The 63,248-nt window shown below is 39.2% G+C and overlaps 2 protein-coding genes across 4 annotated transcripts in view; both read right to left on the minus strand.

The window, feature by feature from the left end:
* LOC133647970 (aldehyde oxidase 1-like) overlaps positions 1 to 12,116 on the minus strand; it is a 45,707-nt gene extending 33,591 nt beyond the window's left edge. The window contains exons 1-3 of the mRNA XM_062043734.1: positions 12,006 to 12,116; positions 5,452 to 5,509; positions 5,230 to 5,326 (exon numbers count right to left, since the gene is read on the minus strand). Of these exons, the coding sequence (XP_061899718.1) occupies positions 5,230 to 5,326; positions 5,452 to 5,509; positions 12,006 to 12,080 (230 nt within the window). The 5' untranslated portion in view covers positions 12,081 to 12,116. The remainder of the gene's footprint in view (positions 1 to 5,229; positions 5,327 to 5,451; positions 5,510 to 12,005) is intronic.
* A 15,925-nt stretch (positions 12,117 to 28,041) lies between these two features.
* On the minus strand, positions 28,042 to 59,291 carry LOC133647951 (aldehyde oxidase 1-like). 3 transcript variants are annotated; one of them, XM_062043713.1, is made up of 35 exons: positions 59,121 to 59,290; positions 57,080 to 57,137; positions 56,865 to 56,961; positions 54,915 to 55,023; positions 51,163 to 51,289; positions 50,982 to 51,043; positions 50,846 to 50,908; positions 47,850 to 47,930; positions 47,608 to 47,752; positions 47,420 to 47,512; positions 47,194 to 47,345; positions 46,810 to 46,903; positions 46,634 to 46,743; positions 46,355 to 46,539; positions 46,029 to 46,191; positions 44,709 to 44,786; positions 44,467 to 44,636; positions 44,262 to 44,388; positions 44,060 to 44,182; positions 43,888 to 43,984; positions 41,117 to 41,241; positions 40,910 to 41,043; positions 40,756 to 40,843; positions 40,605 to 40,691; positions 37,969 to 38,160; positions 37,671 to 37,898; positions 37,511 to 37,606; positions 37,318 to 37,446; positions 37,161 to 37,235; positions 37,034 to 37,086; positions 32,807 to 32,921; positions 32,663 to 32,728; positions 32,379 to 32,567; positions 32,133 to 32,300; positions 28,042 to 31,095 (listed from the first exon to the last, which is right to left on the minus strand). In XM_062043713.1, the coding sequence occupies exons 1-35, from the start codon at positions 59,172 to 59,174 to the stop codon at positions 31,042 to 31,044; spliced, it is 3,987 nt and encodes a 1,328-aa protein (XP_061899697.1). In that variant the 5' UTR covers positions 59,175 to 59,290; the 3' UTR covers positions 28,042 to 31,041. The 3 variants fall into 3 exon arrangements, with proteins under 3 accessions (XP_061899697.1, XP_061899710.1, XP_061899705.1); XM_062043726.1 differs by lacking the exons at positions 28,042 to 31,095; positions 32,133 to 32,300; positions 32,379 to 32,567; positions 32,663 to 32,728; positions 32,807 to 32,921 and adding an exon at positions 35,390 to 35,562 and having other exon boundaries at positions 59,121 to 59,291; XM_062043721.1 differs by lacking the exons at positions 28,042 to 31,095; positions 32,133 to 32,300; positions 32,379 to 32,567; positions 32,663 to 32,728; positions 32,807 to 32,921 and adding an exon at positions 36,077 to 36,162 and having other exon boundaries at positions 59,121 to 59,291.
* Positions 59,292 to 63,248: the final 3,957 nt, after the last annotated feature.

Consider the following 63,248-nt stretch of genomic DNA (forward strand, 5'->3'; position numbering starts at 1 on the left):
CACCACAAATAAAGACTGTTTGCATTCTTCTGTATGCAGCCCTCTTTTTTTTTTGTATTCGTCTTTTTTTTTTTGCCAAACTTGTTTTTCTGGCTGAGCTGCAATGTTATCAATTGCACTTTTCTACAGCAAACGCTTGTAAAACACTTGCTGACAACAGTACTATAGGAGTAGTGAGTTTGGCAAATATTACCTTTGCTCTCTTTTCTAAAGTCTTTATGTATATTTAATTAGAGATGTCCGATAATGGCATTTTGCCGATATCCGATATTCCGATATTGTCCAACTCTTAATTACCGATTCCGATACCAACCGATACCGATATATACAGTCGTGGAATTAACACATTATTATGCCTAATTTTGTTGTGATGCCCCGCTGGATGCATTAAACAATGTAACAAGGTTTTCCAAAATAAATCAACTCAAGTTATGGAAAAAAATGCCTACATGGCACTGCCATATTTATTATTGAAGTCACAAAGTGCTTTTTTTTTTTAACATGCCTCAAAACAGCAGCTTGGAATTTGGGACATGCTCTCCCTGAGAGAGAATGAGGAGGTTGAGGTGGGCGGGATTGGGGGAATTCTTAGGTAGCGGGGGGTGTATATTGTAGCGTCCCGGAAGAGTTAGTGCTGCAAGGGGTTCTGGGTGTTTGTTCTGTTGTGTTTATGTTGTGTTACGGTGCGGATGTTCTCCCGAAATGTGTTTGTCATTCTTGTTTGGTGTGGGTTCACAGTGTGGCGCATATTTGTAACAGTGTTAAAGTTGTTTATACGGCCACCCTCAGTGTGACCTGTATGGCTGTTGACTAAGTATGCCTTGCATTCACTTGTGTGTGTGAAAAGCCGTAGATATTATGTGATTGGGCCGGCACGCAAAGGCAGTGCCTTTAAGGATTATTGGCGCTCTGTACTTCTCCCTACGTCCGTGTACACAGCAGCGTTTTAAAAAGTCATACATTTTACTTTTTGAAACCGATACCAATAATTTTGAAACAGATACCGATAATTTCCGACATTACATTTTAAAGCATTTATCGGCTGATAATATCGGCAGTCCGATATTATCGGGCATCCATATATATTTAATGTACATGTAATTTGGTTAATACTTAAAGGCCTACTGAAACCCACTACTACCGACCACGCAGTCTGATAGTTTATATATCAATGATGAAATCTTAACATTATAACACATGCCAATACGGCCGGGTTAACTTATAAAGTGACATTTTAAATTTGCCGCTAAACTTCCGGTTCGAAACGCCTCTGAGGATGACGTATGCGCGTGACGTAGCCCGACGAACACGGGTATGCCTTCCACATTGAAGCCGGTACGAAAAAGCTCTGTTTTCATTTCATAATTCCACAGTATTCTGGACATCTGTGTTCGTGAATCTGTTTCAATCATGTTCATTGCATTATGGAGAAGGAAGCCAAGCAAGCAAAGAAGAAAGTTGTCGGTGCGAAATGGACGTATTTTTCGAACGTAGTCAGCCACAACAGTACACAGCCGGCGCTTCTTTGTTTACATTCCCGAAAGATGCAGTCAAGATGGAAGAACTCGGATAACAGAGACTCTAACCAGGAGGACTTTTGATTTGGATACACAGACGCCTGTAGAGAACTGGGACAACACAGACTCTTACCAGGATTACTTTGATTTGGATGACAAAGACGCAGACGTGCTACTGTGAGTATGCAGCTTTGGCTTTTTTTTGCGTATGTACGTAACTTTTTTTAAATATATAAGCTTTATGAACCTTGGGTTAGGTGAACGGTCTTTTGGGCTGAGTGATTGTGTGTGTTGATCATGTGTTTGAATTGTATTGGCGTGTTCTATGGAGCTAGGAGCTAGCAGAGGAGCTAGGAGCTAGCATAACACGTACCGTACCGTAAGTGCGCGTCACGTACGTAACTTTTTAAAAATATATAAGCTTTATGAACCTTGGGTTAGGTGAACGGTCTTTTGGGCTGAGTGATTGTGTGTGTTGATCGGGTGTTTGAATTGTATTGGCGTGTTCTATGGAGCTAGGAGCTAGCAGAGGAGCTAGGAGCTAGCATAACAAACACGCAGGTGTTATTATGCAGGATTAATTTGTGGCATATTAAATATAAGCCTGGTTGTGTTGTGGCTAATAGAGTATATATATGTCTTGTGTTTATTTACTGTTGTAGTCATTCCCAGCTGAATATCAGGTACCGTGAGTATGCAGCCTTGGCTGCTAAACATTCGATAACTTGACCGTATGTGCGCGTCACGTACGTAACTTTTTAAAAATATATAAGCTTTATGAACCTTGGGTTAGGTAAACGGTCTTTTGGGCTGAGTGATTGTGTGTGTTGATCAGGTGTTTGAATTGTATTGGCGTGTTCTATGGAGCTAGGAGCTAGCAGAGGAGCTAGGAGCTAGCATAACAAACACGCAGGTGTTTTTATGCAGGATTAATTTGTGGCATATTAAATATAAGCCTGGTTGTGTTGTGGCTAATAGAGTATATATATGTCTTGTGTTTATTTACTGTTGTAGTCATTCCCAGCTGAATATCAGGTCACCCCCGGCTCTCACAGCATCTTCCCTATCTGAATAGCTTCAACTCCCCACTAGTCCTTCACTTGCACTTTACTCATCCACAAATCTTTCATCCTCGCTCAAATTAATGGGGAAATTGTCGCTTTCTCGGTCCGAATCTCTCTCACTTCATGCGGCCATCATTGTAAACAATAGGGAACTTTGCGTATATGTTCAACTGACTACGTCACGCTACTTCCGGTAGGTGCAAGCCTTTTTTTTATCAGATACCAAAAGTTGCAATCTTTATCGTCGTTGTTCTATACTAAATCCTTTCAGCAAAAATATGGCAATATCGCGAAATGATCAAGTATGACACATAGAATAGATCTGCTATCCCCGTTTAAATAAAAAAAATTCATTTCAGTAGGCCTTTAAAGGCCTACTGAAATGAGATTTTCTTATTTAAATGTGGATAGCAGATCCATTCTATGTGTCCTGCTTGATCATTTCGCGATATTGCCATATTTTTGCTGAAAGGATTTAGTAGAGAACATCGACGATAAAGTTCGCAACTTTTGGTCGCTGATAAAAAAAGCCTTGCCTGTACCGGAAGTAGCGTGACGTCACATGTTGTGGAGCTCCTCACATCTGCACATTGTTTACAATCATGGACGCCAGCAGCGTGAGCGATTCGGACCGAGAAAGCGACGATTACCCCATTAATTTGAGCGAGGATGAGAGATTCGTGGATGAGGAAAGTGAGAGTGAAGGATTAGAGGGCAGTGGAAGCGATTCAGATAGGGAAGATGCTGTGAGAGGCGGGTGGGACCTGATATTCAGCTGGGAATGACTAAAACAGTAAATAAACACAAGACATATATATACTCTATTAGCCACAACACAACCAGGCTTATATTTAATATGCCACAAATTAATCCCGCATAACAAACACCTCCCCCCTCCCGTCCATATAACCCGCCAATACAAATCAAACACCCGCACAACACACTCAATCCCACAGCCCAAAGTACCGTTCACTTCCGCAAAGTTCATACAGCACATATATTTCACCAAAGTTACGTACGTGACATGCACATAGCGGCACGCACGTACGGGCAAGCGATCAAATGTTTGGAAGAAAGCTGCGTACTCGCGGTAGCGCGTCTGCTATCCAACTCAAAGTCCTCCTGTTTGTGTTGCTGCAGCCAACCGCTAATACACCGATCCCACCTACAGTTTTCTTCTTTGCAGTCTCCATTGTTCATTAAACAAATTGCAAAAGATTCACCAACGCAGATGTCCAGAATATGGAATTTTGCGATGAAAACAGAGCTGTTTGTATTGGGACACAACGGTGTCCCAATACTTCCGCTCAATCCCTGACGTCACGCGCAAACGTCATCATACCGAGACGTTTTCAGCCGGATATTTCCCGGAAAATTTAAAAATCGCACTTTATAAGTTAACCCGGCCGTATTGGCATGTGTTGCAATTAGGGCTGCAACTAACGATTAATTTGATAATCGATTAATCTGGCGATTATTACTTTGATTAATCGATTAATAATCGGATAAAAGAGACAAACTACATTTCTATCCTATCCAGTATTTTATTGAAAAAAAACAGCATACTGGCACCGTACTTATTTTGATTATTGTTTCACAGCTGTTTGTACATGTTGCAGTTTATAAATAAAGGTTTATTTAAAAAATAATAATAATAATACAATTTTTTAAAAAGAAAACAAAAAAACATCTGCGCATGCGCATAGCATAGATCCAACGAATCGATGACTAAATTAATCGGCAACTATTTTAATAATCGATTTTAATCGATTTAATCGATTAGTTGTTGCAGCCCTAGTTGCAATGTTAAGATTTCATCATTGATATATAAACTATCAGACTGCGTGGTCGCTAGTAGTGGCTTTCAGTAGGCCTTTAACTGAACAACTATTGATGCAGCAAACTAAATATTCCCTGCAAAAGTAAATGAATAGGGATGTCCGATAATGGCTTTTTGCCGATATCTGATATGCCGATATTGTCCAACTCTTTAATTACCGATACCGATATCAACCGATACCGATATCAACCGATATATACAGTCGTGGAATTAACACATTATTATGCCTAATTTGGACAACCAGATATGGTGAAGATAAGGTACTTTAAAAAAAAAAATGAATCAAATAAAATAAGATGAATAAATTAAAAACATTTTCTTGAATAAAAAAGAAAGTAAAACAATATAAAAACAGTTACATAGAAACTAGTAATTAATGACAATTTGTAAAATTAACTGTTAAAGGTTAGTATTATTAGTGGACCAGCAGCACGCACAATCATGTGTGCTTACGGACTGTATCCCTTGCAGACTGTATTGATATATATTGATATATAATGTAGGAACCAGAATATTAATAACAGAAAGAAACAACCCTTTTGTGTGAATGAGTGTAAATGGGGTGGGTTGGTGCACTAATTGTAAGTGTATCTTGTGTTTTTTATGTGGATTAAATTAAAAAAAACAAAAAAAAAACGATACTGACAATAAAAAAACCGATACAGATAATTTCCGATATTACATTTTAACGCATTTATCGGCCGATAATATCGGCAGACCGATATTATCGGACATCTCTATAAATGAATGAATGTCCTTATATTAACTGGAAAGGGGCAAAGACTGCTGTTGTCATCTTGAAGGATACACAATGGTTTTGTTTGAAGTTCGATAGCGTGACACCATCACGGTGCACGCACCGCAGCCTCCTCCTCCGCAGCCATATTTGGTTCCAGTCAACCTCACTGGTGTCACGGTCAGGAGAAAAACATGCATCAAAAAAGTGAGACGCTCATATGACCTTCGATACGACATAGATAAACAATTTGAGCGGGTGATCCTGTTTGCGGCTGTGAAGTGAAAAGGATACGCTTTTGCCTCAGGAAGGACAACAGCGTGGTCTCAGGATCCACGTGCTCTTCAGTCACCTGTTGGTAAAGTAACATTAAGTCCAGCATGCACCGACATCAGCTCAAAACAAAGTTAACCTGAGGTTTTGTGCGCCCTAATTTGGTTTTACGACAACCTTTTTCCCTGGTTTTCATAAACTGTGAGTGTGAATGTCGTCTGTCTATCTGTGTTGGCCCTGCGATGAGGTGGCGACTTGTCCAGCGTGTACCCCGCCTTCCCGCCCGAATGCAGCTGAGATAGGCTCCAGCACCCCCCGCGACCTTGTAAGGGACAAGCGGTAGAAAATGGATGGACGGGATGGATGTCTCCGGCCAAACATCGCGCCTAACAAACTGGTCCGTTTTCCCATGTATCGTTCCACAAAATCAAGTGCTCAAATAAAGAATCCCACGCATTAGTAGGGATGATGTTTGATAAGAAATTATCAAGTTTGAGCCTATTATCGAATCCTCTTATCGAACCGATTCCTTATCGATTCTCTTATCGAGTCCAGATAGGTTGTTTTATATGGAAAAAACCACACAATATTTGGTTTAACAAATCACGTCACATTCTCTACTGCTCGCTACTATAGTATTACCATTAGGGATGATGTTTGATAAGAAATTATCGAGTTCGAGCCTATTATCGAGTCCTCTTATCGAATCGATTCCTTATCGATTCTCTTATCGAGTCCAGATAGGTTGTTTTATATGGAAAAAAACACACAATATTTGGTTTAACAAATCACTTCACATTCTCTACTGCTCGCTATTATAGTATTACCATTAGGGATGATGTTTGATAAGAAATTATCGAGTTCGAGCCTATTATCGAGTCCTCTTATCGAACCGATTCCTTATCGATTCTCTTATCGAGTCCAGATAGGTTGTTTTATATGGAAAAAACCACACAATATTTGGTTTAACAAATCACGTCACATTCTCTACTGCTCGCTACTATAGTATTACCATATCTGAGTTATTGTGCAGAAATGTGGGGAAATAACTACAAATGTGCGCTACATTCGTTAACCGTGTTACAAAAAAAATGAATTAGACTGATACATAATGTTGGATATAGAGAACATACAAATACTTTATTTATTGAGTCAAAAATATTAAAGTTTGAGCCTATTATCGAATCCTCTTATGGAACCGATTCCTTATCGAGTCCAGATAGGTTGTTGTATATGGAAAAAAACCACACAATATTTGGTTTAACAAATCACTTCACATTCTCTACAGTGTTTCCCACACATTCATTTATTTGTGGCGGCCCGCCACGAAAGAATTACGTCCAGCACAAATTTTAAAAAAAATAAAAAATTATTTTTATTTTTTTTATTTTTTGTCCTGTCCAGCTTCTCAGGCAAATCATATAGTTGATGTAGATGCCCATATCGGCTGTTCAGATTTACTTTACAAAAGAGAAGTGTAGGATACTTCTCTTGTTGCCTTATTTGTATTTGACCACTACTGTTTTCTGTTTATTTGTTACTGACTGTGGCAGGACACCTCTGCCTCTGTTTCACTTTATGTTGCTGGTAAATAATATGGTTGTAGTAGTAGGCTAAAGTTAAATGATTTAGTATGCACTAATTAAAGGGGCAGAGCTTTAAGAAACATTTTAGCTTTTATATTTTATAAGATATATTTTTTGTAAGAACCACAATTAATAAATATATTTCAGTGAATAACTTATTGTTCAAATCTGTATATAAATATGTACATAAAGTGTTGTAATTATATTGTAAAATGGATGGATGGATGGACGTTTAAAACAAAACTGTTATTATTAATTAGTAAGTATACATTTTTTTAACCTTTTTAGAGAAAATCATATCATTGTAGTAAATTATGCAAATTACTCGATGATGTCATTGTGACCACGCCCATAGCCACGCCCCCGCCGCCACAGGTATCTTGGCAGTTTATGGGAAACACTGCTCTACTGCTCGCTACTATAGTATTACCATATCTGAGTTATTGTGCAGAAATGTGGGGAAATAACTACAAATGTGCGCTACATTCGTTAACCGTGTTACAAAAAAAATTAATTAGACTGATACATAATGTTGGATATAGAGAACATACAAACACTTTATTTATTGAGTCAAAAATATTGAAGTTCGGGCCTATTATCGAATCCTATTATCGAACCGATTCCTTATCGATTCTCTTATCGAGTCCAGATAGGTTGTTGTATATGGAAAAAAACATTTGGTTTAACAAATCACTTCACATTCTCTACAGTGTTTCCCACACATTCATTTATTTGTGGCGGCCCGCCACGAAAGAATTACGTCCAGCACAAATTTAAAAAAAAAATAATAATTTTTTTTTTTTTTTTAATTTTTTTTTTTGTCCTGTCCAGCTTCTCAGGCAAATCATATAGTTGATGTAGATGCCCATATAGGCTGTTCAGATTTACTTTACAAAAGAGAAGTGTAGGATACTTCTCTTGTTGCCTTATTTGTATTTGACCACTACTGTTTTCTGTTTATTTGTTACTGACTGTGGCAGGACACCTCTGCCTCTGTTTCACTTTATGTTGCTGGTAAATAATATGGTTGTAGTAGTAGGCTACAGTTAAATTATTTAGTATGCACTAATTAAAGGAGCTGAGCTTTAAGAGACATTTTAGCTTTTATATTTTATAAGATATATTTTTTGTAAGAACCACAATTAATAAATATATTTCAGTGAATAACTCATTGTTCAAATCTGTATATAAATATGTACATAAAGTGTTGTAATTATATTGTAAAATGGATGGATGGATGGACCTTTAAAACAAAACTGTTATTATTAATTAGTAAGTATACATTTTTTTTACCTTTTTAGAGAAAATCATATCATTGTAGTAAATTATGCAAATTACTTGATGATGTCATTGTGACCACGCCCATAGCCACGCCCCCACCGCCACAGGTATCTTGGCAGTTTATGGGAAACACTGCTCTACTGCTCGCTACTATAGTATTACCATATCTGAGTTATTGTGCAGAAATGTGGGGAAATAACTACAAATGTGCGCTACATTCGTTAACTGTGTTACAAAAAAAATTAGACTGATACATAATGTTGGATATAGAGAACATACAAACACTTTATTTATTGAGTCAAAAATATTAAAGTTCGAGCCTATTATCGAATCCTATTATCGAACCGATTCCTTATCGATTCTCTTATCGAGTCCAGATAGGTTGTTGTATATGGAAAAAAAACACACAATATTTGGTGTAACAAATCACTTCACATTCTCTACAGTGTTTCCCACACATTCATTTATTTGTGGCGGCCCGCCACGAAAGAATTACGTCCAGCACAAATTTAAAAAAAAAATAATAATAATTTTATTTTTATTTTTTTTATATTTTTTAATTTTTGTCCTGTCCAGCTTCTCAGGCAAATCATATAGTTGATGTAGATGCCCATATCGGCTGTTCAGATTTACTTTACAAAAGAGAAGTGTAGGATACTTCTCTTGTTGCCTTATTTGTATTTGACCACTACTGTTTTCTGTTTATTTGTTACTGACTGTGGCAGGACACCTCTGCCTCTGTTTCACTTTATGTTGCTGGTAAATAATATGGTTGTAGTAGTAGGCTACAGTTAAATTATTTAGTATGCACTAATTAAAGGGGCAGAGCTTTAAGAGACATTTTAGCTTTTATATTTTATAAGATATATTTTTTGTAAGAACCACAATTAATACATATATTTCAGTGAATAACTCATTGTTCAAATCTGTATATAAATATGTACATAAAGTGTTGTAATTATATTGTAAAATGGATGGATGGATGGATGGATGGATGGATGGATGGATGGATGGATGGATGCTTAAAACAAAACTGTTATTATTAATTAGTAAGTATACATTTTTTGAACCTTTTTAGAGAAAATCATATCATTGTAGTAAATTATGCAAATTACTCGATGATGTCATTGTGACCACGCCCATAGCCACGCCCCCACCGCCACAGGTATCTTGGCAGTTTATGGGAAACACTGCTCTACTGCTCGCTACTATAGTATTACCATATCTGAGTTATTGTGCAGAAATGTGGGGAAATAACTACAAATGTGCGCTACATTCGTTAACCGTGTTACAAAAAAAATTAATTAGACTGATACATAATGTTGGATATAGAGAACATACAAACACTTTATTTATTGAGTCAAAAATATTAAAGTTCGAGCCTATTATCGAATCCTCTTATCGAACCGATTCCTTATCGATTCTCTTATCGAGTCCAGATAGGTTGTTGTATATGGAAAAAAACATTTGGTTTAACAAATCACTTCACATTCTCTACAGTGTTTCCCACACATTCATTTATTTGTGGCGGCCCGCCACGAAAGAATTACGTCCAGCACAAATTTTAAAAAAAAAATATATATATATATATTTTTATTTTTTATATTTTTTATTTTTTGTCCTGTCCAGCTTCTCAGGCAAATCATATAGTTGATGTAGATGCCCATATAGGCTGTTCAGATTTACTTTACAAAAGAGAAGTGTAGGATACTTCTCTTGTTGCCTTATTTGTATTTGACCACTACTGTTTTCTGTTTATTTGTTACTGACTGTGGCAGGACACCTCTGCCTCTGTTTCACTTTATGTTGCTGGTAAATAATATAGTTGTAGTAGTAGGCTAAAGTTAAATTATTTAGTATGCACTAATTAAAGGGGCAGAGCTTTAAGAGACATTTTAGCTTTTACTGTATATTTTATAAGATATATTTTTTGTAGCAGCAAAAATAATGGACCGGAAAAAACGCCTCAAGGCATTGCTTCATTTAACAAAAAAATAAGACGAGGAAACGGCAATATGCAATTATTGCCAGGCTTCGCTCTCATGTAAGGGGAGCAGTACAACAAACATGTTCAGGCCGCACATAACCTGAACGTTCCAGAACCGTGTCGTGTCTTCGACACGTGGAGAAGCAGCGACAGAGATGACGAAGCACGCCCCTCTTCCTGTGCTTCAACCTGCAGCCCCAGTTCCAGTGATAGTGCCGGTGAGTAACTAACCTTAACTGTTGCCGGTTAATTTCCATATCGGCTCACTCGTAGCCTTTAGGCTAAAATAAAGTTACCTCTGATGTCAACCAGGACTGCAGAATTGTTGATTGATGACTGTGGCGTTCTTAGTGTCATAGTGTGTGTAGTTAGTATGTTCCAATAGCAGTAGAAGTGCACTTTTTGGAGAGCTGTATTATTTTCAGTTTTTTGCCCAAGGTACTGATTTTATTTAACACTATATTATTATTTACATTATTATATTACAGTGGGACGTCATTCACATTGACGTACCACTGGGGTGAGTTTTCCTTGCCCGTATGTGGGCTCTGTACCGAGGATGTCGTTGTGGCTTGTACAGCCCTTTGAGACACTTGTGATTTAGGGCCATATAAATAAACATTGATTGATTGATTGATTGATTTATACACCTATAGTGATTCACAGAGACAAGTTGTTTTTGTGTTGCTGTATATATTTGTTTTTCAGAAAAATCCCACTTAATATACTTTGGGTAACAACAGTCAATATATATATATATTTTTTATTTTTTTTATTTTTTTTAAAAGGGGGGTAACAACAGTCAATATTTTTTTTTTTTTTTTTTTTTTTTTTTTTTCTTATAAAATAAAAGTGAGCTTTTGTTCAAACAAATATTGTGTGTTTTTTTCCATATACAACAACCTATCTGGATTCGATAAGAGAATCGATAAGGAATCGATAATGGGCTCAAACCCGATAATTTCTTATCAAACATCATCCCTATGATACCAAACCATACCAAAGACTATAAAAATGGGACCCATTACCCCCCTGCTTGGCACTCAGCATCAAGGTTTGGAATTGGGGGTTAAATCACCAAAATGATTCCCGAGCGCGGCCACCGCTGCTGCTCACTGCTCCCCTCACCTCCCCGGGGGTGAAACAAGGGGATGGGTCGAATGCAGAGAGTAATTTCACCACACCTAGTGTGTGTGTGAGACTATCATTGGTAACTTTAACTTATTTGTTGCATTATTAGATATTACAGTTTAATAGATGTACATGTATTTTTTTTCCCCATCAAAATGGAACAAACTAATTCATTTTGTAAGAAAAGATTAAATGCTTTTATACCATTTCAAGGCTTTTGTGGGCCACGTTAAAAGAAGTATGTACCTTCCAGATATCAACCTGTGTATTTATCTTGACTTTTTGTGACTTTTTCTTTGGCGCCTATTCACATGTTAAGTAATTATCGATAAATGGTGGCAACAACTGTGTTACATAACTGTAACAATAATTGACTTGCAAACATCCTGCCTTTACAAATAATAAGATAGTCACCGTTGACGGACAGTCATGAGATATGTAACATAGATGTTGTGTTATTGCACAACTGTACACTACAGCCAAGTGTTTGTAGTGACTTCTGTATCGGCTCTTGCACATCTTAAGACGTGGCAAGTGAACGCTTTTCTTACAAAAGCGGCAACATAAAAACACACATTACACACACTTACCTTTTTCCCGTTGACAAAAAAACATAAAGTGTCTCTTTCTGCGGGTTCGGACATTGTCACGCCAATAGTTTTCATCAGTCCAGCTTCGAAAATGCTCAGCTTCCTGGCGAGGACACTTTCAAAATAAAACAACCGGAAGTGGAGTGCGGGGAGCTTTAAAAGCAGCTGAGCCGTCACACTTTATTTGCCACACTTAAATACTCTGAAATGTTTTAGAAGGTGGCGTGAATAACCAGTTTATGTACAAATATTAGTGGATCAGATCAATTTTCAACGCTCAACTTTAACATTAATAATCACTGTTAAGCATTATGTGTGTGATTTAATTTCATATTTAAGTACAGTTGGTTATCATTTCAAGCACTGTTTGGAAAACTATTCTGCATGCATGCATCAATCCATTTCCTACCGCTTGTCCCCCTATGGGGGGTTGCAAACAAATGCAATTATATTATGAACATTAACAATAGCTTTAATCATCAAAATATGTCTATCACAACACTAAAATAATACCATAGATTGTTTTAAATGTGACATTATTAAGCAGTAAATTCAATAATAAAAATAGTCATTCAAGTTAAAGTACCAATGATTGTCACACACACATTCTCTGCATTTGACCCATGATTACCCCCTGGGAGGTTACATTCTTCCAAAGATACAAAAATGTGTATTGTTTTTGTAGTATGTCTTCTCTTCTATGTATGTATATATTATTTATGTATGATTGCATGTATACAAATTTGCACAATCAATACACAAAATAAATACAGTATAAAAGCGTATGTTTGTGTGTGTGTGTGTGCGTGTATGATGAATACACACACACACACACACACACACACACACACACACACACACACACACACACACACACACATATATATATATATATATATATATATATATATATATATATATATATATATATATATATATATATATATATATATATATATATATATACATATATATATATATGTATATATATATATAAATATATATATACATATGTATATATATACATGTATATATATATATATATATATATATATATATATATATATATATATATATATATATATACATATATATATATATATATATGTATATATATATAAATATATATATACATATGTATATATATACATGTATATATATATATATATATATATACATATATATATATATATATATATATATATATATATATATATATATATGTATATATATATATAAATATATATATACATATGTATATATATACATATATATATATATATATATATATATATATATATATATACTGTATATATACACACACACACACACACACACACACACACACACACACACATATACATATATATATATACATACATATATATATATATATATATATATATATATATATATATATATATATATATATATATATATATATATATATAATGTTTATTAGCAATATTTTTGCTTTATTTTGATTCATACATTTATCGGAAGTTATTTAGTTTGTTTTAATTATCAATAATTTACTTTAATAACCTTATTAAATATTTATTACTTATTTTATGACTTTTGCACGATTGCACCAAGAAAAATTTCTAGTTTGTGAACCCGTTCTCAAACAATGGAAATAAAAACTATTCTGATTCTGATTCTGATAACTTTATTACTTTTAAAAAAAAATCGTCATTTTTCTTAACACTGCACAAATTTAAAACTTGTATTTTCTTATTAGCATTTTTTTATTTGCACATGAAGCAAACAAAATTAAAATGACAAAATGTAAGCAAACAAGATAATGTAAGTGTCAATATCTGTTTCCAAATACACAGGACAAGATGTTAAAATCCAGAGTGCCACCTCTTACCTCCCGTGTTGAAGACTTAAAGACAATGACTTATTATCTATGTTGCTGCTGGCTGGACAGACACATCATTAGGGTTTTCAGTAGTGGACTTGAAGTGGGTGTGGCATGGATGATTGTTTGGCGCCCAATAAAAGACTTGATGGAGGATTCTTCAAAAGCAAGGCTTCAGTCAGCAGAAGCTAAAATGAAGAATTAAATTAAAAAATATATTTATTATTCTTTACAATAAAAAAAATAAAAAATTACTTGAACATTGATTTAAATTGTCAGGAAAGAAGAGGAAAGAATTTAAAAGGTAAAAAGGTATATGTGTTTAAAAATCCTAAAATCATTTTTAAGGTTGTATTTTTTCTCCTAAATTGTCTTTCTGAAAGTTATAAGAAGCAAAGTAAAAGAATTAATGAATTTATTTAAACAAGTGAAGACCAAGTCTTTAAAATATTTTCTTGGATTTTCAAATTCTATTTGAGTTTTGTCTCTCTTAGAATTAAAAATGTCGGGCAAAGCGAGACCAGCTTGCTAGTAAATAAATACAATTTAAAAAATAGAGGCAGCTCACTGGTAAGTGCTGCTATTTGAGCTATTTTTAGAACAGGCCGGCGGGCTACTCATCTGGTCCTTACGGGCTACCTGGTGCCCGCGGGCACCGCGTTGGTGACCCCTGGTTTAGACTTTACCGCTACAGTTAGTAATAGATGGAAAGGGAGCATGACTAAATAACCTGCTTTTTCCTACACATTCCAGACTTGTTGACTTGTGCAGATGTGAGCACATGATGTCCTTTTATGTCACTTATTAAGCATATCTGAAACAAATAAACCATAACCATAACATCCATCCATTTTCTACACCGCGTGTCCTCATTAGGTGTCACGGGTAAGCTAAAGCCTATCCCGGCTGATCTCAGACAAGAGGCGAGGTACCTTGGAATGGTCGCCAGTATGTACGTACGTATATTTCTACATGCATGCCATATAAATAAACAGACAATGTTAGGGAAGTGAAGTGAATTACATTTATATAGCGCTTTTCTCAAGTGACTCAAAGCGCTTTACTTAGTGAAACCCATTATCTAAGTTACATTTAAAGGCCTACTAAAATCCACGACTACGGACCACGCAGTCTGATAGTTTATATATCAATGATGAAATCTTAACATTGCAACACATGCCAATACGGCCGGGTTAACTTATAAAGTGACATTTTAAATTTCCCGCTAAACTTCCGGCTGGAAACGTCTATGTATGATGACGTATGCGCGTGACGTCACGACGGCAACGGAAGTATTCGTACCCAATGTGTCACCATACAAACTGCTCTGTTTTCATTGCAAAATTCCACAGTATTCTGGACATCTGTGTTGGTGAATCTTTTGCAATTTGTTTAATGAACAATGGAGGCTGCAAAGAAGAAAGCTGTAGGTGGGATCGGTGTATTAGTGGCTGGCTGCAGCAACACAACAAAGAGGACTTACTTGGATAGCAGACATCTGTGATCAGGTGAAGTCCTTCGTCGCGCCGTCGATCGCTGGAACGCAGGTGAGCACGGGTGTTGATGAGCAGATGAGGGCTGGCTGGCGTAGGTGGAGCGCTAATGTTTTTATCATAGCTCTGTGAGCTCCGGTTGCTAAGTTAGCTTCAGCGTCGTTAGCAACAGCATTGTTAAGCTTTGCCAGGCTGAGAATTTTTAACCGTGTAGTTACATGTCCATGGTTTAATAGTATTGTTTATCTTCTGTCTATCCTTCCAGTCAGGGATTTCTTTATTTTGTTTCTATCTGCATTTGAGACAGATGCTATCACGTTAGCTCAGTAGCTAAAGAGCTTCGCAGATGTATTGTCGTGGAGATAAAAGTCACTGTGAATGTCCATTTCGCGTTCTCGACTCTCATTTTCAAGAGGATATAGTATCCGAGGTGGTTTAAAATACAAATCCGTGATCCACAATAGAAAAAGGAGAGTGTGTGGAATCAAATGAGACCTTGTACCTACACTACCGTTCAAAAGTTTGGGGTCACCCAAACAATTTTGTGGAATAGCCTTCATTTCTGAGAACAAGAATAGACTGTCGAGTTTCAGATGAAAGTTCTCTTTTTCTGGCCATTTTGAGCGTTTAATTGACCCCACAAATGTGATGCTCCAGAAACTCAATCTGCTCAAAGGAAGGTCAGTTTTGTAGCTTCTGTAACGAGCTCAACTGTTTTCAGATGTGTGAACATGATTGCACAAGGGTTTTCTAATCATCAATTAGCCTTCTGAGCCAATGAGCAAACACATTGTACCATTAGAACACTGGAGTGATAGTCGCTGGAAATGGGCCTCTATACACCTGTGTAGATATTGCACCAAAAACCAGACATTTGCAGCTAGAATAGTCATTTACCACATTAGCAATGTATAGAGTGTATTTCTTTCAAGTTAAGACTAGTTTAAAGTTATCTTCATTGAAAAGTACAGTGCTTTTCCTTCAAAAATAAGGACATTTCAATGTGACCCCAAACTTTTGAACGGTAGTGTAAGTTACGGTCAGAGCGAAAAAAGATACACCCTGCACTGCCTCTCTAGTTCTTCACTCTAACGTTCCTCATCCACGAATCTTTCATCCTCGCTCAAATTAATGGGGTAATCGTCGCGTTCTCGGTCCGAATCGCTCTCCCTCCATTGTAAACAATGGGGAATTGTGAGGAATACTAGCTCTTGTGACGTCACGCTACTTCCGGTACAGGCAAGGCTTTTTTTTTATCAGCGAGCAAAAGTTGCGAACTTTATCGTCGATTTTCTCTACTAAATCCTTTCAGCAAAAATATGGCAATATCGCAAAATGATCAAGTATGACACATAGAATGGATCTGCTATTCCCGTTTGAATAAAAAAAATTCATTTCAGTAGGCCTTTAAAGCAGTGTGGCTGGCACTGGAAAAAAGACCTACGCAGTTAAGAAACGACCAGACACTATTAGCATTAGGTCAACAAATACATTTCATATGCAGAACAATATTTTATTGAAGAATACAATAACGCTATTGTCATCATTACATCTCTTCGGGCAGAGAGCCCGCCCAAGAACATGATCACCACAGCAATGGCAGCATGTGATGCCCGCACTGAGCAAACACAGCTGGCGGTGGTACTGGGGCAACATCTCAAGGTGCAGAGGCTCTCTTTTCTCTTCTTACAGCGCCACAAATACAAATAGAAGACTTTGGGGAATTGATCAGTTAGATGTTTGTTAGAATAATTATGTGTGTATTATCACACTAACTTTATGCTTAAGGGCCAACTGAAAGCCACTACTAGCGACCACGCAGTCTGATAGTTTATATATCAATGATGAAATCTTAACATTGCAACACATGCCAATACGGCCGGGTTAACTTATAAAGTGACATTTTAAAATTCCCGCCACACTTCCGGTTGAAAAACTCCTTTGGATATGATTTATGCGCCTGACGTCACAAAATCCACGGAAGTGGTTGGACCCCATCGAACCCGATACAGAAACCTCTTGTTTTCTTCGACAAAATTCCACAGTATTCTGGACATCTGTGTTGGTGAATCTTTTGCAATTTGTTTAATGAACAATGGAGGCTGCAAAGAAGAACGTTGTAGGTGGGATCGATCGGTGTATTAGCGGCTAAGTACAATACTTACAGCAACACAACAAGGACTACTTACTACGCCTAGCCGATGCTTGCCGCCAAACCCACGGATGAAGTCCTTCGTCGCGCCGTCGATCGCTGGAACGCAGGTGAGCACGGGTGTTGATGGGAAGATGAGGGCTGGCTGGCGTAGGTGGAGCGCTAATGTTTTTATCATAGTTCTGTGAGGTCCGGTTTCCAAGTTGCTAAATTAGCCTTAGCGTCGTTAGCAACAGCATAGTTAAGCCTTACCAGGCTGAGAATTTTTAACCGTGTAGTTACATGTCCATGGTTTAATAGTATTGTTGATCTTCTGTCTATCCTTCCAGTCAGGGGTTTATTTATTTTGTTTCTGTCTGCATTTGAGAACGATGCTATCACGTTAGCTCATTAGCTAAGTGTGTCACCGAAGTATTGTCGTGGAGATAAAAGTCACTTTAAATGTCCATTTCGCGTGCTCGACTCTCATTTTCAAGAGGATATAGTATCCGAGGTGGTTTAAAATACAAATCCGTGATCCACAATAGAAAAAGGAGAGAGTGTGGAATCCAATGAGCCAGCTTGTACCTAAGTTACAGTCAGAGCGAAAAAAGATACGTCCATCACTGCCTCTCTAGTCCTTCACTGTAACGTTCCTCATCTACGAATCTTTCATCCTCGCTCAAATTAATGGGGTAATCGTCGCTTTCTCGGTCCGAATCTCTCTCGCTCCATTGTAAACAAAGGAAAATTGTGAGGAATACTAGCTCTTGTGACGTCACGCTACTTCCGGTACAGGCAAGGCTTTTTTTTTATCAGCGAGCAAAAGTTGCGAACTTTATCGTCGATTTTCTCTACTAAATCCTTTCAGCAAAAATATGGCAATATCGCAAAATGATCAAGTATGACACATAGAATGGATCTGCTATTCCCGTTTAAATAAAAAAAAACAATTTCAGTAGGCCTTTAAGGGCCATTGCTATAAATTATCGTCAATTGTGCTGAAGTGGTATTTTTGTATCTATGCAAAGCTGGCAGTCCAAAAGATTGTCAGCCGACTTTATCAGTGTTGTGTCCAGACTCGGCCTGCCGGCTGCCAAGGCCGAACACCGCCGTGACGCAGACAGAGCAGAGACAAGGCGATATGACCTGCATCAACTAATTCTTATTTATTCTATAATCATATATTGTGTCTAACTGGAGTTGTCGGGCACGCGGGCTTGACTTTTAGAACGTAGTTCGGATCTGTAACTAGAATACAGCCCAAAACACGTGTCTCCTCGAGCTAAATTGAACTCTGTCTCTGCATGATTCCTTGCTTCTTGTCTGATTATTAGATGTCATCAGTGTTTCAACCTGACAATGTTAGATCATATTCATTTTTTAATTAATTAAATGCCCTGTATGATCAGTGCCAGAGTTTGGTCCGCATTGCCGGCAGTAAGTCGGACACGTTTCCAGTGAGGGTTGGACTCCGCCAAGGCTGCCCTTTGTCACCGATTCTGTTCATAACTTTTATGGACAGAATTTCTAGGCGCAGTCAAGGCGTTGAGGGGATCTGGTTTGGTGGCTGCAGGATTAGGTCTCTGCTTTTTGCGGATGATGTGGTCCTGATGGCTTCATCCGGCCAGGATCTTCAGCTCTCGCTGGATCGGTTCGCAGCCGAGTGTGAAGCGACTGGGATGAGAATCAGCACCTCCAAGTCCGAGTCCATGGTTCTCGCCCGGAAAAGGGTGGAGTGCCATCTCCGGGTTGCGGAGGAGACTCTGCCCCAAGTGGAGGAGTTCAAGTACCTAGGAGTCTTGTTCACGACTGAGGGAAGAGTGGATCGTGAGATCGACAGGTGCGGCGTCTTCAGTAATGCAGACGCTGTATCGATCCGTTGTGGTGAAGAAGGAGCTGAGCCGGAAGGCAAAGCTCTCAATTTACCGGTCGATCTACGTTCCCATCCTCACCTATGGTCATGAGCTTTGGGTTATGACCGAAAGGACAAGATCACGGGTACAAGCGGCCGAAATGAGTTTCCTCCGCTGGGTGGCGGGTCTCTCCCTTAGAGATAGGGTGAGAAGCTCTGCCATCCGGGGGGAGCTCAAAGTAAAGCCGCTGCTCCTCCACATCGAGAGGAGCCAGATGAGGTGGTTCGGGCATCTGGTCAGGATGCCACCCGAACGCCTCCCTAGGGAGGTGTTTAGGGCACGTCCAACCGGTAGGAGGCCACGGGGAAGACCCAGGACACGTTGGGAAGACTATGTCTCCTGGCTGGCCTGGGAACGCCTCGGGATCCCCCGGGAGGAGCTGGACGAAGTGGCTGGGGAGAGGAAAGTCTGGGCTTCCCTGCTTAGGCTGCTGCCCCCGCGCCTGACCTCGGATAAGCGGAAGAAGATGGATGGATGGAATTAATTAAATGTTTTTTTTTATTTTTCTTATTCTAAAGTAATACATGGCAATAGGATACAAGACATGCTGAATTTATGAGGGTCAGGCGATTCGTTATGATCCATTAAAGCTGTAAATAACAATATACAAACCATAAACATGAGAATAAATCAGATTTAGCGTTAGCCTGTTAGCTTTAGCATTCAGTTCACTTGGGTTGATGCCAAAAACTACACAAACGGCGTGTCATTGCTGACTACTTTTACAGCATGTAAAAACATTAATAGTCAACATTTGACGTGATGTAACTTCGTTCCACTCGTTTACTGGCTCCTCCGTTTCACAACTATGCTCAAAGCGAAGTTGTGGAGTCCCATTTGCAGTGCAGTGCAGATTGAAAAAGTCCACAAAAATAAGGTGAAAACGAGGGAAACATTAAAGAAAACAAAGGACATAAAAGACATTAAAAGAGGACAGAGTTTATGCAACCAGCTGCCACTTTTACCGCCATCTTTACATACAGCTACAAAAAGTAAAACACAACAGAAAACCAAGAAAATTGTTATTATTACATATAGCGCACATACGATATCACCATACATCAGAGGTGTGGACTCGAGTCACATGACTTGGATTCGAGTCAGACTCGAGTCATGAATTTGATGACTTCGGACTCGACTTGACAAAATGTAAAGAGACTTGCAACTCGACTTAGACTTTAACATCAATGACTTGTGACTTCACTTGGACTTGAGCCTTTTGACTTGACATGACTTGCTACTTTCCCCAAAACCCAAAGATTAAAAAGTTATTTGAGAGCGCTCCGCTCCGTATTTTTCCTTTTCTTCGTCTGTGTCTATCAGCGTGTTGTTCCTGTCAGCTGGTGTGCTCTCAGTACAACAGCCAATCAAATGAGATATACGCTGTTTTCATCACACAGCTCTCATCCAATCAAATTGCAGGACAACCAATGAAGAAGAATTGTCAAACAATGCGGCAGTGAGAAACAATTATGCCAAAGTTAATTTCGCTCGGGTATTAAAACTACAACTCGGTCAACAAAAAACGAATTGCCGTATGCAAATCATGCAGTTCGAATATTACAGACGGAGACGTAACAACTTCCAACTTCGTTCGACATTTGAAGATGCACAAAGGGTAAGTTTTGAATGTAAGCTAACGTTTATTGGCTAAGTAACGTGACTTTTATTTGCTGTGTAGTTAAATCAGTGAGGCTGTAAACTCACTGCTAACGTTATAACCATAGACATCTTATACACTGTAAGGGTACGCAGCATGGAGCGCTACTGCCTACAGGCGCAGACGAGACGCGGGGACGCCATCTTGGAGTGGTGATCCGCTCCACTAGTGCAATTCATTTGGCAGGAGCAATGAACTGTCAGCGCATTTAATTCATCTTACCTCACTGAGTACCACTGATTTTCACGCGCTTTGTTGTCATACGTGTAGCTATGATAAAGGACACATGTTTTGGCGTGTTTTATTATTCATAGTTTGCTTAACAGTAATATAATATTCTTATACGCTATAAGTGACCAGACGTCCGAGATCAAAACTGGGAATATAATCCCAGAGAAAGGGGAAAAAAACGGTCAGCTATTTTTAAATTGAAGAAACAATATGATTAGGTTATATATACATGTGTATATCCTACATAAACAATGTATGAATACATTAGATATCTATATATCTTATAGACTGTATCTCTGTTGCTGCAGCAGCAGAGAGTTTATTCCGTCTTGACACTTTGTATTGATATGTTGTATTACATTCTTCCCTTAAATGATCATGTTTACAGTGATTGGTATGTATGTATTTTTTATGAATGTCGCTTTGGATAAAAGCGTCTGCCAAATACTTAAACATATATAAACACCTGAAAGTCTTTATATCAGCTAAAACCACCAATCTGTTTCACTGGATTCAGAATAAAACCAAATGCTGTCTTACCCAACAATGTTAGTATTTGAATATTGTTACTTGAAGACTTATTCCTGGTTACAATTATACTGTTAAGAAAGTATTGCCTAAAAATGAGAATGCATCATAATCAGTGGCGGCTGGTGAATTTTGTTTTAGGTGGGGCTGAAAGTTTGTAAACCAAACCCCTGTAGGGGCGTCATCCTCCCCCAGAAGATTTCTTTGTGATTTTCACATACAAATATTGAAGATCTTTGCTCCTTCTCAACTCTGTGGAAATGTTATTTTCATAAAATACAACCAATAGTACATTAATGTTAAATCTTACTTGTGAAAAGTAATCCCCCGATTCCTATTTTCAACAGTCCGCTCATTTGAGCAGGAAAACGCTGAACACCAGCCCGGCATCTTTGTTTTCTACCTGTCAACTGTCAGTTTAGGCTACTCGCCGGCTCCTCATCACCACTTCAAGATGCAAATTGCTCGCGTCACAGCAACCAATGCTGCGTCTACTTATAAGATGTCTGTGGTTATAACGTCATTGCAAACACGGCAATCTGTTGCGTCCACTGCAGTTCGCTACCTTATTCATACTTTTTGTCAAGTGATTTTTTTTAAGCAGGGTTGCATGAGGTACCTACACATAACGTTACGTTAGTCAATGTATCACACACAATAACGTAACGTTAGACGGCGGTCAGCAGCACCGCGTATTTTAGCCACCTACAAAAAGACAAACATAGTCAAATAAAGGTCAGTTAAAATGTATACTATATTAAGAATATGTGTACATATTGCATAGGGCCCTGACATCTAAAAAGTACAACTCTGTTCATTGTTATGTTCATGTATTTGTTATGTTTTTCATGTGTACGCACACATCAACACACATACAGTATGAGATGAGATCAATGAGATAAGGTAAGAACAGAATAGAAACTGCTGTGGAACTAGTTACAATGCAATATGCCATGGACATACAATGTTAACACTTTTGTACAAATAAGTACAGTTGCACTTGTTTTTGCAAATGTGTTTATTCTGTAAAGGAATGAGTGAAATGTTTAAATTGGTTTACACTATTAAAATGACTGGTTAATAGTGCTATTATGAATTGCAATGTCAGTACTATTTTTTTTCCTGCTATTTCAAATGCACTTGTTTTAATAAATAAATGCAACGTTTTAAAAGCATACACAATCTGTGGAAAAATATTAGTCTGTGGTTAAAAGGACTTGAAAGGACTCGAAACTGAAAATGCATGACTTGTGACTTGACTTGAGACTTTCCAGTCTTGACTTTGGACTTGACTCGGGACTTGCCTGTCTTGACTCGGGACTTGACTCGAGACTTGAGGGCAAAGACTTGAGACTTACTTGTGACTTGCAAAGCAATGACTTGGTCCCACCTCTGCCATACATAGACAAACAGAAGAAAAAAACACAATTTCAACACCCACATAATGTACATCGGGGGGTCGCCAACCCGTCGATTGCAATTAACCAGTCAATCTTTGGGACCCGGGTCGATTACGAAAAATTAGAAAAAAAATACAATAGAATAGAAAGTACTTTATTGATCCCTGGGGAAAATTCAGCACCACAGTTCGCTCACAATAAACAATAAACACTAAGGTTTTTTATTTTACATGTGAATAATATAAATACAGTCTATTATACAGCATTATTTACATATGAATAATATAAATACAGTCTATTATACAGCATTATTTACATATGAATAATATAAATACAGTCTATTATACAGCATTATTCACATGTGAATAATATAAATACAGTCTATTATACAGCATTATTCACATGTAAATAATATAAATACAGTCTATTATACAGCATTATTCACATGTGAATAATATAAATACAGTCTATTATACAGCATTATTCACATGTGAATAATATAAATACAGTCTATTATACAGCATTATTTACATGTGAATAATGCTGCATAATAGACAGTATTTATATTATTCACATGTGAATAATATAAATACAGTCTAGTATACAGAATTATTCACATGTGAATAATATAAATACTGTCTATTATACAGCATTATTCACATGTGAATAATATAAATACAGTCTATTATACAACATAATTTACATGTGAATAATGCTGTATAATAGACAGTATTTATATTATTCACATGTGAATAATATAAATACAGTCTATTATACAGCATTATTCACATGTGAATAATATAAATACAGTCTATTATACAGCATTATTCACATGTGAATAATATAAATACAGTCTATTATACAGCATTATTCACATGTGAATAATATAAATACAGTCTGTTATACAGCATTATTCACATGTAAATAATAATAATATAGTCTATTATACAGCATTATTCACATGTGAATAATATAAATACAGTCTATTATACATTCAAGTACAGTCAAAAAGGTAAATGGGCTATACTTCTAAAGCGCTTTTCTACCTTCAAGGCACTCAAAGCGAATTGACACTATTTCCACATTCACCCAGTCGTACTGAGCTGCCGTGCAAGGCCCTAACCACGACCCATCAGGAGCAAGGGTGAAGTGTCTTGTATAAAGACAACGGACGTGACAAGGAAGGGGATCGAACCCTCAAGTTGCTGTCACAGCCGCACTACCAGCACATACATACACAAACACATATATATATACACTTATGCATATATACATATATACTGTATATATACACTTATACATATACACACACACACACATATATATATATATATATATATATATATATATATATATATATATATATATATATATATATATATATATATATATATATATATATATATATATATATATATATATATATATATATATATATATATATATAAGGTACATACATACATATATATACATACATACACTACCGTTCAAAAGTTTGGGGTCACATTGAAATGTCCTTATTTTTGAAGGAAAAGCACTGTACTTTTCAATGAAGATAACTTTAAACTAGTCTTAACTTTAAAGAAATACACTCTATACATTGCTAATGTGGTAAATGACTATTCTAGCTGCAAATGTCTGGTTTTTGGTGCAATATCTACATAGGTGTATAGAGGCCCATTTCCAGCAACTATCACTCCAGTGTTCTAATAAATGTGTTTGCTGATTGGCTCAGAAGGCTAATTGATGATTAGAAAACCCTTGTGCAATCATGTTCACACATCTGAAAACAGTTGAGCTCGTTACAGAAGCTACAAAACTGACCTTCCTTTGAGCAGATTGAGTTTCTGGAGCATCACATTTGTGGGGTCAATTAAACGCTCAAAATGGCCAGAAAAAGAGAACTTTCATGTGAAACTTGACACATATATGATGGATATATACACACATATAAACACACACACACACACACACACACATATATATATATATATATATATATATGTATATACATACATACATACATACATACATACATATACATACATACATACATACATATATATATATATATATATATATATATATATATATATATATATATATATATATATATATTTCAACAAAAGACGATGCTATCAATATATATATATATATATTTTCATGACTATGTATATTGTAGATTGCCACTGAAGGCATCAAACTATGAATGAACACATGTGGAGTTATGTACTTAACAAAAAAAAGGTGAAATAATTGAAAACATGTTTTATATTCTAGTTTCTTCAAAATAGTCACCTTTTGCTCTGATTATTGTTTTGTACACTCTTGGCATTCTCTCCATGAGCTTCAAGAGGTAGCCACCTGAAATGGTTTTCACTTCACAGGTGTCATAGTTTTGATGCCTTCGGTGACAATCTACAATATAGTCATGAAATTAAAAGAAAACCCATTGAAACGAGAAGGTGTGTCCAAACTTTTGGAAACACACAATTTAGCCATTGTGGGATAAATAAAGTCTATCCTATCCTGTCCTTTTTTACTCGGGTAGTTTTTGGTGGAAACGCAGGGGGTGTTTAATTTACCAGGGTAAGTGGGAAAGTTCCTGTGGTGGAAAAGGGCTTCTCGACAAACAACCTTTCACACTTGAATCACACCTATGGAGAATTTGCACTCAATTAGCCTAACATGCATATTATGCATGCATAATAAGCAGCTCCACATTTATTTCAGCCACTTTTTGAATGTAGTTCTACTACAGCAGGTTTTATCCTCCAAATGATCCCTCCAGTTATTTACAGAAGCCCCTGCAGAATTTCAGCTCAAGACTCAACCGGTGTTCAAAAAGGAGCACCCATAAAAACTAATATTGTCTGTTGTTAAATAAAGTTGACTTTCTTTCCTAATTAATTTTATCACTTGCTTTTATGTCCTGGGGAACTTTTGCACGCCTTTACCCGAATTGAACCATGAACTCACTCTAGGTTTACCGAGCTTAAAGACAATGGTGTCTTCTTTATTCTGGAGTTTTTGAAGAAGAACGTCATATTTGTTCCTAAAACACATCTAAAACATTGTAGAATGATTAGAGTGTCGAATTACACCCCTTGCATAATCAAATTCCTGTCACATGGGGTGAGGTTTATCCAGGCAGGAACTGGATTATATTCTAAACTTCAAGTTATTGTTCTCGAGAGGGGCTGGACTCTCTCGGCTGGACCCCGACTTAAACAAGTTGAAAAACTTATTCGGGTGTTACCATTTAGTGGTCAATTGTACGGAATATGTACTGTACTGTGCAATCTACTAATACAAGTTTCAATCAATCAATCAAAATAAATCATAGAGCTATACGGCCCCCTTGTGTCTGTGCCGTCTCAACTCCTGTAAAACATAACAAGTACTAGGAAAAATAATCCTGATCCATCCATTCTTAAATTTTATTGAAAATGTAGATAATCTTATTCATTTTATTATGTGAAACACAATTCATTAAATTATGTTTTCAGAATGAGTGTGAATGTGAGTGTGAATGTGGTCCGTCTATCTGTGTTGGCCCTGCGATGAGTCGGCGACTTGTCCAGGGTGTACCCCGCCTTCCGACCGAATGCAGCTGTGATAGGCTCCAGCACCCCGCCGCCACCCCAAAAGGGATAAGTGGTAGAAAATGGATGGGTGGATGGATTACTTACACATACAAAGTCTCCAAGGCAGAAGTGTATTAGAAAGCATTTGCTGACAAAAGTGTCCGCGTCATTCAATTTACTGCGTCATGAGCCTGATTTAACGAATAACTGTGAACACTACGTGTAGCTGTGGTCGAAGGTCCGAATCTTAAACAGCAACAAAAGTGAATTTAGTACAAAAGTGTTATTTACCCATAATCAAATGGTACAAGGTTGGATTGAATTGTCATGCAAACAGACAACGTCCTCCGGAGACGTTGGATGAATCGAGAATCCTGCGAATCATACATAGGCTTGGTCTACTTGGCCATTTATGTGTTTTCCTCATGTCTCAAGGTCCCGTTGTTTTGGACCTGTTTATTCTGCAACCTCCTTGAATCCTTTAGCCCAGGGGTCACCAACCTTTTTGAAACCAAGAGCTACTTCTTGGGTACTGATTAATGCGAAGGGCTACCAGTTTGATACACACTTAAATAAATTGCCAGAAATAGCCAATTTGCTCAATTTACCTTTAACTCTATGTTATTATTAATAATTAATGATATTTACACTTAATTGAACGGTTTAAAAGAGGAGAAAACAAGAAAAAAATGACAATTAAATTTTGAAACATAGTTTATCTTCAATTTCGACTCTTTAAAATTCAAAATTCAACCGAAAAAAAGAAGAGAAAAACTAGCTAATTCGAATCTTTTTGACAGAATTAAAAAAATAATTTATGGAACATCATTAGTAATTTTTCCTGATTAAGATTAATTTTAGAATTTGGATGACATGTTTTAAATAGGTTAAAATCCAATCTGCACTTTGTTAGAATATATAACAAATTGGACCAAGCTATATTTCTAACAAAGACAAATCGTTATTTCTTCTAGATTTTCCAGAACAAAATTTTTAAAAGAAATTCAAAAGACTTTGAAATAAGATTTAAATTTGATTCTACAGATTTTCTAGATTTGCCAGAATAATTTTTTTGCATTTTAATCATGATAAGTTTGAAGAAATATTTCACAAATATTCTTCGTCGAAAAAACAGAAGCTAAAATGAAGAATTAAATTAAAATGTATTTATTATTCTTTACAATAAAAAAAAATAATTTACTTGAACATTGATTTAAATTGTCAGGAAATAAGAGGAAGGAATTTAAAAGGTAAAAAGGTATATGTGTTTAAAAATCCTAAAATCATTTTTAAGGTTGTATTTTTTCTCTAAAATTGTCTTTCTGAAAGTTATAAGAAGCAAAGTAAAAAAAATTATGAATTTATTTAAACAAGTGAAGACCAAGTCTTTAAAATATTTTCTTGGATTTTCAAATTCTATTTGAGTTTTGTCTCTCTTAGAATTAAAAATGTCGAGCACAGCGAGACCAGCTTGCTAGTAAATAAATACAATTTAAAAAATAGAGGCAGCTCACTGGTAAGTGCTGCTATTTGAGCTATTTTTAGAACAGGCCAGCGGGCTACTCATCTGGTCCTTACGGGCTACCTGGTGCCCGCGGGCACCGCGTTGGTGACCCCTGCCATAACAAACAATCAAAACATTTTGTAGAATGGTCAGGCCGACCACTCGTTCAACTATAACCCACATATGCTCCTTCAATGGTTCAGAAGAGAAAAAAAAGAAACTCTTTTCGACCTCGCTCTCTCTCCAGACTCCGACAGACACAAAATATGGTTCACAAGGTCAGAAATGCCACCAGAATGCCAAAAACAAAAGTACCACTCCAATTCAAAGACAGCACAATTCTGTCATGAGGTTAGTGTTGTTCATAGGAATTTCACTTCAACAAGCCTTTTCTAACACAACAGGCGCCCCGAAGCACCCACGGACAATGCCGAGCACCCACGTGGGATTGATGGCAAATTCTTTCTCACCACCAAGCAAAAACCGCGCATGTTTAGAAAAGTAGCGTCAGATTTACCGCCCGTCCGAGCACCCACTGGCAGAAATGTAGATCGGCGCCTATGACTACCCGTATGTATTATGATTCGTGTTGACATTGTATTAGATTAATATCAGTATCGATCTAATACCTAAAGGCCCCAATATCGGTGTGGTATCAGAAATAAAAGAGTTGTATCGGGACACCCCTTAGTGTCATATTAACTTCTAAAGCCTCACTGCTGCTCCCCACATGGAACCGCAACACATGTTTTGTATTTTCTATGAAAAGATGAGCAAAAACGTTAACCCATTCAGTACCGATTCTGTGTTACATATACCTACTCAGTGGCCTAGTGGTTAGAGTGTCCGCCCTGAGATGGGTAGGTTGTGAGTTCAAACCCCGGCCGAGTCATACCAAAGACTATAAAAATGGGAGCCATTACCTCCCTGCTTGGCACTCAGCATCAAGGGTTGGAATTGGGGGTTAAATCACCAAAATTGATTCCCGGGCGCGGCCACCGCTGCCGGTCACTGCTCCCCTCACCTCCCAGGGGGTGATCAAGGGTGATGGGGTCAAATGCAGAGAATAATTTCGCCACACCTAGTGTGTGTGTGACAATCATTGGTACTTTAAAGGCCTACTGAAATGAATTTTTTTTTATTTAAACGGGAATAGCAGATCCATTCTATGTGTCATACTTGATCATTTCGCGATATTGCCATATTTTTGCTGAAAGGATTTAGTAGAGAAAATCGACGATAAAGTTCGCAACTTTTGCTCGCTGATAAAAAAAAGCCTTGCCTGTACCGGAAGTAGCGTGACGTCACAGGAGGTAATATTCCTCACAATTTTCCTTTGTTTACAATTGAGCGAGAGATATTCGGAGCGACAAAGCGACGATTACCCCATTAATTTGAGCGAGGATGAAAGATTCGTAGATGAGGAACGTTAGAGTGAAGGACTAGAGAGGCAGTGATGGACGTATCTTTTTTCGCTCTGACCGTAACTTAGGTACAAGCTGGCTCATTGGATTCCACACTCTCCTTTTTCTATTGTGGATCACGGATTTGTATTTTAAACCACCTTGGATACTATATGCTCTTGAAAATGAGAGTCGAGCACGCGAAATGGACATTTAAAGTGACTTTTATCTCCACGACAATACATCCGTGACACACTTAGCTACTAAGCTAACGTGATAGCATCGTTCTCAAATGAAGATAGAAACAAAAGAAATAAACCCCTGACTGGAAGGATAGACAGAAGATCAACAATACTATTAAACCATGTACATGTAACTACACGGTTACATCAACAGCCGTGCTCACCTGCGTTCCAGCGATCGACGGCGCGACGAAGGACACCCATCATCGACGAACCTCTGTAGCATGAGCTAACGTGATAGCATCTGTCTCAAATGCAGATAGAAACAAAAGAAATAAACCCCTGACTGGAAGGATAGACAGAAGATCAACAATACTATTAAACCATGTACATGTAACTACACGGTTAAAAATTATCAGCCTGGTAAGGCTTAACAATGCTGTTGCTAACGACGCCAAGGCTAATTTAGCAACTTAGCAACCGGACCTCACAGAACTATGATAAAAACATTAGCGCTCCACCTACGCCAGCCAGCCCTCATCTTCCCATCAACAGCCGTGCTCACCTGCGTTCCAGCGATCGACGGCGCGACGAAGGACTTCATCCGTGGGTTTGGCGGCTAGGCGTCTGCTAAGTAAGTAGTCTTTGTTGTGTTGCTGTAAGTATTGTACTTAGCCGCTAATACACCGATCGATCCCACCTACAACGTTCTTCTTTGCAGCCTCCATTGTTCATTAAACAAATTGCAAAAGATTCACCAACACAGATGTCCAGAATACTGTGGAATTTTGTCGAAGAAAACAAGAGGTTTTTGTATCGGGTCCGATGGGGTCCAACCACTTCCGTGGATTTTGTGACGTCACGCGCATAAGTCATATCCAAAGGAGTTTTTCAACCGGAAGTTTAGCGGGAAATTTAAAATGTCACTTTATAAGTTAACCCGGCCGTATTGGCATGTGTTGCAATGTTAAGATTTCATCATTGATATATAAACTATCAGACTGCGTGGTCGCTAGTAGTGGCTTTCAGTAGGCCTTTAACTTTATTAAGAGTACATTAAGAGCAGAATCATTGAGAGAGAGTTAACAATTTGCGCGTAAAATAATGGTCTACAGTCACATCAGGTAGGTGAGGGTTTTAAATGTTTAGGGCCCAAGGTTGATGGACGGATCCTGTTTTGCTCGCTTGAATCTGCAAATCAAACCAAAAAAACAAATTCAATAAGATTTCATTGGAATAACTGTTCAATATTTACTTATTAGTAGAGATGTCCGATAATGGCTTTTTTGCCGATATGCGATATTCCGATATTGTCCAACTCTTAATTACCGATTCCGATATCAACCGATACCGATATATACAGTTGTGGAATTAACACATTATTATGCCTAATTTTGTTGTGATGCCCCGCTGGATGCATTAAACAATGTAACAAGGTTTTTCCAAAAATAAATCAACTCAAGTTATGGAAAAAAATGCCAACATGGCACTGCCATATTTATTATTGAAGTTGCAAAGGGCATTATTTTTTTTAACATGCCTCAAAACAGCAGCTTGGAATTTGGGACATGCTCTCCCTGAGAGAGCATGCGGAGGTTGAGGTGGGCGGGGTTGGGGGGAGGGGGGGAGGGGGTTATGGGTAGGGTGTATATTGTAGCGTCCCGGAAGAGTTAGTGCTGCAAGGGGTTCTGGGTATTTGTTCTGTTGTGTTTATGTTGTGTTACGGTGCGGATGTTCTCCCGAAATGTGTTTGTCATTCTTGTTTGGTGTGGGTTCACAGTGTGGCGCATATTTGTAACAGTGTTAAAGTTGTTTATACGGGCACCCTCAGTGTGACCTGTATGGCTGTTGACCAAGTATGTCTTGCATTCGCTTGTGTGTGTGAAAAGCCGTAGATATTATGTGACTGGGCCGGCACGCAAAGGCTGTGCCTTTAAGGTTTATTGACGCTCTGTACTTCTCCCTACATCCGTGTACACAGAGGCGTTTTAAAAAGTCATACATTTTACTTTTTGAAACCGATACTGATAATTTCCGATATCACATTATAAAGCATTTATCGGCCGATAATATCGGCAGTCCGATATTATCGGACATCTCTACTTATAAATGTTCTTTTTTAATCTTTATTTTGATTCAAAGTACTTCTGATAACATTTTACTGCCTTCATCTGCAGCATTTCAACAAAAGACGGTGCTATCAATAGAGTAAAAAGATGGCTTCACACCTTTTGGGTAAAGGGGGCTGCGCAGGCGAGGCAAATTCTCTCCGCAGTAGCAGGGCTGTTGAGAGAAAAACAGCCCGTTAGGCCGACCTCTTTGCGTGCTGCTGCAATAGCATGTTTGATGGCGAAGAACACTGAGCTGCCCAAGAAGAGGGTGAGTTCCCCGATACCCTAAAGAGAAAACAAAAGAGTAATGACACTGCAGAGTTGACCTAAAAAAACAGTTACTCGCCCACCACGACTTCTGACCTTGGAAGAGTAGACGGCATGGGGATTGTAGGAGTCCGAGAGGAGATAGACATTGAAGCTGAGGGGCATGTCGCAAACAGCGGGTATTTTATACTGTGATGGACCTCGGGTGTACAGAAGCCCAGAAGGAGAAAACTTCAACTCCTCCAGCGTGTACAGACCCAAACCCTGCGTGAAGGCACCTTCAATCTGCTCCAGGCAATTGATGACCAAAAAAAAATATATTATTACTTTTTAATTTCTCTCTGTTGACAATAATTCCTTCAGGTCTCTGTCAGACTCACCTGGCCGACGTCCACTGACGGGTTCAAACTCTGGCCAATGTCCACTACAATGTCTGTCCTCACCGTCTACAAGATCCACAAAGCAACACCTAAAAATGTCTGCCACGCAGCAACTGACTGGAGATGTGCCAAGCTTTAACGTACCATGTAGTCACCGGTGAGGCAGTCTAGCTCCACCTCACTACAGCAGACCCCGAATGTGAAATAAGGGTAGGGGCGGCCCTCCATCTTGTCCCAGTCCATGTGAGAGTCAGCACCCCTAAGGGGAATGCAGCAAGCAGGATGTTCATAAGCACTCTTAGTGTTATCATAATTCTTGTATGAAATGGGAATGTATTTATATCAGAACTGTCAAAAATAACAAGTTAACTCGTGTGATTAATCACCAAAAAATATCGCATTGAGCATTGTTGCGTCGACCAGCTCTTCCTCCCAGGGAATCTAAGTTACCGGTCAATCCCAAGTTCTTTCGATGACATACACTACCGTTCAAAAGTTTGGGGTCACATTGAAATGTCCTTATTTTTGAAGGAAAAGCACTGTACTTTTCAATGAAGATAACTTTAAACTAGTCTTAACTTTAAAGAAATACACTCTATACATTGCTAATGTGGTAAATGACAATTCTAGCTGCAAATGTCTGGTTTTTGGTGCAATATCTACATAGGTGTATAGAGGCCCATTTCCAGCAACTATCACTCCAGTGTTCTAATGGTACAATGTGTTTGCTCATTGGCTCAGAAGGCTAATTGATGATTAGAAAACCCTTGTAAAATCATGTTCACACATCTGAAAACAGTTTAGCTCGTTACAGAAGCTACAAAACTGACCTTCCTTTGAGCAGATTGAGTTTCTGGAGCATCACATTTGTGGGGTCAATTAAACGCTCAAAATGGCCAGAAAAAGAGAACTTTCATCTGAAACTCGACAGTCTATTCTTGTTCTTAGAAATGAAGGCTATTCCACAAAATTGTTTGGGTGACCCCAAACTTTTGAACGGTAGTGTATATGCTGAGTAAGAAGGACCATCAAGACAGAATTGGAATAATTTCAAGTTTTACTAAAGCTTTAGGAGGTCAATTTAACCAATACATTCACACTCTAGTTGATCCGACATTCAAACGGAAAAGCCAACTCCTTTGCACACAAAGAAAACCCCCGTCTCTCCCCCTCGCAACACTGATAAGGAAAAGGTGGGTGTTGTATTTCACATTCCAAGGGTTAAGACACTAAACAGACAATCCGAAGACAAAGAGAGACTGGTAGAATATACAAAGGAAAAGTACTAGCTGATCAAACATGGCTATGAATAGAGAAATAACTCTTGAACATATATGCATCCTCCACAGCATTACACATTCAATGCACAGATTCATCACACAATTTTTTTTTTGATTGTACATGCTCAATTCCACCTGAAAAGGGCCTAATGTCAACTAACTCATTAAGTCCTGGTCTACTGCGCTTATCTAAAAACTGCCCGTCAAAGCAGGCATCGACAAACTAAAAAAATTACAATTTGAGACCCAATTGGGTTATTTCTATGAAAAAAAGAATTCCTTTTATGTCAACCTATGTTGTAGTTGTGTTGACTTCTGTATATCTTGTATGACATTCTGACAATAAAACTGCTAATGTGTCAACATAACTTTTACTTGACTTTTTTAAAGTAAATTTAAAGTATTAAGTAATTTACTGCAATTAATCATGATTAATCAAAATGCAAAAGTGATTACTTTGATTTAAAAAATTAATCCTTTGACAACACCCGCTTATCAATATAGACTAATAAAATGAGCTGGGATAACATTTGAAACTACTTGAAACTATTTTCCAACTATTTCAAAGACTGATCAGTCTGTGTGACTCTCAAAACAGAGGAAAACGTATAAACAATTCACTAGTGTCATTCAAATATTGGACATGTGTTTTAGAATAATTAATAATTAATCTAAATTATCACAAAAACTTGGTATTACATTGTGTTCCTGACAAGAAGACAAAAGGCTGTCTTTTGGAACCTACCAAGAGTAAGGCTCGTAAAACTCCACTGTGTAGGGGGGGAAGCAAGATGGTGTTCCTGTGTTCTCTCATGTATGGTAATCAACAGAAGGATGTTGTCCTTGGTAATCAACAGAAGGATGTTGTCCTGGCCCAAGGACTTCAAAGCGGAGAGAACCAATGATCTGCCCAATTTCCAGACAAACTCTTTTTGAAGTATTTTATGGAACTCTTTTTGAACTATTTTACGACCTATTCTTTTGAACTGTTCGGTAACCAAAGGCAACGCTGTTTACGACCCACTTCCCTTTGGAAGCAGCTGTGGTCAGATGGGGGGAGAAAGTCAAATACAGAAGGAGGAGTGCAATCTTTGGGCAGAGCGTGCTGGAGATTGTCGAAGGATACAATGTCCGGGCGACTCTCCTCAATATATTGAGTCCAAAATGAATTATGTCTCTGTTTGATTCTTTGCCTCTTGTCTTGTTTAATAGATGTCATCAGTGTTTGAACCTGACAATGAGTCATCTTCATTAGCTTATTATTTAAATAAAAAAGGTACAATGTTGACTTATTAACATTTTTTTTTTATAAAAGGTTTTGCACCCTTCAGTGTGTTGGGCAACTTTGAGAGAGGCCTAAACTGCTTTTTGATTTACTGCTGCCTCCCATGCTCACAAAATAATAGGTGTGTTGGCAAAAAAAAATCCAAAGGCTTACTGACATGACTGCAGGGGTATAGGTCTCCAGACACGGTCTTAAAGGGACAGCACTGTCATGGTGCGGTGCGCGTTGCTTCGGCGTGACCCCAAGGATGCAGAGATTGGCAGGTGGAATGCAAGAAATACGCATGAATTCCTCACAAAGTGGTGTGGAACCCAAACAGCATGCAAAGCATTAGTCTGAAAAGGAAGAGCAAGAATGACCCTACACTGAAGGAGGGACCCAGGTGGAACAAAATAGAAGTAATTAAACGAGGAACAGGTGTGCTGACAGGACATGGAACAGAAAGTAAAGGTGCTGCAAAACACAGAGACCAAACAGGAAACACTGACAAAACAAGAGCACCAGGACAGGAAGTGATTCTAAACACAGGAAAACCCAAACATAACTAGAACTGACAAATACCCTTTGGAAAACAATGACATTTTTCAGCCAAGTATCTAAAATAAACAAATCAAATACTAAATAAATGTTACTCGTAATATACGTCTAACATTTCTAATGACAACAGTCTCTGGAAGAGGAAGTGAAGTCTGGAAGCAGCGATATATAGTATAAATATTAACAGTAAATAATAGCGAAATAGCGATGCTTTTGTATTTCTATGTTGCTCATTATTAACCGTATCAGTTTGGTACTAATCATGGATCAGGGTGACAAAAATGCAATTAAATAATCAAATTAATAGTTTTACATGCCTTTATACACACGGTCTATACGAGGAAATGGGCTCCAGTTCTGTGGATGACGTCACACTAAGACTGAGCGGCATACTGAGTCTGGTGATGGAAAGGGGGTGTTTCAAGTACAATTACTTATCTACGGATTCCTCAAAAAAACTATTAATGTTATGGGTAATGACTGCCAGATTCATTTTCAGGAGCAATAAATACAATTGTTTTTTCTTTTCATTCCTAACACAAACTTCTACAGCTCTCTCTGTGCATCCATGTTCCTGTGTGTACTTTTTTACTGGGTTAAGCAGGCAGCCGATTGATTTGGTGGCAAAGCTTCCACCAAGCTGGAAGCTTTTGTTTTTTCTGCAGCATGAATAAAGATGTAGTGAAATGCCTAACCTTCACACCCTCCCTATACCTCACTCAGACCCACTGGGGGGTGTCGCCCTACGTACTTGGGAAGCACTGGTCTAAGGTAGTGTCAGAAAAATTGTATGTAAACTATCAAAACACTTTCCGTTCCCTGAGTTCCCAATGAACAGACAAGAGGCTGTCTTTGTTGCACCAAGCAAAGGCTTGGAAAATTCCACTGTGTACGATGGGAGGAGACGGGAGGGGTTATCTATTGTCATCGAAGACCTGCTCAAGCTGAATTCAGGACCAGCCCAAGCCCGAGGCATCTTTTTCTTTTGTGTTAATGTGACCGAAAACAATGACTGTTTACATACTCCCCATTCCTTTGGAAGCAGATGTTGTGTAAACAGGGAGTGTCCAAATAAAGGAGGAGACGTAAACCTTTTTCGTCAGAGCGTGGGTGACACTGTAAGAGGTTACAGGTTGACACGTTTCTCCTCAATTGAGTCCGAATTTAATTCTGCCTCTGTTTGACTCGTTGCTTCTTGTCTTGTTTAATAGATGTCATCAGTGTTTGAACCTGACAGGTAGGACATCTGACACAATGTTTAAGTCTCACCTGTGGTACCCAGTGGCAGATAAACTGATCTTCTCCATAATGGCTTCAAAGACCTGCAAATAAAGTAATGTACTAAATAACTTTTGTGTGTGACATAGCTGCAATTAAATGTATCATCCCTTCGTACCCAATTCTCCCATGTTCCTTTGGGGTTCTTCAGTCGGACTGGCTCCAGTCGCTGATAGAGAGTCTGGCAAGCATTCTAAAAACATGACAGTAATATTTAGCAGTGTACTTGTACTTTAAATGACAGGGGAACAAATAGCAGGAAAAAGGATGTATACCTTTACGGCAATGCCGTTGGCGTCTGTGCCATAGGAGGCGGCGGAGGGGAAGGTGTTAGGAACAGTGCTGGTGTTGGTTTCACTGATGTAGACCTTTGAGGGGGGGATGTGAAGCTCACGACTGGCCACCTGTCCGCATACAAGATTTTGATGCTCTGAAATATCAGACGGATGTCAGCCATCACATGCGCACCTGTTGCATTTTAGTGTGGACTCCTTGACCCATCTCTGTCCCAGCATGAGTCACCAGAACCGAGCCATCTACATAGATGTTCACCAGAGCGGCGCCCTAGACAAACAAACGTATTTCACCTCATTTTGTAAGCCAGAAAGGAGCTACACAAACAACCTACTTGGTTCATGAAGCCTTCTGCAAAGCCGATGCCATATTTAATCGGGGTAATGGCTATTCCTCTCTTCTTCCAGCGGTTCTGCTGGTTAAACTTGTCTACAGCATCGCAGCGGCCATTATAGTCAGACTTGACTTTACATTTGTCCCAGCAGCGCAGTAAGTTCTCTGGGCTGAACTCCATCTTGTAGTGGGTGAGTGATGGTCCTCTGTACATATTGATCTCTTGAATCTGATCAATCATTCGTTATTCAGACATTTCATATAAAATACAAATAATTGGATTGTGCTTTAGATTTGACCTTATCCACAGGAAACTGTAGCGCCATTCCCACATCATGTATCATGTTCTCCACAATACAAGCACCTTGAGGCACCCCGAAGCCTCTGAAGGCTGTGTTGGAGGGCAGGTTGGTTCTGCAGGCGGCAGCTCGGCCACGCAAATTGGGAATGTTGTAGGCGTTGTCCAGTTCAAGCAGTATCTTCTCTACTACCTGTAAGATCAATATCATTTGGGTCTTGGGTATTTGAAGAAGAAGCAGTCATATGGTCAACTAAAACATGTTTCCACCAAGTTCAGTTTAGGTCACCACTTGATGTGCATATCAGGGTTGCCTGCCAAATCAAACCCGAGAGGTGAGGGATAACAAAAAGCCGCAGCTTGCAGCTCAAAGTGGATCTCGCACTGGGTGAGGAACTGCTGGACGTCAGAGGTATCCCCCGAGAATCTCTCCAGTTGGGATAGCTGGGAGTAGCTGACCGGCGCTGCTGAAGCCTGGACGGAACTGGCGACAGAATCAGCCCCAGGTTTGGTCTGGGTGCGAGCAAGCCCCTTTAATAGATTACTCTTTCATACACTGTAGGATTAACTAGCAAGCACGTTGTAACGGTAGTTGCCATAATTGTTTACAGACTATCAATTCTTTTTGTGCAGAATATATGCAGTGAAACATTGCAATGTATGCTCTTAAGATGCTTTAAAATCAAGTTTTAATGTAAAATATTTTTTGCACTTCCCCGTGTTCTGTATTACTGTTTTTTTCTGTGATACCTATAAGAAATAATTAAAACAATTATTTTATATTGATTAGTTCAGTTCAGTTCAGTTTATTTATTTATATAGCACATTTAAGAACAACCCCAGTCGGCCAAAGTGCTGTCGAGACATAAAAAAGTGTCACATAGTGTCACATTTACATCGTAAAACGGGAGGATGAATAAAATACAGTAGTAAAATATACCTTTAAAAAGTGCAGAATATATCACCTAAAATACTAACATACTAAAATGTAATAAATAAATAAAAACTGGATTTGAATGCCAGGGAGTAAAAATATGTTTTAGTCTAGATTTAAATTGGCTCAGGGACTGGGAGGACCTAATTTAAAGGTTGTTCCATAGTCTGGGCCCTTCCACTGAGAAGGCTCTATATCCTCTAATTTTTAGCCTAGTTTTTGGGAGAGCTAGGAGGAGTTGGTCTGAAGGCCTCCGAGTCCTGCTGGGACAATAAGGCTGCAGCATCTCAATAAGATACAGCGGGGATTCTTGGTGTAAGCATTTAAAAACAATAAGCAACATTTGAAAATGAACTCTATAAGTAACTGGGAGCCAATGAAGGGAAGCCACTGCATGGGTAATGTGGTCACGTTGTTTGGTTTTAGTTAACAGACGAGCAGCAGAGTTCTGCAAGCGCTTCAGCAGCTGGAGAGAGCCCTGATCCAGGCCTACGCACAACGAATTACAGTAATCCAGGAGTGACGTCACAAATGCATAGACAGCTCTTTCAAAGTCAGCCTGTGGAAGATACTGTTTTATTTTTGCCAGGAGTCTTAGCTGAAAGAAGCTAGATTTAATGACAGAGCTAATTAGTTTGTCCAGCTTAAGCAAGCTGTCAAAAGTGACTCCAAGGCTCCTTGCTGATTCGTGGCAATATGAGGACAGAGGACCAATAGCAGCGGGTTTGTTTGACCAAATACAAGGATTTAAAGTTAAAGTACCACTGATAGTCACACACACTGAAATTACCCTCTGTATTTGACCCATCCCCTTGAGGTGAGGAGAGCTCGGGAATCATTTTGGTGATTTAAACCCCAATTCCAACCCTTGATGCTGAATGCCAAGCAGGGAGGTAATTTCTTTATAAGTCTTTGGTATGACTCAGCCGGGGTTTGAACTCACGACTTACCGACCTCAGGGCGGACACTCTAACCACAAGGCCACTGAGCCAAATTAGCCCCCAACCATTCATGCACATCATGCAAACAGTTCTGCAGTGTAGTCATCGCAATCTGAGTATTGCTCACTGTTACAAGCAGTGAAAAGAGACATTGTACTTTTTTAAAACAGCACCCAGGGGAAGCATATATAAAGAAAAGAGGACTGGTACTAAAATTGAACCTTGAGGTACAACATACTTAAGGGCAGACTCAGAGGAGTATTGGCCTAGGTTTACAGAAAAACTCCTGCTGGTCAAAAATGACTGGGACCATTTTAAAGCTGTTCCTCTAATACCCACACAAGACTCAAGGTGAGTTAAAAGAATGCTGTGGTCCACCTTATCAGAAGCAGCAGTCAAATCTAAAAGCACAAGAACGCCAGATTGACCTTAGTCCACAGCTAAAAACCGATCATTAAAAACTCTTAAAAGGGCAGTTTCTGTGCTATATTGTGATTTAAAACCAGACTGGAATTTCCCCCCAATATCATTTGAGTTAAGATAAGGAAGAAGTTGATCATAAACAACCTTCTCTTAGACCTTGGATAGCGATCTAGCATTCAGTAGGCCGAAACGGAGCGTCAGATCCTCGTCATCCTGCGCCAAAACTCTAGACTAAAACAACTAGAGCCTGACAATCTGTTGCGATCAATTGATTGCTCTGAGAACTGGACTGCTTGGTGGAAAAATAAGACTAAGAAAGAGTGAACCTATGTCACGCACAAAGACTGATTCATCGACTGCATTGCCAGCATTGGTGTAGATCTGGATATCTGCCGCCAGGATCTTTCCATCTTTCTGGAAGCCAACCTAAAAACAAACACAGTTTTTGTTAACTGAAGAGTCTGCTGATTTGTACAAATGTGTCCAATACCTTGTATTTGCCCAGCACAGGATGACGTCCGCCAGTGATCAGCATGTCCTCACCTCGTTCCAGAACACAGCGGACCGGACAGTTGTGCCTGAAACAAAGTAACACAAATTTTGAAGTGATGAAGAACATCAGTTAGGTTTTTGGGAACACTTACTTCCACGCAGCCACAGACGTGATACAAGCAAGTATGTTGGTTTTTACAACTTTCCCTCCAAATGCCCCGCCCAATCTTTTGACGTGACAGATCACTCGGTTACACGGGATGGCCAACGTTTCAGCAACGGCCATCTAGAGGCGGAACATATGGCAGCACACCTGATGTCACAAGGGAGGAAACACATAACGGATGGTCTTGAAGTACCTGAAGTGCTGTTGGCCACTGAGAAGACGCATAAACGTTCAACTCCCTTTCCTCTCCCACTGGTACGACCAACATGCTCTGAGTCTCCATGTAGAAATGTTCCTGGCCGCCTATACGAATCTCTCCTGAAGAAAATATCCAAAGGTTTTCAAAGAGAATAGAGCACGTGGTCCTCAGTCCAAAATTCTTGTTTTTGTTAAATATTTTTGTAAATAACTACATTATATGAAACATAATATACAATGGCCTTTAATTTTACTCTGACATCACAAAATTGGGTGCCTGCGATCATTCCAGGCAGCTGCGGAAATGAAAGAACAAACTTCACTCCTAGGATTTCTCAGTGAGGCTATGAAAAGACTTCGCACACCAATGAGGAGGATAAAGCGAATATCAACCCAAATTAAGGGTGTGATGGATAATAAAGTTTGGGGAAAACACGAAAAGTATGGGAACATTTCAACATGTCAAACCAGACCTTGCTTTTAATAGCAGTACTTCTGTGATTCGGGAGCATTTAAAGCGGAGGCATGTCTAACATCTGGAGGATGTGGTCTCCAACACTTCTCTGTAAGATAGCTAGCTTGTTAGCTGGCTAGCTAACAACAGAGAGATGGAGTTATCTCAGGGCGTTCAATCGTTCGCAACTGGACTGCTTGGTTTGTCTTGGAAGACATTTCGCCGCTCATCCGAGTAGGCTTCATCAGTCCGTGCTCATAGACTCAGATTGGTCAGATCTAGTACAAACGGTTGGTGCCAAAACAGTCTGGTCACGGAAGGTGACCAGAATGCAAGTTGTGCCATTTGTTTACAACTGAATGTAATGCGTACGCGGGGGGATTCCGACTATTTTGGACTGGTAGTAGTCGATCTACAGCAAATGTTCTGCCACACAATACCTCAACGCTAACAAGGGGAATGTTCACTTAAACGACTGTCGTTGGATTTGACAGTTAGGATTACACATTTACATTAAACAGTTGTTTTTCTCACCACGATAGGGTGAAACCATCCTTGCCCAGGCACACCATCCTGGTTTTTGGAGTATAAATACACTATATGGGGTTTTGGCATCAACCGTTTGGACTAGATCTGACCAATCTAAGTCTATGACCACGAACTGATGAAGCCTACTCGGATGAGCGGCGAAACGTCTTCACAGACAAACCAAGCAGTCCAGTTGCGAACGATTGAACGCCAAACGATGACCTGGATGAATGAGAACCTTCATAGGTAAGAGATGGAGTTTTGTAGAAAAATTATTTTAACTATCTTTTTAGCCAGAGTCCGCTAAATTTAGTCTATATTCCTGTGTGCAGCTTTCTTAACACATCATCATCAAAAAATTACTTTCTGCTTGACAGTTTTGGTGTTGTTTTTTTGTTTTTTGCTATTTTATTTACTGACAAAATAATCATTTGTTTATATTAGCACTTTACCTGTCCTTGTTTAAAAAAAGACATACATTTACTAGAGTTATTATAATTTTTGTAACAGCCTAATAAGCAGCACAGTTACAGTATGAATACACATTTCTGGATGAATTAGTCATTTTTATTGTAAGTTAGCACACGCCTAAAAATATTTCAAGCGGAATTAAAAAAATAGCTAAAATACAGCCAACGAATAGGTATATTTTTCATAATCTGATTAGTCAACTAATTGTTAAGATAGTCGATAATTATTTGATCATAAAAATAGTTGTTAGTTGCAGCCCTAACCCAAATGTACCATGCTAATGCGTCAAAGCAATTGTCTGTTTGTTGCTTTTTGTTTAGTCATTTCGAAATGTTAAAAGGAACTCTCCAGAACTTTCCAAAATGGCATGGAAGGCCTCGTTTCTATTTCCATCCAAGACCAAATTGAACACACGTTTAAGCTACCATCTTAACTCCAGGTCTTAACTCATTCTCTTCCTATGCCACACCAATGTGGAATGCGCTCCCAACAGGTATAAAAGAAAGGGCATCTCTATCCTCCTTCAAAACCGCAATAAAAGTTCACCTCCAGGCAGCTACAACCCTAAACTAACACCCTACCCGGATTGCTAACAATCAAATGTAAACAATCAAATGCAGATACTTTTTCTTATGCCTTCTGATCTCTCTCTCTCTCTCTGTCCACTACTTGATGTCCATATCCTAACCCCCCCCACACCCCTGATTGTAAATAATTCATTTTGATTATCTTGTGTGATGACTGTACTATGATGATAGTATATATGATAGTATATATCTGTATCATGAATCAATTTAAGTGGACCCCGACTTAAACAAGTTGAAAAACTTATTCCGGTGTTACCATTTAGTAGTCAATTGTACGGAATATGTACTTCACTGTGCAACCTACTAATAAAAGTCTCAATCAATCAATCAATCTTTATCCTTGATGATAATCGTGGTGGTTAAGTGTCTTGGACTTGAATTGATCAGCATTTCGCCAATTTCTGAACATTTTTGCAATGTCTGGTTTCCCTTGCATGGGGGTGGCCTTCCTTTTTCTTTGGCACTTAATCTTAAAAGGGAGTCTCCCTTGCATTTGGGAGTTGTGACAAAGCGCAGGAGGTTGGTGACCTTCCCGAGTGTATCTGTACAGAACTAGAGCGAGAGTTTAATGAACGAAACCACTTAGAGTAGGTTGAAACCATTTTTTAAAGTAATTTATGGGAGTACTTCATAATCATGAAGTGTTATAACACAACAAACAGCTTTATATTACTGTAAGGGCTGGAATAGAGCCGTTTAACTCCACAGAGTCGAAAGGGTATTCACCTTCGTGAACCAGATCGACACCCTTGAAGGCCTCTGTCACATTTCCTCTCTCAATCTTCCTCTGTGGCTCATAGAAGGATGACTGCTTAATGGCGTCCTGTTACAGTGAGAGTAAGACCACTTATCACGAACCCGACAACGATGTACAACCCAATAGGTGTATTTTCTTCACCTCGATAGTAAAAATGGGGTCTGGCAAGTCTTCATAGCTGATAGTCACTGCTGACGCACCTCTTTTGGCATGAACTCTGGAGTCCGCCAAGACAGCACACACTATGTGACCGATGCATGACACCTGGACACACGGAACTAGCACATGCACATCTTCCGCTGCGTCTGCTGACAGTTACATCCAAGATGAACAAATGACTGACCTGTGTCCCAGCAAGCATGTCTTCATCATAACCACAAATGATGCGGGTTTTCTTCCCAGGAATATCTTTGGCCGTGATGACGTCAATGACACCGGGAAGTAGTAGGGCATTGCTCACATCCACGCTTCTGTTAAAAAAATAAATACAAATATGAGTCATGCAGAGCATGTTGAATGTGTTAATGTCCACAATCATTTTTCCTCACATGATCTTGGCATGTGCTTTTGAGCTGGTGACCAGAGCCAGGAAATGTTCGCCATCAATTGTCGGGAGATCATCGCAGTAAACTGCCTCTCCAGTGGCCTGGCTGATGGCGGATCGATGCATGACGGGTCGGCCCACTGGGTCATGTTCGCTCTGGCCCTCAGAGACATTCTGAAGAAGAGGCAGCCAGGTTTATTTGACAACTGTGTGCGTTTGAAGGAGGAAATGGTGACCTATACTGACATGGAACTCCTGTTGGCTTCGCTGGATCTCTCTTGGCAGCGGCTCAATCTTCTCCGTGACTTCCTCTTCAATCACGTTCTTCAAAAGACAATCATTTACCATGCCAGTGAAAGTTCTCATTCATCCAAAGGGCATGGTACTCTCAAGGCATCATTCTGAGAATTGACCACAAGTGGACTGTTCAGATATTCTTAGAAGAGGTTTCTCCTCAGCTAGCAGACTTCATCAGTCTATACTCACAGACTTTAGTTAGACAGCTTGAGGTCATAGTGCAAGATCCAAATGATTTAAAGCAGGGCTATTCAACTGGCTGCCCAGGGGCCAAATGCAGCCCGGGAATGAGACCATACAGGCCCCCAAGTTCAGTTCAAAAGTTGGGAGACAAACATTTTTGCTACAAATTCCTAAATAACACTAGAATGATCCTGTTGTATAAAGGAACTTGGACCATTGTATACACAGATACTTGCACTGACATTTGAACCTGGCTAGCAAACATAGAACACTGTCTTCCAAAGTTGTAATTTACATAACTGAGGTGTTCCTCAAAGCAACCCTTTAAAGGGGAACTGCACTTGTTTTGGAATTTTGCCTATCGTTCACAATCATTATGAAAGACATGACGGTGGATGGAATTTTTTTAAATGCATTCTAACTGGCAAACAAACGTAAATAAAATTCCACTAACAGCGAAGACAATTGGAGGTCCTCTATTGCGCCCAAAAAATCCAGTAAATAACAATTCAAAAACTGCCAACAATACTCCATTTACAATTCGTGACTTGAATATTAACCAAGTATTAGTGATATTGTTATTATAAGCGCTAACACAGACAAACTATTTATAGCGACGCCGTGAGTGGTCTGCTGCTTTCTCACTTCCTTGCTCCTGAAAGTTAATTGTAGATCATGTATCACGTTTTTTCAAAGGCTTTATAGGCGGAATTGCACGGCACCGGCTGCCATAGGCTCCATTGTAAGCAAACTTTTAATCGCATTTGTTTAATATTTAGAAACAAAAACATCAATCGTTATTTCTCTCATAATGATTGTGAACGATAGGCAAAATTCCAAAAAAAGTGCAGTTCCCCTTTGAGTACTCTGCTTTTTGGCAGTGACAAATGTTTTTCGTGATGTGATTTATGTAACTAAGGTGATGCTGTAGCCTGCTTACTTTGGATGCAGTCAGTAAACAAGGGATGGTTTGCCTGGCGTAAATTTAGCCTCTGATCCAGTTTCTATCCATTCAATGCACTGAGAATACTTAACCAACGTTTCCACCATAAACGAGGTAGGCTGGACCATGCAGGAGGTGCTTACCATCTTTCTGAGGGTCTGAAGGATCTCTAGATTGAATTTGAAAAGGAAACTGAGAGTCAGAGAGCGACGGAACTCTGCTTTTCCTCCTGGAATCGAAGGTGGGAGGTCAAATTCTTTGATGAGGATGTCGTAAGCCTGGTTGAGGGTTTCATCATTCCACGGTCTGAATAAGATGTTGTTATAAATTAGTGGTGAAACGTCAACAATCACTAATCACTGCTTTGGATTCATTCTATATGGATTGTCATGAAGATGGATTGCCAAAACTAACAGAAACAATAATAAGAATGCTCTAATCTTGTGGTACTATATAAAACATGGCTCACCGTGCAATGATGGCAGCACAGGTTTTGGCGGCGCTGGCCGTGGTTGCGCCTACACCTCCGTAGTAAATACTGATATCTTCTACTATTCTGGACCCTTTAGAGAACATCACTCGCATCCCAGTGGTCACAGTAGCAAATGCACTCTTCTTTCTTGGAGCCTGACGGAATGCTCGAACAAACTCTCCCTGCAGTACAAACATGACATGGCACCATATATTTATTGATTTTAATGTGTTTATGTGTGTATTGTTTTTGTACTTTCAAAAGCAACATTTGCACCTTTCTGGAGAAAGGGATTAGCACAGAGACAACAATGTCCTCTGGCTTCAAGATGGTCTTCCCAAGGCTCACAAAGAAGTCCTGATTGAGTGGAACCTCCCGTTTTCCTTCTGGTGATGCAGAATAAACGTGTGATTTGCTGAAGTGGTGAACGATCCGGTTTGTCAGTATCTTACCACTGTTGATGACGCTCACGCTGCAGTTACCGGCAGCAAAAACTGGGTTTAGATCAGAGTTTGGATATGCACTCATAATGTTTCCTCCCAGAGTCTGTAAAATGAAAACATGTGACACATGGGCCGGATTCACAGCCTTCATGACATAGAAATATAAATGTATAATCACTTCATGATAATATTATACAATAACCTACGCGTTTGATTATTATATTATTTTATGAACAAACTGATGGATAACTTGCTTTGAAATCATAAGTCAAGGTGACAGGTAGATACTTACAACAAAAATGTTTGGAATACACAATATTATAATATTTAGTGCACTATCAAATCATATTAAAGGTTAAAAACAAAAACAATGCCTTTGGGTAGTCTACTCACAGCAACATTGCGGATCTGCTGGCTTCCCAAATTCCCTAGCTGCTTGATGAGCGCTCTGAACAGCTCTGTCTTCTCCTCTGGAAACTGGCAGCAAAACTTATTCAAAATAGCCCGGGTCTCAGAGAGGGTGTAGCCCGCTCCCACCCAAACACCTACAGAGACCCAATAACTAGTGACATGGACCTTGATCAGATTATCAAAGCACAGCCTGATAGATTTTACCCACCATGTGGCGTCTCAGTCACCTCAAAGAGCTCCAATACTCGGATGGAAGATATCACCAATGGATGCGTAACACCCTTGAATTTCATATCCGGACCTTTGACACCAAGCACAAGGATCAGCAAATTGCACCATGCATCCTGTTTTTTTTCTTATCAGAATTTAATCCTCAAATGACATATTCATTTGGACCTAAATTAGTATTCCCCATGATCAGCGGAGCCTTTGGGTTGCTGGTCTTGAGCTGGACCAGCTCCTCTAGCAGAACAGGGGACTTCCAGGTCATTCTCTCCCCACGAAATGTGAGTGTCTGCGGCCTGTCAGTTTCCGCCATCAGCTGGGGGTAAGAACACAGACGGGTTAGACTGTCTGAGGGCGCAAAGTGAGTGGTCCAGCTCTATACATAACAAATGGAACACTTTGTGTGGGTTTACAATCAGTTCCGGGGGAAAGATCAGGTCTTGTGTTGCGTCCAGTGGCAGAAAGTCCAACTTGTCAAACAGCAATGGAGTTTCCTGGGAAGCAGAGACAATGTAAGGCCTTCATATACGAATATAAACTAGAAATGTGTGGTCACTAGGCGACGATACAGTCAGTACTAGGGATCAGGGTTGTTCCAATACCAATTGTAATATTTTGTCAAAATTATGAGGGACAAGCGGTAGATAATTGATTATTAATCTACTTGTTCATTTACTGTTAATATCTGCTTACTTTCTGTTTTAACATGTTACTTCTGTTAAAATGTTTTAATCACTTATTCTTCTGGTTTTTGATACTTAACATACAATTTGGATGATAGTACAAATGTTGGTATCAATCCAATACTAAGTAGTTAGAGGGTCATACATTGGTCATAATCAAAGTTCTCCTGTGTCAAGGAACTTATTTCATGGGTTTTTTCAACAACAAAAAAGATAAAATATTTTGTGATAATAAAAAAATATCGATGTAATCATTGCAGTATTGACTATATAAGGTTCTTGTACTTGGCATGGTTATAGTCAATGTCTGTGTGTGTAGAGTTGTGACCCACTCATGGCGTTTGTTTACATTCAGGAGCGCTAGTGAAGTTATTATGTTCTACATATGGTGAATGTCTATTTTCAACTCGGAGAAAGTTGTTACATTGCTGATGTTGTTAGTTTCCACCAAATTAATATAACCAAATTATTCAGAAGTACAGTTGTTTATTATTGCAAACTACTCCTGCATTAATAGGATTGTTATTCTAATCATGTGATAGGAAAAACATACTTCTAAAAAAGCTTAAAAACACAAACAGTTGCAAACTTATCAGCATAATAGAGTTATAATGGCATTTATTGTGTACAAATGTCATGTAGTGTATTTAGATAGTGAGTTTAGTTTACAGTAGACAACTGCTTATTTGTGGTTTGACATTCACTCCCCAGAATATTTTTTGTTGTTGTTTCCTTTTTTCAATGGTTAAATTGAATGTAGTTTGATTGCTCTACCTGCAGGGAGAGTGCTGCAGCTCTAAATCCAGCAGAGGGCACTATCTCAAGTCAATTCACTTTGTTTTTCAGCAGGAAGATTATTTGTCAAGATGTTGTAATGTGATGTGTAATTGCACTTTAAGTAAGTAAACATTATTAGGGCCTAAAGGTGTTTGTAATATGCAACATGCAAACTTGATAGCGCACGGAACGCTGCTCTACTAAGCTTTTCCAATTAAATTCAAAATGTCTATTTAATACCATAATACTGGAGAGAAAAAAGGGTTATTAGTCAATCCACATTAAAGGCCTACTGAAAGCCACTACTACCGACCACGCAGTCTGATAGTTTATATATCAATAATGAAATCTTAACATTGCAACACATGCCAATACGGCCGGGTTAACTTATAAAGTGCAATTTTAAATTTCCCGGGAAATATCCGGCTGAAAACGTCTCGGTATGATGACGTTTGCGTGTGACGTCACGGATTGTAGCAGACATTTTGGAACAGCACGGTGGCCAGCTTAAGTCGTCTGTTTTCATCTCAAAATTCCACAGTATTCTGGACATCTGTGTTGGTGAATCTTTTGCAATTTGTTTAATGAACAATGAAGACTGCAAAGAAGAAAGTTGTAGGTGGGATCGGTGTATTAGCGGCGGGCTACAGCAACAAAACCAGGAGGACTTTGAGTTGGATAGCAGACGCGCTACCGTGAGTTCAGCTTTAGCTTCCAAACATTTGATCGCTTGCCCGTACGTGCGTGCCGCTATGTGCATGTCACGTACGTAACTTTGGGGAAATATATGTGCTGTATGAACTTTACGAAAGCCACAACGCCGTCCGCCGCCGCGCCGCTGTCCTCACCGGTGTCTGGGTTGACTTCCTCCGTCTCCGAGCCGCCGACCGCACCGTCAAACGCTGGAACGCAGGTGAAAATGGGTGGTGATGAGCAGATGAGGGCTGGCGTAGGTGGAGAGCTAATGTTTTTAGCATAACTCTGTCGAGGTCCCGTAGCTAAGTTAGCTTCAATGGCGTCATTAGCAACAGCATTGCTAGGCTTCGCCAGGCTGGATAGCATTAACCGTGTAGTTACAGGTCCAGGGTTTAGTTCAGTGTCTCCTGATAGTAGAAGTAATAGTAGTATTGTTGATCTTCGGTCTATCCTTCCAGTCAGGGGCATGTTTCTTCTGTTTCTATCCGCAGTTAAGCATGATGCTATCACGTTAGCTCCGAAGCTAAAGTGCTTCGCCGATGTATTGTCATGGAGATAAAAGTCACTGTGAATGTCCATTTCGCGTTCTCGACTCTCATTTTCAAGAGGATATAGTATCCGAGGTGGTTTAAAATACAAATCCGTGATCCACAATAGAAAAAGGAGAAAGTGCGGAATCCAATGAGCCCTTGTACCTAAGTTACGGTCAGAGCGAAAAAAGATACATCCTGGCGTCCTGCACTGCACTCTAATCCTTCACTCTCACTTTCCTCATCCACAAATCTTTCATCCTCGCTCAAATTAATGGGGTAATCGTCGCTTTCTCAGTCCGAATCGCTCTCGCTGCTGGTGGGAATGATTGTAAACAATGTGCAGATGTGAGGCGCTCCACAACCTGTGACGTCACGCTACTTCCGGTACAGGCAAGGCTTTTTTATCAGCGAGCAAAAGTTGCAAACTTTATCGTCGATGTTCTCTACTAAATCCTTTCAGCAAAAATATGCCAATATCGCGAAATGATCAAGTATGACACATAGAATGGACCTGCTATCCCCGTTTAAATAAGAACATTTCATTTCAGTAGGCCTTTAAGGAAGACGTATCATGTTTGACGTTTGTTGAGATCTTAGATACACATCTACAGTAATAAATACAATTCAAAACAAAACTGTGATGTGTGTACTGCACATTCAAAAAAATGGTCTCCCCTCCCCCCCCGGGATAAAATTAAAAACATCACCATATCAACTTACATCATATTTTTCTTCCTCGCTGCAGCAGTTTTTCCCACCGTTGACTTGGCAGCAGTTGACTTCCTGCATGGATTAAACATACTTTAGTTGAAGTACTTACAAAATAGCTTAAAAACTTCAGAAGAAATCACTGCACTTGACAGAAGGTCCTGCAGCCGTCAACAATGGGCCGATATCCAGTGCAGCGGCACAGATTCCCTGAATCAAGAAAGCCAAGGTCAAGTCAAGTACGTTGAAATATAATTTGATCAATGCCTAATTCATGCAGCAACGCTTCTGAAGGGTTGAAACAAAAATGTATGATATTCAAGCAGTACCAGCCATTGCCTCGGTGATGTCATCTAGGCTGGGCTGAGGAGTGTTCCGCAGAAGGGTGTACATAGACATCACCATGCCTGGCGTGCAGAAGCCGCACTGGGAGCCATGCGCTTTCGCTATTCGCTCCTGGAAACACATCACGCTCTATACTGACAAAACTACTGCTAGCAAAATTACTGTATTTTCCGGACTGTAAGCCGCTACTTTTTTCCCAAGCTTTGAACCCTGAGGTTTATACAAAGGTGCGGCTAATCTATGGAATTTTATTTGCTAACAGTTAAATTATGGAATGGATTAAGCAAATAAACAAGCTAAAATAATCCACTTTAAGAAACTGTTCAAACTCAAAGTGCTTACAAAATACAAAAAGGAAGAATCCAGATCTTGAACCTTATTAAAAAATGAAAAAATCTTATTAGGATAGTGATAGGAAGTACAAGTACAACAAAACTATGTTTTCAGCACAAACCTGTTCAAGATTAGACAAACAAACAGTGTACAGGGTTACAGAACAGGAACGCTGATGGCTCGCCAAAAGCGCCCCGTAAAAGATAAGAAAAAGGTAAAACGCTGTGGAAGAAGATGAGTAAAAAAATACAATCTAGACTGGGCTCCTAAGAGGGCCTAGTCTGGAGTGAGAAAAAACCTCCATGCAATGCACACATAAACATGTTACATTTAATTACGACAACTTGCAACAGAGGGGCGGGGAGTTGGGGCCCTGGAGGTCGACTGCTGCTATGAAGCCCTGCCAGCCGTCCATCACCCCGAGGGGAAGTAAGCGGTGGTGAAGGCGTGGGGTGGGGGAGGGGTGTGTGTGTGTATGTGCCCATTGTCTTGGGTGTGATGATGTAATGTTCATAGACTGGGGCCGTTCTGCATGCAAGCAAAAGTTCGACTCCAGGTGTCGTTGAGGAGGGAGGGAGGTCAAAAGCGTCCATCATTGAGGTGTCCTCGGGGGTATTCATGTCATAAAGGATGAATAAAGACATCAATGACGTTTCTGTTTTGTTTGATCAGCGGTTTTACTGTCGTGTTACAGGCGCCATTTGAAAAAGTATGTAGATAAATATTTACGAAAAACTCAAAAAACAAAACTTATTTATTTTTAACATCAAAACAACTTATTTTATGAATTTGTTATAAACGTTTTAAGTGTCTCCTGTAACTTTAAACCTTAAAAAGCACAGAATTGCAACAAAAATCCTAAAACAATTTGTACTGATCTTTTACTTGCTTTATACCACACTGCCTAAAAATAGACATTAGATGGCATTAAAAAGTACATATTCAGAGCTCGTTGTCAAATTACTGTACTATTTTACTTAACTATAGCTAATAATAGTAATATTTACAAGTACAGAAAAAACCCACCACCAAAGGCTTCCTTGTTGTCCACTCTGTACTTCTAAAGTTACAGACATTCTCTTTGTATGTTTAATGCTAGAGACGTGTTTGTCCATCTTAAACATTAATTTATCTTCTAACACATTTACCCTTGCACGTTAAAGACATTTGCGAACAGTTAAGAGCAATCTATAGCTCTTTTTTAGTTAGTAAATGAGACGGTGAGAGATTATCATCAGAAATCAACATCTCTAACATATAAATATCGCCTCTTTGCGAGGTCAGCATCGCCAATGGAAATATGCTCTTAATTGTCTTACCTTGATAAATAAAAGTTAAATGAATATATAAGTACATGTAAACTAGGAAGTGAGGACATCAGTGTATTGCTAAATGTTTATATACTACATTACCCAGAAGGCTTAACGCTGTAGACAGGCAATAAAGACTTGATATAGGCTTTCTGTCTTGCCTCTGGTGAGGGCGGTCCCATTTTTTTCCACTCCCTCTTCTCCCAGCTTGCTTTCTTGGTTTTTGTCTTGTCTGAACTTTTTTGAAGCCTCTTTCTTTGCGCTGTCCTCAAATCTAAACATTAGACATGGATATGATCAGCTGGATTCTCGACGCAATTGACAAAATCTTTTTCGACGAGGAAAAGAGTTTTCGGGGGAGCCTGGCTGCCCTGATGGAACCATTGCTGCGGGGTATGTGAGAGATTCCTGGGATAAATGGAGAATCATGTGCCTCTCAGTCCTTTCCATCGAGGATGTGGAAGACATCTAGCTATTTGGAACCGTGATCGCGGGGCACCTGCTGATTGGGCTGGGCATTGCTCTGGTGTATCGTCAAATTCGTAAGACGATGGCAGCCACTCAAGGAGCCCAAAGGCTGTTCGTCCCAATGGATGGTTTGGGCAGGGCTGTGGGAACACAGACTGCGGCGATTTCCGAACTGAATCGCAAGATGGATCACATCATGGAGAAGCTTGCTGAAAAGGAAAATTTAATTGAATTTGAGAGCACCCACCCGGTGGAGGAAACTCATTTCGGCCGCTCTCCCTTAGAGATAGGGTGAGAAGCTCTGCCATCCGGGGGGAGCTCAAAGTAAAGCCGCTGCTCCTCCATATCGAGAGGAGCCAGTTGAGGTGGTTCGGGCATCTGGTCAGGATGCCACCCGAACGCCTCCCTAGGGAGGTGTTTAGGGCACGTCCGACCGGTAGGAGGCCACGGGGAAGACCCAGGACACGTTGGGAAGACTATGTCTCCCGGCTGGCATGGGAACGCCTCGGGATCCCCCGGGAAGAGCTGGACGAAGTGGCTGGGGAGAGGGAAGTCTGGGTTTCCCTGCTTAGGCTGCTGCCCCCGCGACCCGACCTCGGATAAGCGGAAGAAGATGGATGGATGGATGGATGGATGAGAGCACCCAGCATGGACGAATAGAACAGACAAGTCATTGCTTTGTCTGCTCGCGGAAAACAAACATCCTAATCTACGATTTGACTCCGTCGAATGGCCTTGAAGCTGTGGAAACAGGACCAGGCTGTTCTGCAAAACACCCCCGAGGACACCTCAATAATGGACGCTTTTGACCTCCCTCCCTCCTCAACGACGCCTGGAGTCGAACTTTTGCAGATCGGACTCAGTCTAAAAAAACATTACATCATCACACCCAAGACAATTGGGCACCCCCCCCCCCCCCCCCCCACACCTTCACCACCGCTTGTTTTCCCCTCGGGGTGATGGTCGGATGGCAGCGCTTCATAGCAGCAGTCGCCTTCCAGGGTCCCAACTCCCCGCCCCTCTGTTGCGAGTTTGTCGTGACTAAATGTAACGTGTTTATGTATGCATTGCATGGAGGTTTTTTCCCCACTCCAGACTAGGCCCGCTTAGGAGCCCAGTCTAGATTGTATTTTTTTACTCACCTTTTTCTCCAGCGTTTTACCTTTTTCCCATCTTTTACAGGGCGCCTTGTGGCGACCCATCAGCGTTCCTGTTCTGTAACCCAGTACACTGTTTGTTTGTCTAATCTTGAACGGGTTTGTGCTGAAAACAAAGTTTCGTTGTACTTGTGCAATGACAATAAAGACCTGATCTATCTGATCTGATATTGTCCCATGTTGTTTTTCCTGCTTCGTCTACAGGAGAAACACACATACAAGCAGTAAGAAGTAATATGCACGGCTGCAGCAAAGGACTCTGTGGCCTTGTTGGTTGGAAAAGTGCCGAGATATACATAGATAGTTAACGATATACATACGGAGCCTTGTGTTTGGCAAACGTAAAGACTGCATGTTAAGTAATGAATGAGTAATGAACCTTTTTTATAGTGAGTCAATTCCAATCACAACATCAGCACACAATAGTAATATGGGAGTAGGTTAGCACACAGAGTATCCAGGTCTTACCTGGACAGGGTGGATCCTGGTCTTGGTACTCCCAACGCCCTCGACGGTGGTAATGGCGGCTCCGTGAAGCTGGCAGAGTGGCATCAGGCAGGCGTTGGCCGAGTAATGACTGAAATGTTGGTGAAGGTGCATTGAAGACAACAATCATTTCTACAAGCTTCCATTAATGTGGCGGCCATTTGCCACCCACAGCTTGTTTTTTGTTGGCCCGGTAACGGCCGGCATCAGAACTTCACAAAGTATGACACTGAAAAGAAAACATTTTTTCAGCGTAAGAAAAAAGGATTTGTTTCCAATACTTTAATCTAACAATAATTTTCTATGTATTGCAAATGAACAACTTTAAACCAATCTATGATCATAATTTCCTTTCATTGACTATTCAAAATATGCATTAGCTACAACAGTAATTCTCCAACTGTGGTGGTACGTGGGCTCCATCTAAGTGGTATGCCAAAGATTTGATTCCTTATTTGAGTACTAAAAAATTTCATATATTCAATCAATCAATCAATGTTTATTTATATAGCCCTAAATCACGAGTGTCTCAAAAGAGCTGCACAAACCACAACGACATCCTCGGCTCAGATCCCACATCAGGGCAAGGAAAAACTCAACCCAATGGGACAATGAGAAACCTTGGAGGGGACCGCAAATGTGGGGACCTAGATGTGAGTGGATCTAGCATTATATTGTGAGAGTCCAGTCCATAGTGGATCTCACATAATAGTGAGAGTCCAGTCCATAGTGGGGCCAGCAGGAGACCATCCCGAGCGGAGACAGGTCAGCAGTGCAGACATGTCCCCAGCCGATGCACAGATGAGCGGTCCACCCCGGGTCCCGACTTTGGACAGCCAGCGCTTCATCTGTGGCCACCGAACCTCTGCCCCCCCATCCACGAAGGAGAGGCGGGCAGAGCAGAAAAGAAACGGCAGATCAACTGATCTAAAAGGGGGGTCTATTTAAAGGCTAGAGTATACAAATGAGTTTTAAGATGGGATATAGCACAGATTCGGTGACCACAGATGAGGCGCTAGCTGTCCAAAGTTGGGACCCAGGGTGGACCAGTCATCTGTGCATCAGTTGGGGACGTCTCTGCGCTGCTGACCTGTCTCCACTCAAGATGATCTCCTGCTGGCCCCACAATGGACTATTATGCTAGATCCACTATGGACTGGACTCTCACTATTATGTTAGATCCACTATGGACTGGACTCTCACTATTATGTTAGATCCACTATGGACTGGACTCTCACACTATTATGTTAGATCCACTATGGACTGGACTCTCACAATATTATGTTAGATCCCCTATGGACTGGACTCTCACACTATTATGTTAGATCCACTATGGACTGGACTCTCACACTATTATGTTAGATCCACTATGGACTGGACTCTCACACTATTATGTTAGATCCACTATGGACTGGACTCTCACAATATTATGCTAGATCCACTATGGGACTGGACTCTCACAATATTATGCTGGATCCACTATGGACTGGACTCTCACACTATTATGTTAGATCCACTATGGACTGGACTCTCACACTATTATGTTAGATCCACTATGGACTGGACTCTCACAATATTATGTTAGATCCACTATGGACTGGACTCTCACACTATTATGTTAGATCCACTATGGACTGGACTCTCACACTATTATGTTAGATCCACTATGGACTGGACTCTCACAATATTATGCTAGATCCACACGATGTCCATTGCACCGGTCGTCCTGGGTGGGGGACACATCTGCGGTCCCCTCCAAGGTTACTCATTGTCATCCCATTGGGTTGAGTTTTTTCTTGCCCTGATGTGGGATCTAAGCCGAGGATGTCGTTGTGGCTTGTGCAGCCCTTTGAGACACTCGTGATTTAGGGCTACATAAGTAAACTTTGATTGATGATTGATTGAAATACACTTCATCATCTTGAAGGATACACAATGGTTTTGTTTGAAGTTCGATAGCGTGACACCATCACGGTGCACGCACCGCAGCCTCCTCCTCCGCAGCCATATTTGGTTCCAGTTAACCTCACTGATGTCACGGTAAGAAAAAAAAACACGCATCAAAAAAGTGTGAGACACTTTTGAAACAACATATATAGACAATTTGATCAGATGATCCTGTTTGCGGCTGTGAAGTGAAAGGATACGCTTTTGTCTCAGGAAGGACAACAGCCTGGTCTCAGGATCCACGTGCTCTTCAGTCACCTGTTGGTAAAGTAACATTAACTCAGCTCAAAACAATGTTAACCTGAGGTTTTGTGCGCCCTACTTTTTGTATGATTTGGTTTTCGACAACTTTTTTCCCTGGTTTTCATATACTGTCTCAGGCCTAACAAACTGGTCCGTTTTCCCATGTATCATTCCACAAAATCAAGTGCCCAAATAAAGAATCCCACGCATTAGTGACTTAGACTGTGGCGTTGTCTGTTGCTTGTACAAACCGTCTGATCATTACAACCCATACTGCGACATAGACTAGCTCTTTTTTCTTTATATTAAAAACCTATGATTAAACCAGTGGTTCTTAACCTGGGTTCGATCGAACCCTAGGGGTTCGGTGAGTCGGTCTCAGGGGTTCGGCGGAGTTCAAGACACACCCGACTCATCGTGTTAATACAAACTTCTCCCTATCGGCGTATTACGGATACGGCAACAGCAGAAGTCAGACTGGTTTGCAGGTGTGTAATTTGTTGTGAGTTTATGCACTGTGTTGGTTTTGTTGTTTGAACAAGGTGATGTTCATGCACGGTTCATTTTATGCACCAGTAAAAAAACATGGTAACACTTTAGTATGGGGAACATATTCACCATTAATTAGTTGCTTATTAACATGCAAATTAGTAACATATTGGCTCTTAACTAGTCATTATTAAGTACTTATTAATGCCTTATTCGGCATGGCCGAATTAACCCTGACCCTAACCCACACTTGCCAACCCTCACGATTTTCTGGGGAGAAACCCAAATTTCAGTGCCCCTCCCGTAAATCTCCCGGGGCAACCATTCTCCCGAAATTCTCCCGATTTCCACCCGGACAACAATATTGGGGGCGTGCCTTAAAGGCACTGCCCTTAGCGTCCTCTACAACCTGTCTTCACGTCCGCTGTTCCTCCAAACAAACAGCGTGCCGGCCCAGTCACAATATTTGCGGCTTTTACACGCACTTAAGTGAATGCAAAGCATACTTCGTCAACAACCATACAGGTCACACTGAGGGTGGCCGTATAAACACTGTTACAAATATGCGCCACACTGTGAACCCACACCAAACAAGAATGACAAACACATTTCGGGAGAACATCCGCACCGTAACACAACATAAACACAACAGAACAAATACCCAGAACCCCTTGCAGCACTAACTCTTCCGGGACGCTACAATATACACTCCCCTAACCAAATAACTCTAAATTAAGTCTTTATTACATTTGTACTTAGAATATGTTCCCCTAGTGTCCAAATAACTCTAAATTAAGTCTTTGTTACTTAGAATATGTTCCCCATACTAAAGTGTTACCAAAAACATATAACTTTGTCTTGAATTTGAAAATAAATATATTTTTATTTTTCACTAAAGAAGGGTTCGGTGAATGCGTATATGAAACTGGTGGGGTTCGGTACCTCCAACAAGGTTAAGAACGTGGGCTACATTTAGTGGCACGGAATCATTTAATTAAATTGTTCTGTCTTGTTTGTTGAATTTATTGATACTATATGTAAAACAACTGTTTAAATTCTCTTTGGAATTCAACAGTGAGGTGCACTTCCTCCTTTAGACAGCGGGGGTCAGCATTGCCTAGTTTGCAGTAATGTCCATGTTACATGGCGTTTCTTTCAGGTCTACTTTAAGCTAGTTCGGTGACGATTGCCAACGTTTTCATCTGCTCGAATCTCATCGAATCTCACGCCAAACAAAGTATCATCGGCACGTATCGTTGAGTAGTATGTTAATATTTGATTGAGTTGTATTATTTGTTGGCTGTAATGTAATTTGGGACGTTTTATGGCCAAAAGTCAGTCGTGCTAATTTTCATAATTCATACAGTGAAGTGAATGTTAGCATAGTTTTTAACATGTATATAATGACTTCTGTATCGGTTCTTATTGGTTGGCACAGCTTAAGACGTGGCAGGGGAACGCTTTTCTTACAAAAGCAGCAACATAAAAACACACAATGCACAAACTTACCTTTTTCCCGTTGACAAAAAAACATAAAGTGTCTCTTTCTGCGGCTTCGGACATTGTCACGCCAATAGTTTTCACCAGTTGAGCTTGGAAATGCTGAGCTTCCTGTTGAAGACGCTTTCTAAATAAAAACCGCAAGGGGAGTGCAGAGAGCTTTAAAAGCAGCTGAGCGATGCAGCCAAGCATATCCAGTGTTGTCCAATTGTTGACTTAAAACAGGCATTGTTTTTTTTTTTTTTAGTAATGTTTACTGAATTTTTTTTTTTTAAATGATTGTCCTAAATTCAAATAATTTCCACACAGGGGAATTTACTGTTAGTTGAAAATTGCTTGAGTATTTAAAACAAGATAAGAAAGAGATACAATTTGGAGATTCTTCATCTTTGCATTACAGTTTTATTTTTTTCCAAGAAAATCTTGAATATATGATTGAATGTGATTTTGGTTTTAATCTGTAACATGATTTCTTACATTTCGAAAACATTAGCCTATTTCATATTTCATTAATTGCTAATTATATCACAAACTTTAAAAAATAACTGCAGCTTCTTGCAATTCAGATTTGACTGTTAATTGGAAAGCCCTAATATTTAATTATTATTATATATAATATATAGTTATTATTATATACAATATTTAATTTATTTTTCATATTTATGTTATTTATTTTAATTGTACTTTTATTATATATTGACCATAATAAATGTGGTATAAATGGTCTGTATATGATTTGTCTTAAATAATAACAATAGTAATAATATTTTTGACTGACAAAAAATTGCCAATAAGAAATTATTGGTATCGGTATCGTATCAAATCCTAAAAGTGTGGTATCGCCCATCCCTAGTCCAGGGTGTACCCCGCCTACCGCCCGAATGCAACTGGGATAGGCTCTAGCAACCCTCGCCACCCCAAAAGGGACAAGCGGTAGAAAATGGATGGATGGATGATTATCATTTTAAGCAGTGTTTGGAAAACTATTCTTTATTGCAGGGGTGTCCAAAGTGCGGCCCGGGGGCCATTTGCGGCCCGCAGCTAATTGTTTACGGGCCCGCCACACATTCTGGAAATGCTATTACAAAAAATAAAAATTAACATTAAAAAAAGTGGAATGAGGTGAAATCTAACGAGAAAAAGTTGCAATGTTGACACAAAGCTGCCATGCAGGCTGTTTTTTTTCTTTTGTCTTTCTTTATATTTTGCCATTGCTCAAAAAGAAAATAATGACCAAAAAATCCTTGTTATAATGAATTATTTTCAAGGCTCCAATTACTTCAAATATTTCTCTTGAAAATGTTTTATGTGGTAAGTATTGCATATATCGTGTAGTTGCAATTCGGATTTGACTGTTAATTGGAAAGCCCTAATATTTAATTATTATTATATATAATATATAGTTATTATTTTTATATACAATATTTAATTTATTTTTCATATTTATGTTATTTATTTTAATTTGACTTTTATTATATATTGACCATAATAAATGTGGTATAAATGGTCTGTATATGATTTGTCTTAAATAATAACAATAGTAATAATATTTTTGACTGACAAAAAATTGCCAATAAGAAATTATTGGTATCGGTATCGTATCGAATCCTAAAAGTGTGGTATCGCCCATCCCTAGTCCAGGGTGTACCCCGCCTACCGCCCGAATGCAGCTGGGATAGGCTCCAGCAACCCTCGCCACCCCAAAAGGGACAAGCGGTAGAAAATGGATGGATGGATGGTTATCATTTCAAGCAGTGTCTGGAAAACTATTCTTTATTGCAGGGGTGTCCAAAGTGCGGCCCGGGGGCCATTTGCGGCCCGCAGCTAATTGTTTACGGGCCCGCCACACATTCTGGAAATGCTATTGCAAAAAATAAAAATTAACATTAAAAAAAGTGGAATGAGGTGAAATCTAACGAGAAAAAGTTGCAATGTTGACACAAAGCTGCCATGCAGGCTGTTTTTTTTTCTTTTGTCTTTCTTTATATTTTGCCATTGCTCAAAAAGAAAATAATGACAAAAAAATCCATGTTATAATGACTTATTTTCAAGGCTCCAATTACTTCAAATATTTCTCTTGAAAATGTTTTATGTGGTAAGTATTGCATATATTGTGTAGTTGCAATTCGGATTTGACTGTTAATTGGAAAGCCCTAATATTTAATTATTATTATATATAATATATAGTTATTATTATATACAATATTAAATTTATTTTTCATATTTATGTTATTTATTTTAATTTGACTTTTATTATATATTGACCATAATAAATGTGGTATAAATGGTCTGTATATGATTTGTCTTAAATAATAACAATAGTAATAATATTTTTGACTGACAAAAAATTGCCAATAAGAAATTATTGGTATCGGTATCGTATCGAATCCTAAAAGTGTGGTATCGCCCATCCCTAGTCCAGGGTGTACCCCGCCTACCGCCCGAATGCAGCTGGGATAGACTCCAGCAACCCTCGCCACCCCAAAAGGGACAAGCGGTAGAAAATGGATGGATGGATGGTTATCATTTTAAGCAGTGTTTGGAAAACTATTCTTTATTGCAGGGGTGTCCAAAGTGCGGCCCGGGGGCCATTTGCGGCCCGCAGCTAATTGTTTACGGGCCCGCCACACATTCTGGAAATGCTATTACAAAAAATAAAAATTAACATTAAAAAAAGTGGAATGAGGTGAAATCTAACGAGAAAAAGTTGCAATGTTGACACAAAGCTGCCATGCAGGCTGTTTTTTTTCTTTTGTCTTTCTTTATATTTTGCCATTGCTCAAAAAGAAAATAATGACCAAAAAATCCATGTTATAATGAATTATTTTCAAGGCTCCAATTACTTCAAATATTTCTCTTGAAAATGTTTTATGTGGTAAGTATTGCATATATTGCGTAGTTGCCATATAAAAACATCAACGTTTTCTTTGACAAAAGAGCATAAAACAAACAAAATAATAGTTCAAACGTAAAATCGACAGATATATCTGAAGTTGATCTCGTAACTTAATGTCACGAAAGTTTAAAAAAAAAAAAAAAAGTATCAATTTATGAGTGGGGCACCTTTTTGGATCCAAAATATATTTAGTGGTATTTTATTTATCTTTTCACTGTGATTACTCAAAAATATTGAATGATTAAAATCAATGGTGTCCTGCATTATTGATCTTTTAGGGCTCCAATTACTAAATACTGCATATTTCAGTTGTACTATAAAAAAAACAAAGTTGTTTTTGACAGAAAAGCAATAAAACCTTTTTTTTAAAAGTTGATATAGAGATTTACTGTAAGCGTTAAATAAAAAATAATAATAAAAATTAGACTTATTTTTAACATTTTAATAACTGAGACCCTTTATGGGTCCATATATTTTGTTATGGTTTGAAAATGAAAAATATCAAAATGGCCCCCACATGCTTTAATTTTTTCGTTGCGGCCCTCAGTGGAAAAAGTTTGGACACCCCTGCTTTATTGGATCCCCTATAAAAGCGCTATTTATATTTATATATATATGTATCTTCGGTCTACATTTTATTTGTATCTTATTTTAATACCCCCACAATATCTGGCGCATGCATTAGTTTATTCAATTTTGCATTCAATTATTATTATTATTGTTATTATTATTGTTATCATCATTATCAATGTCGTCATTGTCAGGGAAGGAAGCTAACAGTCACTATTGTGCTTGACCCCCTTCAGCGACATAGCAAGCCCAGAAACAGAGTGGGGTTGGCCTTCGACAGCCCTAACAATGATGCGAGTGCATAGGGATTTAGCACTAGGGGCAATAAAGCATCCGCATGAAGCTATAACAGCCAAGTAAACCCCTATGGAGATTAGGGCAGACTTAAATAGGTCAGACCACCTGCCGAAGGAACCAATCTTTAAAGGGGTCAGAGACACCGGATACTTCAGTAAGTTCTTTGGACATGGCTTGGAGACCTTCTCTGGACCGAGCCATTTAACAGATTGGTGCACCAGGAATGGTCAATGTCTCGCAATTTGTTGGGGGATGAAGATGGGCCTGTAAAATTGAAACGTGTAGTTACATTTTTGGGCTACGAAGGGAAGAAATTGGGTGGAATTGCCAACGGGAGGGTACACACTAACCAACAGTTCGCACCCTGACGGTGT

This window comes from Entelurus aequoreus, linkage group LG01 (assembly GCF_033978785.1).
Source record: "Entelurus aequoreus isolate RoL-2023_Sb linkage group LG01, RoL_Eaeq_v1.1, whole genome shotgun sequence".
Taxonomy (NCBI): domain Eukaryota; kingdom Metazoa; phylum Chordata; class Actinopteri; order Syngnathiformes; family Syngnathidae; genus Entelurus; species Entelurus aequoreus.

Bases quoted from the DNA above. Each gene is read 5' to 3' on its own strand.
- LOC133647951 (XM_062043713.1), bottom strand. From the start codon at position 59,174: ATGTCCGAAGCCGCAGAAAGAGACACTTTATGTTTTTTTGTCAACGGG. The intron at 51,044-51,162 runs GTACTGCTTGAA...TTCTTGATTCAG, and splicing joins CATCACCGAGGCAATGGCTG to GGAATCTGTGCCGCTGCACT. The intron at 37,087-37,160 runs GTACGAAGGGAT...CTTTATTTGCAG, and splicing joins AAGGAACATGGGAGAATTGG to GTCTTTGAAGCCATTATGGA.